This window comes from Coenobita brevimanus, chromosome 30, assembly GCF_032717465.1.
Source record: "Coenobita brevimanus isolate Jiangsu-jjx chromosome 30, ASM3271746v2, whole genome shotgun sequence".
In the NCBI taxonomy this organism is placed as follows: domain Eukaryota; kingdom Metazoa; phylum Arthropoda; class Malacostraca; order Decapoda; family Coenobitidae; genus Coenobita; species Coenobita brevimanus.
In genome coordinates, this window is record NC_136983.1 from 565,920 (window position 1) to 638,008 (window position 72,089).

Sequence of the window (72,089 nt, forward strand, 5' to 3'; positions counted from 1 at the left end):
CTACAGTAAAACCTCACTATAAAGGACTAATTGGGGCCCAAGCCATTCCGAAAAATGCCCAATTCCGATAAAAGCGACATCCTGACTTCCCCCTGCTACCCCGGACCTTTTCCGATATATCAGACATTAGTCCGGATCGCAGGAGTGGTTTTTAAACTGTTTGGACTACCACTGTGGTACTGTACTGTGTTATACCTTCACTACCTTTATCCAATGGTATAATATATATAATAATACTGTACTGTACACTGATAAACATGTCTCATATTTACCTCATTGTGGTGAACATAGCTGAAGTGGTCAGGCAGTCCGCACTGCTTCTGGCTTTATTGGACTTTTTCCGATGTATAGGAATTTAGTCCGATAGCTCCTCGAGTCCGATAAAAGTGAATTCCAGTCTATTGAAGTCCAATATATCAAGGTTTTACTGCATTACTGTACAAGGCGTCTCACACTGATGAGGTTACATGTAATACTGTACTATCAAATCCATCACAGAATACTAACTGGAATATTCACTTCATTCATGACCTGCCATAAGAGTACATGTGCACACAGAGTACATGTAACACTAGATAAATTACATGTACTCACATTACATAAATTCCTATACACTATGCATGGGAGATCCACATATCAAATTAGCCATCACAGCACTGAGAGAATCCATCAGTAATTCTTTCTATATGTAAATACCAAGAACATCCCAAGAGTTATATATATACAGAATAGACACCAGATAAATAATTGAGAGAGAGAGAGAGAGAGAGAGAGAGAGAGAGAGAGAGAGGGAGAGAGAGAGAGAGAGAGAGAGAGAGAGAGAGAGAGGTTGGAGCTTAATTCATTTCTCTAATATTTTTGGTACACAGGAACCATATTCAGAGAGTTTAATTCAGTAATGATACTTAAAAGAAATTTATCTATCTATCTGTCTATTTATCTACTGCCAGATGCCTTAATCCCGTAAGGGGTGGCCACAAACAAATTGCCTCCACGTCGCCCTGTTCCTCGCCACTTCCCTTCCCAAACAAATTGCCTCCATGTCCCCCTGTCCCCTGCCATTTCACTGCCCTCCCTCCAGCTCATACCCCCCTCTCTCATATACCTCTCCACTCCATCCCTCCATCTCATCCTCGGCCTCCACCTCATTCTCATACACCCCTGGAAATTCACTCCCTCTACTCAATCAATGTCCAAACTCTCTTTAAGATGGGTTCTGTACAGCCCAAAAAGTGAGAGAATATAAAGAAAGCTCTAATCTCTCTCTCTCTCCCATCCAGCATTTCCACATGTAATCAGTAATCTATATATGAATGAGTCAAAGAGAAATCATCCATCAAAAAAATTCGAAACACTCTCCTAACGGTACCTATATGTAAATATTCAAAAAATCAAAAAGAATACACAGGAATTATACACTATACACTATACAACGGCCAAGTACACGGTAGACACGGTACCAGCCGACCCCACAGTACCCCCACCGAGGAGTAGGGCACCGAGGCTAGGCAAAAGTGCGATGTTCTTCACAGTTTTTTGCAATTCTGACGGTTGTGCACGAAAGACAGTCTGTGAAAGTTGGGTGAGGTGCAATCATCATCTGTTTTACCACCCTAGAGAGGTGCCTTCATGCGGTGGCACTGATATAGCGAGGTGGTGGGGCTGCCTGGCTATACATATGTCCCTCGGCCCCCTCCCTACCCCCTTACAGGAGGATGGCAGGCTGAGGAGGGACAATTTTGGTCTGTAGTTCACTGGGTTTACATTCAGATGAGCCTGGGGTTCTACTACTACTATCACTACTACTACAACTAATAATAATAATAATAATAATGGTAACAGTAACATTAGTAGTAATATGTAGTAATAATAATGATGATAATAACAGTAACAGTAGTTGTAGTAGTAGTGGTAGTAATGGTGTAATAATAATAATAATAATAATAATAATAATAATAATAATAATAATAATAATAATAACTATAATAATAATAATAATAATACAGCATCTTTCAATCATCTTTCAATCTTACCGCCACCAGGCAATTTCATTCAGTCTTGATGTCACTGTTGTTGTTGTTGTTGTGGGCCGTGCTTATGCAAAACCTGAACCCAGTGGACCGCAGGCTTATGTTCCCCTCGTCCAATCAGCCACCTTGCTTTTGGGGGATAGGGAGGTAGGTGAGGGATGTTCGTATAACCAGGCAGTGGAGCCGCCTGGATATATCAGTGCCACCACCTGAAGGCATCAAGGTGTAAAGGGGTATATGTTACAACAGACACACACACACACACACACACACACACACACACACATCAATGAGAACAATCAGCTACAATATTACTAAAAACTACCACACACACACACACACACACACACACACACACACACACCAAAACCAACAATCGATAATACTCTTAAAACATCAACTTGGCAATACTGTTTTCAAAATACATCACAACCTTGTCATAAGCCACTGAGGAGTCAAGATATGAATTCAAACACTTTTTAAAATCGAACACACTGGCTGCATATGGGTGTAATTCTCCATACACCTTCCACTCTTTATAATACACTATACAGCCTATACTACACAGAGACAGGACATCTGTGGCCACTTCTGCATATGCCTGTTCTTCACCAGGGATGCTGTAAAATTCTGCACTATTTAAAGAAGCGATTCATTTAAAAAACACATACACTATTCAACATTACTACAAATATGAAGGGAAAAAAATGCATGATAATTATAAATCTGTTTTTCACCGGGCATGCTGTAAAATTCTGCACTACTGAAAGAAGTTATTCATTTTAAAAACACACATACATCACTTAATATTACCAGAAATATGAAGGAAAAAACAGTGATAGTTATACATCTGTTCTTCACCGGGCATGCTGTAAAATTCTGCACTGTACTATTTAAAGAAGTAATTCATTTTAAAAACGCATACACCATTCAACATTACTACAAATATGAAGGAAAAAAACAGTTAAAACTAGAATGGCACTCAGTAGAGCACATACCTCAGCCAACGCCCTATCTCGCATTGTTAAGGAAAGTGATAAGAAAATTCCTGGATCTGCACCTTTATCCGGATCCACACCAGAATTTAATGGAGTGTATTCTGGGCCAAGGCTCATTCTTCTACCAAGTTTCGTGGAAATCCATCCAGTAGTTTTTACGTAATCTTGCTCACAAACCAACAAACAAACAAACGGACAGGGGTGAAAACATAACCTCCTTGGCAGAGGTAATTATATGTTAAATTGAGTAGCGTAGCGAGCCACCATTACATGACTATAGGGCCGACGTATGCAAGGATGTTGGAGCTTTTATAAACGATACGAAACAATATGACACACGCATGCACAGTCGTGACCTTCAAATATGTAAACACAAACATTTAAAATCTGAGGGTAAGAGGGGCACAAAATGGCATCCGTTGTCCAGGGTCTACGGGTGAGAGGGACACAAAATGGCGTCCGTTGTCCAGGGTCTATGGGTGAGAGAGAGACAAAATGGCGGCTGTTGTCCAGGGTCTAGGGGTAAGGACACAAAATGGCATCCGTTGTCCCATCTCCGTGAGTGACAGTGCCTCAAGTTGACGGGGAAATCCTTACAAAACATCGCATTACAAAACAGTCACCGTTATTATGATTATCAGTTCGCTTGCACTGTGTATGTCTGTTTGCTTGTTCTGGGACACGTTTGTATAGACGGACATTCCTTAGACCCTTGGAGTAATTTTTGTAGGGGTCTATCTCCAGCTGGGGCGTTCTAACCACTACACCATTAATTCCTTTCATATTACAAGGTCCTCTCATGGTAAGGGTTGTCAGATTAGAGGGTTGATTTGACTAGTAACCAAGGAGACTCATCCCCTCCTCAACCTGACAATAATCTGTAACACCTTTCAGATCAGTTGATGGCCAAGTGTAGTCAGATTGAGTTGATTTGACTAGTAACCAGGGAGACTCATCCCCTTTTTACCTTGACAATAATCTGCAATACATTTCAGTTCAGTTGATGGCCAAGTGTAATCAGACTGGAGGGTTGATTTGACTAGTAACCAAGGAGACTCATCGCTACTTTATAACCAAGGCTCATTGATTTTCCTGGCATCACCCTCAGTATTCGGGTTACAGGAGTGGCCCAGTTCCATCATGTGAAAAATTAATTGGCAACAGACACAGCCTTCCCTCCTGTAGCATCTAACTGACTTAATTCTGGTCACTGTCATATCCTGAGCAGCTTTGAATATTTTTAGTGGATGTAACCTTTGATGATGCTGAAGAAATTAGGCCACACAGAGTCAAGGTATCGGTGGATCCTGTTGATGTGGAGGATGTGGAGGAATTTGATGTGGATGTGGAAATTACCAGCCGCAAATGTAGAAAAATCAACTTGTTTTAGTAGAGGTAACCTTTGATGATGCTGAAGAAATTAGGCCACATAGAGTCAAGGTATCAGTGGATCCAGTTGATGTGGAAAATGTGGAGAATGTGGATGTGAATGTGGAGATTACCAGCCACGAATGTACGAATGTCACCCTTGTTTTACCAGACATAACGAAGATGAATACACTACGCCACATGAATCAAACACCGGTGTAGCTAATTCTGATGACACAAACACATCAAAATGACCCTCAGATCAGATAAACACTGCGTTTTTTTGGTAGGTGACAAACATGATCGAGTTTGAGAGACAATATCACATTTCGGGTTAAGTTCTAGACGCATGGACCTTCATAGCACCTTTTTCTATGCAATTTATCATGCATATTACACACATATTCCCTTCTATTTTCCTTACTGAATAAAAGATGGAGAGACTGACGAGGAGAGTGTATGTGAGTGAGGTGGAGGGGAGGGCCAAGGATGAGATGGAGGGATGGAGTGGAGAGGTATATGAGAGAGGGGGTGTGTGTGTGAACTGGGGGCAGGGCAGTGAAATGGCAGGGGACAGGGTGACGTGGAGGCGACTTGTCTGTGGCCACCCCCGTATAAAGGGATTAAGGCGTCTGGCAATAGATAGATGGATAGACAGAGAAAAGATGGATCATGTTCCCATTTCTCTCACACTGCCAAATTATTTCTTGCGTTTTGTGGGGCTGGCTTAGTTGCAAATGGCTACCCTGCCTTTATTTAGTTTATTTCCTACTCCCACACCCACACCCGCACCAGCAGACTGAGCCATCCCCACAATACATAAGATAATGCTAGGTGGGTATCTAGTGGAGAGTTAGCTAGGGGGTCAGCAAGTATTTCTAGCATCAATATAACTTAAGTGCACAGAAGAGGATAAGAATGTGTAATATGCAGATCAAATCACTTAGGAAAAGGTGTTAAGATGCCTCCTATGTCACCTAGAGGAGGAGTAATAGTAGTAGTAGTAGTAGAAGTAGTAGTAGTAGTAGTAGTAGTAGTAATAGGAGGAGGAGGAGGAGGAGGAGGAGTTGCAGCCCCAGAATTAACTGTGAACCCACTGGACTGCAGGCTAGAGTTGCCCTTCCCTTGCAGTCCACTATCCACTTTTGGGGGGGATGGGGAGTGAGCTGAGGGACGTTTGTACAACCAGGCAGTGGAGCCGCCCGGTTATATCAGTGCCACCACATGAAGGCACCCTCACCAACACCACCCCAGAGAAGGGCCTAGGACATGTTAGGCTTGGGGACATCCACTTTCGACGCGGATGAGACAGAGACCGACGACGAGGTGGTGGGCTGGACGTCCGGGTAGAGGACGTTGAGGATGAAGTGCGAGACGTCGTAGTTGGTCCAGTAGGACGTGTGGGAGGTGAGGGCGGAGATGTAGCTGCTCTCCATGCTGCCCTCACGTAGCACAAAGTCAGCCCTCTCAGCCAGACCTAAAGCGAGACAGATGGAGGTTGCTTGATCTGTCTGTCTATCTTTCTTTCTATCCGTCTGCCTGCCTGTCTGTCTCTCTTTCTATCTATCTGTCTGTCTGTCTGAGTGTGGAGATGTAGCTGCTCCCCATGCTGCCCTCACGGAGCACAAAGTCAGCCCTCTCAGCCAGACCTACAGCGAGACAGATGGAGGTTGCTTGATCTGTCTATCTTTCTATCTATCTGTCTGCCTGTCTGCCTATCTATCCATCTCTGTCTGTCTGTCTGTCTATCTATCTATCTATCTGTCTGTCTGTCTCACTTTCCATTCTACCCTCTGGCAGAACAAAGTACATCCTCTTTGCTAAGCTTTGAGGAAGAGAGAAAAATGTCACACAATCTACCTGTCTATCTATCTGTCTGTCTATCTACCTATCCATGTCTATCTATCTATCAATCTACCTGTCTATCTATCATTCTATATGTCTGTTTAATATCCCCCTTTTCAGAGCTGTCTAGTTTTGATGTCACCATGGAAGGCTGCCTCTCTCCAGCATCAAGTGATAAAAGTAAAGTCTATCTATCTATCTATCTATCTGTCTGTCTGTCTATCTATCTACAGCCAGACGCCATAATCTGGTGAGGGGTGGCCATTTGTCTTTGAGGTAGTTGTTTTACGGGGAGGGGCACTAACCCTCCGCCAACCCACTTGCTGACACGTAGGGAACACATATGGGTTGGTTATATGGTTACCACCCAGCGTTGTAACTGGTTCCCTGGCTTACAGGAAACCATTAGGCTTGTCACTCAATGTAAAGTCACCTGAAAAGGAAAGAAGGGTAATAAAAAGTGACAGGAAAGATGGGAGGAATAGGAAGAGAGGAGGACAGACACAGAAAAAGAATGATGAAGGTGAAGGAAGAAGTAGGCAGCACTACATCAAGTGAAAGGATGATGGTGAGAAATAGGAAGAGAGGTGGGCACACACAGAAAAAAGACTGATAAGGGTGAAGGCAGAAGCAGGTAGCACTACATCAAGTGAGTGGATGATGGTAAGAAATATGAAGAGAGGAGGGCAGACACAGAACAAGAATAATAATGGTGGAGGAAGAAATAGGCAGCACTACATCAAGTGAGTGGATGGTGGCCTTACCTCGTCCCTCCTGCAGAAGGGTATTGAGATCCTGTGTGGCGGCCTCGGAACTCTTCTTACTGCCCTTCATTAAGCCCCACAGACTCCATGCACTGCTGCCTCCTGTGAGAAAATGAGAGAGAGAGAGAGAGAGAGAGAGAGAGGGAGAGAGAGAGAGAGAGAGAGAAAGAGACATGGATTTATTTTCATTAGTAGTAGTAGTAGTAGCTGTTGTTGTAGTAGTTGTAGTAGTAATAGTAGCTGTTATTGTTGTATTTCTATATAGGTTGATATACAAAGAGATCTATGAAGACTACAGCAAATGATGATGACGATGATGATGATGATGATGATGATGATGATGATGATGATGATGTTGATAAAACTCAAAACAATGAAAGATGAAAAAGAGGACACTTGCCAATAATAATAATAATAATATCAATAATAATAATAATAATAATAATAATAATAACAATAATCATAATAATAATAATAATAATAATAATAATAATAATATAGTAGTAACAAAAATAATCACAGTAACAACAACAATAATAACAATAATAATAACAGCATAATAACAGTACTAACACTAATAATAATAACAGTAATAATAATAATAATAATAATAATAATAATACTGCTCTCACCTTTCACTGGGGTGCTGGGTACGGATGACACAGGGGTGCTAGTCTCGGACCCCTCTCCCCCCTGCCCCGCCCCCGCCCCACCCATGCCCCTGCCCCGCACCCCCTCCATAGCCCCGCCTGCCCCGCTGGACCCCGCCTCTCGCTCTCGGACTATGGGCTCGGGGGGAATCTCGGAGTATGGGGGTTTCTCGGCGCCGTTGTGCGAGTGGATTAACACCGGTGCGACGTTTGCATACTCAGGGCATAGAAGGGGCTCGATCCTGGGGAGAAAATAAATCTATCTGTCTATCTATTGCCAGACGCCTTAATCCCATAAGGGGTGGCCACAAACAAATCCCCTCTATGTCACCCTGTCCCCCACCATTTCACTGCCCTGCGCCCAGCTCACACCCCCCTCTCTCATATACCTCTCCACTCCATCCCTCCACCTCATCCTTGGCCTCCACCTCCCTAAATGATAAAATAGGAGCTGGGGCGATGGCAGATTGATTGCATAGGACAGGGTGACGCAGGGGTAACTACAGCCTATGATTAATTTGCATAATATACAGTGAAGGGATGGTATGATAAAATGTGATATATTGAGGGCGTTCACTGCTCTCTCTCTCTCTCTTTCTCCCTCTCTCTCTCTCTTACAATTACACAATACTAAAAAAAATACTATCTCTCTCTCTCTCTCTTTCACAATTACACAATAATACTAAGAAAATACCATCTCTCTCTCTCTCTCTCTCTCACACACACACTCAACCTCCCTCTCGCTCTTTTTACCAATCAACTTATTTGTCTATTAATCAATCTATCAATCCATCTCAATCCATCTATCTGTCTCTAACAATCAATCTATCTATCTATTTACATCTATCAATCAAGGTATCTATTTACATCTATCAATCAAGCTATGTCTATCAATCAATCTATTTAAATCTCAATCAATCTATCTGTTTCTATGTCTACCAATTAATCAATCTGTCTCTATCTATCAATCAATCAATCATTCTATTTATCTATCTATCCATCTATCTACCAATCCTTGCACTCACCGGTAGGCCACAGGGTCGGATGGATGGAAAATATCTATCCAAGTCTCTATCAATGAACCTATCTATCTATTTATCAATCAATCTACCACTCAGTCTATCTCTTTATCTATCTATCTATCAATCAATCTACCACTCAGTCTAAATCTCTATCTATCTATCCATCTATCTATCAATCCTTCCACTCACCGGTACGCCACAGGGTCAGATGGATGGAAGATATTCAACAGTCTCTTGCACAGCTTCTGCGGGATGAGGTCACTGGCGTCCGCAGACCTTGTCCCTGATCCTGACCCCTGCGACTGCTGTTTGGACCGAAGAGCGAGAAAGACCGCCAGGGGGGAGCCCAGGCAGAAGAAGTTTTCGATCTGGGGGGAGTACGGCGTGATGCTGGGTCCTTTCACTTTGACTTGGCACATGATCACCACACAAACATTATCACACCCATAGAAAGGTTGTATCTATCTATCTATCTATTTATCCATCTATCTATCTATCTATTTGTCTATCTATCTATTGCCAGATGCCTTAATCCCATAAGGGGTGGCCACAAACAAACTGCCTCCATGTCGTCCTGTCCCCCTGCCATTTCGCTGCCCTCCCCCCAGCTCTGTGTAACTTATTAATTTATATATAGATGATCCATTAGGACAGGTGGAAATGTTGGGTGAGAGAGAGAGAGAGAGAGAGAGAGAGAGAGAGAGATTGGCACATTAATCACCACACAAACATTATCAAATCCACAGAAAGGCTGTTGATGCTACATGCCATCCACTCACGTAATTCCACCCAAACATTATCAAACTCATGAAAGGCTGTATCTATCTACATGTATACCCCGGTTTAACGATGCAATTGGTTAGGTAAAAACCCCCTCGTTAGGCTGGGTATTGTATACTGGGGTAGTTTTAACACGTATAGTAACGGGATGCGTTTTATCAGCCTTGAGTTTCCCCCCAACCAAGTCTAAAAACAAGTGTAATGCCAATCATATGTCCTAACAGCTGTACAAGAAGCTAAACTAAGCCTAACACCTGTAAATAACTCACTAAAACCAACAAATACAATCTGAAAATCGTCCAATATAAGTCTGGAAAAAATCAAGCTTAGTAAACTGTACCCCAAAATGACAATGTTCACCCCACCTATGGCTAAAACACATTAATCTAAGTCTAAAAACTGTTTATCAATCAATCTAAACACAATTTTAGTGTAAAATATCTATCTATCTATCTATCTATTGCCAGACGCCTCAATCCCGTTTGGGGTGGCCACGAACAAATCGCCTCCAAGTCGCCCTGTCCCCCGCCATTTCACTGCCCTGCTCCCAACTCACACCCCCCTCTCTCATATACTTCTCCACCCCATCCCTCCATCTCATCCTCGGCCTCCCCCTCCCTCTTCCCCCCTCCACCTCACTCACATACACTCTCCTCGTCAGTCTTTAACCCTCCATCCTCTCCACATGGCCAAACCACCTCAGTGTGTTCCCCATAACGCTTCCTATCACAAAATTGGTAAACAAATCAAAACCCATCGTTAAACTGGCGTCTGGCCATCGTTAGGCGGGGTATGGTGGTATTTCTACCCGCATCGTTGAGCCGGGGTAGTGCATCTACGAGTACTGCTACCATTGCTATACTACTACTACTCTACTATTGCTATCACTGCTAACCTTAAAACTGAGTGTAGGTTGAGCATTTGAGTGACTATGTTCGCAGGGTAATTCTTTCAGTCCCTTCCTCAGTTATTGCTACTACTACTACTAATACTGCTACTACTACTACTACTACTGCTACTACTACTACTACTACTACTAACCTTAAAATTGAGTGTAGGTTGGGCCTTGGAGTGGCTGTTTTGGCGAAGTAATTCCTTCAGCCCCTTCCTCAGTTCCTCTCGACCCCTCACGCCAACGGAATCACAGCCATCAATGTAGCTTGTCTGTGGGGAGAAAGAGAGGGTGGAGGAGAGACTGACTAAGAGAGTGTATGTGTGTGTGAGGGGGAGGGGGAGACCAAGGATGAAGTGGAGGGAGAGAGAAGAGAAACTGGAGAATGAGAGACTGACTGGGAGAGTGTATCTGAGTGAGGTGGAGGGGGTGACCTAGGCTGAGATGGAGAGAATGGAAAATGAGAGACTGACCAGGAGAGAGAATGTGAGTGAGGTGGAGGGGGAGGGGGAGAGGGGAGACTAAGGATGAGATGGAGAGAACAGAGTATGAGAGACTGACTGGGAGAGTGTATGTAAGTGAGCTGGAAGGGGAGAGCAAAGATGAGATGATGTGGTGGAGAATGAAAGACTTACTAGGGGAGTCTACAGTATGTATGAGGAGAAAGGGGAGCAGGAGGAGAAGACCAAGGATGAAGTGAAGGGTATGAGATAGACAGATAGATAGATACAGGATAGACAGATAGACACATACCAATAGACTGACAGAATTTGGGCTTAATATCTTCCACTAACAGAAGCACAGTCAATCTACCAGGGCGTCAACCAGCTGCGTGTCGGAGTGCCGCGCCGGGTGCCAGCCGGTGACGATGTCGTAGGTTATGACGCAGCCCAGGGAGTGCGCCACCATCGACACCTTCCCCCCATTGGCCTCGAAGTACGGGTTGCGATGGGTGAACATGGTGTACAGGCGGTTCATCTCTTGTGTCAGTCCTGAGATGATCTGGGAGAGAGAGAGAGATATGTAAGATTATATGAACTATTACTACTACTACTACTACTACTACTGCTGCTACTACAACTACTACAGGGTTACGACACATTTAAGATGAGAGTAGAATACAATAATCTTTTGCTGTGTCTCACCTCCTCCCTGTACAGTGGACTGTTGTAGTACATGATGTCCATAAAGGAGGCGTTGAGCATCTGTCGCAGCTGTAGTATCTTGTGTGGTGTGATGTTGTCAATTACACCAGCGTCCAACACCAGCGCCGACCGCCACTCCACGGGGAAGAACTCCACCGTCTGACCTGTCTGACACAGCGACGGGAAGTACTTGTGCTTCAGGTGACTCACTGCCTCTCGCAACCTGGGCACAAGCAAAATGACATTGACAAAACTACATTACAAATACAGGCATCTGTGAAAAGCACCTTCATCATCATCATCATCTTTGTCAATCACCATCACATTTATTATCCTTATCAGCCATAATCATTATTATCTCTGTACACCAGGAAACCATATACTACGCTGGGTGGTAACCATATAATCAAATTATTGTGCCTGGTGGTTTAGTGGGTAATTAAGGCGCTCCAATCAGACTGAGCCGGTGAAAGTTTATATCCAAGGGGTGGTTGGGGTTTATTGCTCATGTAACGCCACTCAGGGAGGCTGGTCATTCTCATCTTAAATGTCAGGACCAACTTGCCTAGCCCCAGGCTCCTACACTTCTCATGGAGTGACACAGGATTGGATGATGGATGGATGGATGGATCACCACTACCATCACCATCATCATATCCTCATCACTGTTATTATCACCACTACCACCACCATCATCATCATATCCTCATCACCACCATCACCACCAAACAACCCTGCCCGTCATCTCACCCGGTGCAGTTTTTGATGATGCGTCCTCGTTCCATCTTCTGTCCGATGCCGTGGATGACGAAAACGATGTGATTGATGTCCGGGGGTTTGTCACTGGCCGCTGCACCAACGCTGTACCCTCGGTGAAGCTTACATCCAGCTGGTGGTGTTGGGGACGGAGAACAGCAATGGGGTTACTCCATCATTATCATCATCATCATTATCATCATCATCATCATCAATGTCATTATTATTATCATTATTATTATCAACACTGCCATCTGTTAATAATATCTACCAACCATAATCATTACCATCTCTTGTCGCCATCATCATCATCATCATCATCATCCCACACTCTCCTCTCGTCAAAAACATAAAAATAAAAAGTAAAACCCAACAGTGGACCATCTTACTCTTCTGGAAGCCGAGCCTCTTGCCAACGGAGCGCATGAGTCTGGAAGGCGTGGCATCCGAGGTGAGGTAAACTTCACTAGCACTGAACCAGTCCACCTCACCCTCCGGCAGTGACAGGCTGTGTACCACTGCAACAAGACACATTACAATTCTATCTATCTATCTATGTCTGCCTCTCCACATACCTCTATCTATCCACTGCGATAATAAAACACACATTACAGTTCCATCTATCTGTTTATGCATCTATCTGCCTCCCTATCTGTCTATCTATCTCTCTCTGTCTATCTCACTGGCACTGAACCAATTCACTTCACCCTCCAGCTGTGACAGGCTGTGTACCACTGCAACAAGACACAGTATAATATTTTATCTATTTATCTATCTGTCTCTCAATCTCTATCTATCCATCTATCAACCTATCTTCTATCTGTCTATCCATCTACCTATCTATCTATATATCTATCCAGCTTAGTAATTTGACTCATTTTATTCTAACTTGACCTAAAATTGCCATCTCTCCATCTTGAATACAAAAGCGTTAAACTAGAGTAAAACTAGAATATGCTAGTCACGAAGAAGTGCTATGGGCAGTGTTGAGCTACGAGAGGACAAAAATCTGGGCCAAGTTAAGGTGAAGGGATAGTTGTGTGGATGTGGATGTGATAGGAAGCGTTGGGAGAAACACACTGAGGTGGTTTGGCCATATAGAGAGGATAGAGAGTGAGAGACTGATGAGGAGAGTGTATGTGACTGAGGTGGAGGGGGGGAGAGGGAGGGGGAGGCCAAGGATGAGGTGGAGGGATGGAGTGGAGAGGTATATAAGAGAGGGGGTGGTGTGAGCTGGGAGCAGGGCAGTGAAATGGCAGGGGACAGGGGGACATGGAGGTGATTTGTTTGTAGGCATCTGGCAATAGATAGACAGATAGACCACACCAACCTTCCTTCGCCGCATCGTCAACCCTCTGCATCCCCGTCGAGGATAGGGGATGGCCGCGGAACCTCGCCAGATGCTCCTGTTCGATTCTATCCGCCAAGTTCTCCTCCAGCGGTGCCCACGTTCCCTCCGCAAACCATATTCCTCGGCAGATCACAAACTCCTCCCCTGGGGGAAAGGGGGGGGGAGTGGGATTAAATATAGATGTAGGTAGACAGATAAATAGATAGGTAGATGGATAGACAGAGATAGATAAGAGACAGATAGAGAAATGGATAGTTAGACTGATAGAAGACAGATAGGTTGGTGGATGGATACAGTCAGGTAGAAGATGGATAGATAGATAGATAGATAGAGAAAGAGTGAGAGAAAGAGAGAGAGTACACCACCCACCTTCCCAATAAATACTCTGGCATCGGCGGTGTTGTACGTGCACCTCGTACAGTCCGCCGCGCACCACAATGCCCGCCACCGCCTCCCTGCCCTCACCGCCATCCTGCTGCTTCTCGCGGGACGGGGATGGGGTTGTGGCCGAGCCCACAAACACTTGTTTATTACCAGGTGAGCTCTGTGGTGGGGGGGGATGTCCTTATTAGATGTTGGATTGTGTTGATCTACTACTATTACTACTACTACTACAACACTACTAGGTACTACTACTACTATTACAGTACTGTGCTAGCTACTACTACTACAGCAGGAACTACTACTACTGTACTACTTCTACTACTAGCTACTATTATTACTAATGCTACAATTAATAATAATAATAATAATAACAATAATACCATAATAATAATAATAATAATCATAATATTAATAATATTAATAATAATAATGATAATAATAATAAACACACTAATAATATCTCTAACCAGACTTACTGTATCCTGGAGCAGGTCCCGATACTTCCACTCGATGCGGAGGGAGTCGTAGCCGATGAAGGGCGTCCATTTCTTGTCTGCCTCCACCTTATAGAACCACCGCACCTCCTCCGGACCCAGTTCCTCCACGGTTTTGTCTCCATAGGGGGTGGTGGAGCGCGAGGCATAGGTCCCGGGGAAGTTCGGGTCCAGCAGGTTCTCCGCGTAACCGTCGGCGTACTGATAGTCGCCGTAATAGTAACCGCTGTTGTACGAGGCAGGGTTTGAACCGTCCAAGTACTCAACATTGAACTGGAAGCTGTTTAACTGCTGTACATGGTTATAGCTGTTGTTATACTGCTGTTGCTGTTGGTAGTTACACATATACTGCCCCATACCACCCCCATACGGCTGGTACTGAAGGTTCTGCTGGAGCTGGAAGTCCAGGAACGTCGGCTGTCCGTTGACAAGTGCGGACGGATGGTTTATTTGGTTAACGTCTTGCATGGGGATGGTTTGCTGTATGCTGATGCTGTTCTGACCCTGCAGCTGCTGTGCGTACCCAGCTGTGGCACTTGGAGGGTTCCAGCTTAGCCCCAGCTGCATATTCGTCACCTGCTCCTGTGCTGGATGTGATGCATAGGTCAGAGAAGATAAAGGCATGCTCGATGTTTGGTCCTGTGATCGTAGTGCTGATATACCCGATGTCTGGTCTAGCGATCGTAAATTTGATGACAGATTGGGTATACTCGAGGTTTGGTCTTGAGATCGTAAACTCGAGGTTTGGTCTTGAGATCGTAAAGTCGATGACAGAGTTGATAAACCCGATGTCTGGTTTTGTGATCGTAAAGTTGATATACCGGATGTTTGGTTTGATATACCGGATGTTTGGTTCTGTGCCCGTAAAGATGATAAATTTGATAACCCTGGTGTCTGGCCTTGTGATCGTACGGCCGATATACCCGATGTCTTGTCCTGAGATCGCAGAGATGATGACAGACTTGATATATCTGATCCTTGGCCTTGCGATCGTAAAGACGGCACACTCGATGTCTGTTCTTGTGATCGTAAAGTTGACAGCTTTGGTATACCCGACGTCTGGTCTTGCGTCTGTAGGGATGTTGCCGGCAGACTTGGGGTTCCTGATGCTCGTTCTTGTTGCCGTAAAGACGAAGGCAGAGGAGGTTTACTTGATGTCTGGTCCTGTGTTCGTAAAGCTGTTGAAAGATTTGATATACTCGACATCTGGTCATGCGCTCGTAGGGACGACGAAAGTGTGGACACACTCGATGGATGATCTTGCAGTCGTAGAGATGAAGACAAACTCGGCATAACGGAGCCTGACTCATGTGATCGTAAAGACGACTGGCTTGATATGCTCGATGTCTGGTCTTGTGAACGTAGAGATGATGACAGGCTGGAGGCTAAGTGCACCTCTCCCAGCCTGGACTGTGTGTGCGACTGTGCGTTTAGACTAGAATCAGAATCACGGAGGGACCTTGAAGAGAGCGAAGAGGACCCTATGTGGGACTCCCCAAGCACTGAACGAAGGGGAGACGAACTCTGGGACTGAGATGGGGTGTTGTGGGAACTCGACAGTCCTCCCAGTGACTTGGGGGAGAATCGATGCTGTGATGGCAGGGACGACGAGAGATTTGAAGACACATACGACGAGGACGATGCTGTGGACCCAATTTGCGATGACCCCAGGTAACTTTGATCCCTGTACCCCAACCTGTGTGAACTGTAGTTGTGCATATCTTGATTTGGCTGTTGAAAGACTTGGTGTGGCTGTTGCTGTTGTTGCATAAGTGACACGGGGACATCTTGCACTTGCTTTGGTATGTACCCAGTGTATGGCGTGTGCTGCCTGCTTGTTGTACTCCTCCCTGCATAGCTACTGCTTAAATGTCCAAGATCCTGTCGTGCGGAGCTAATGTTGAGCTGACTGAGTTGGCCTGAGAGTGTATGGGCGTAGTTAAGGTGCTGGCCGCCCCTATTACTATAATCCATGACGCACGGTACATCACAGTCACGACTTTACTAATACACCACACATGGTAACACTACGAATCTCAAACACTCACGGTTTTGTTTTCCACCTTAAATAATCAAATACCAATACTAAAAGTAACTTGTAATAAGCATATATAGTTATTTACTACGCTACGCAATGCTTCTCCTTACTTATCTAAATATCGTTGCATATGATAAGGCTAAAAAAATATCCCCAGTCCTGGATAAGCCATCGGTGTCCACACATTGATTAGTCCACGGGGTATAGTTTGCATGATTTTTCATGTGCGATCTTTCGCATAAAACAGATTATTAAGACATATGTAAAATAAAATAAACAAACAAATGATGATTTGAAGATAACTTGACTTCTCTGTGGAGTGCGTCATAATGGGTATTTGGATAATTATTCATTTAACCGGATTCTGCTTCTCTAATGTGCTCAATAAGTTCCTTGTTTCATGCAACAATGCTAGTTTAAAATGTTATATTTATTTTGAAATACATTCCTAATATAATATTACATCTCTTTGAAAATGTTTCACTCAGGGTAAATAATTATATACCCAATCCTTGGAGGTTAACTCGGATCCTTGTGTTACGAAGGCGAACGATAACTAAAGAAATAATAAGAAGAAGATCTGCCGGAGTGGCTTCATCTATTCTAGGGTAAATCTAGTCTAAGATATAAAGAACTGATAAAGAATAGGGAGTAATACATTTCCATGAATCAGCTCTACCAAATAAACCCATTGATAGCTGTGGGTAAGCCGCCTGGGGTCAGTTTAGTGGCTACATTATACTGCGACTCAGGATGATGTCACATCATCATTACATTCGACGCTGGCTTGTCTCTTCAGCAGCAACAGGGAATACTGTAATAGCCGGTGAACTTAGTATGAGATCACCCCCCACCCCTGATTGAAAGGGTTGACCTCTCTTACCATACCCGTCAATAGTGTCCCTTCCCAGAGGTCACACTATAATCTTTTCCTAGGTCTTTATTGGTTGGGCTCTTACAACTTTTACCTTCAGTGTTCACAACATTCCTCTTTTATCACTTCCCTGCTGCCTATCCACCATGACTGCCTTAATCCCCGTTTGGTACCTACCGTTGAGCTTTCGGACAACACTGCCACTTTCTTTATTATGCAGGAGCTACTACTTACCCCGGCTCAGATTAGGGTAAGAGTCATAGATTAGGTTAGGTTAGGGTAGTTAATATATGGTTTGGTTAAGTTATGATTTCTTCTTCCAAAGAGGTGTTGTCCAAAACGGCAAATTTACCCCCCCCCATTTTTCCTTTTCCATTCTTTTCACCTCCCTGCCACCTACCATGACCACCACCATCCACACAGATGCTGGAACGTGCATTGGAGGTGCTGAGGGAGGTGGCGGGCGTGGGTGAGGTGAAGGATGCCAGGATAGTGAGCACTGCGGAGGCGGACAGGGAGGTTTTGGTAGAGGTAAGAGACCGACAGATAAATGGGGAAATAAAGGAGCATTGTGGTGTGGATGTGGAGTTGAATGGAGAGACAGGCACATAAATGAGGAAGTAAAGGAGCATAATGATGTTGATGTGGATGTGGAGCTATGTGGAGAGACAGACACATAAGTCTGGAAATAAAGGAGCATTGTAGTATTGATGTGGATGTGGAGTTACATGGAGTGACAGACAAATGAGGAAGTAGGATATTGTGGTGTTGATGGGGATGTAACTGAAAGTGTTAGGAGAAATACTTTGAGATGGTTTGGCCATGTGGAGAGAACAGAGAGTGAGAGACTGTCTGGAAGATTGTACAGTATGTGTGTGAGGTGGAGGGGGAGACCAAGGATGAGATGTAGGGATGGAGTGGAGAAATGTATGAGGAAGGGGTGCGTGAGGTGGAGAGAGGACGGTGTGATGAAATACCGAATTGGCAGTCATTTGTTGAATCAGTACTTTAAATTGGAAAATATTGTAAATTTTATCACTATATAGGTTCATACACGCCTAATTATCTGAAATACAGTTGAAAATCCTGGCTTAATATAACTGCTAATAAAAAATCAGCTAAAATGTTCAAAGTTAGCAGTTATTTCCTCTTCAGATTGTCAACACACCTTGACAGACGTCTGTTTTACATAAATATTGATTTAAAGTCCAAATAATTGTATTTGCATAGTAAATCAATATTTATACAAAACAAGTCTGTCAGGGCAAGTTGTTGAGCTAGAGACGAAATACCTCTGCTACCTTTAGCAAATTTTTGCTCTGAATTGATTGTTATAATACCACCTTAGTCCAATTACACACAAAGTTTTACCCTGATGTCATATAGTTGGGTACGGTATGTATGAACCCATATGGTGATTAAAATTATAATATTTTCCAATTTAAAGTGCCAGTTCGGTGCCAATTTGGTAAATGATCGGCAGTTTGGTATTTTGTCACGCCCGGGGGAGGATGATGACGATGGCCATTTCATTTTCCAGGTGACTTGGAGTACACGCAACCTGTCCACCAAGGAGCGTACCTTTACGACCCACAACTACCTCGTTCGTGACGGTGTGTCTGATGTCGTCTCCTTCCCTCCCATCACCCTCGACAAAAACGTGTAGGTGACTTGAATTTGGCTCTGTTATCTTGTTTTTGTTTATTCTTGGAGGGAACAGTCTTATGGGCTTGTGGCCTTTGGTTCCTTCTTCTTCGCATTTAAAAAAAGGTGGGCATTTGTTCATCCATTACATTGGGGTTGGTATTCTCATTGGGTAAGGAGGCTCCCGAACACCTCTTCTTTAGTGATTTATTCCCCAATCAAAATTTATGGTGATGGAGCAGAATCAGAAATAAATCAATGAGGAAGAGGTGTTAAGTAACTTTCCTGACCATATTAGAAGACAGCCCTTGGAGTTGGATAGGTGTGTATGTGGCTGCATGTGTAGATTTGTGTGTATGTGTGTGTGTGTGTGTGTGTGTGTGTGTTTTACCTATGTGTAAGGGAGTGTGGTTCATCCATTTGATTGATAATGATGATGTTGAAAATGATGGTGATGATGATGATGATTGATAATGATGGTGATGATGATTGATAATGAAAGTGATGATGATGATGGTGTTGAAAATAGTGATGTTAATGATGACAATGGTGATGTAGATGGCAGTGGTGGTGGTGATGATGATGATGATGATGATGATGATGATGACGACGACGACAACAATCATTACCATCATCATCCACAGACTCCTTCGCCGCACAAGCCCCTCTGGTCAGCTAACGGCATGTGTGGTGGGTGGAGGGGGAGGTGGAGGGGGTAAGGTGGAGGGGAAGGCATCGAATGAGGGGGAACACATCACACTGGCCTCACAAGATGGGCTTTTACGGACATACGATCTGGCTGCCACGGAGAAACACGGAAAGGTTGGGAGTAATGTTCTGTTTATCTATTGCATCTATCGGCTGTTTATCTATCTATCTATCATATCTATCTCCTGTTTATCTGTCTGTTGCATCTGTCTCCTGTTCATGCACCTCCTCTCACAACATTCATCCAGCCAGCTCGATCTCCTGTCAGTCCCCCAGCCTCACTGACTTCCAAACCTCTCTTCCTCACACACTCATCCACAGAATTGAAAGTGAGATATTGCAGCACTATGAAGATCCCTGTGCAACTCTGAACAAAGGCCGTACTGACTCTTATTTCTGGTTTAACAGGTGTATGCAGATGTAGAATTCTCGTGTCTAGAGTTTTCCCCCAACGAGACCAAGCTTGTTTACGTCGCTGAGAAGAAACGCAGCAAGGGTAAAAGCTTCCTGGCCCCGCCCCCTAAGAAGTAAGTTGGGATGGTGCAAAGATTTAATAGGAAGGTGGTGTAGGGATTATTGTATTGCTGATGAATATGGGAGGTGTAAATGATGGTGGTGGTGGTGGTGGTGATGCTGGTGGTGGTGGTGGTGATGATGATGATGATTGCAGAAATAATGATAATAATAATACCAACACAATAAGGATACAGTAATAACACAGGATTAGATGGTGTATGTATGAGTAATCCATCCATCCATCCATTATCCAGTCTTACATTGCCCCATGAGGAAATAATAATAATAATAATAATAACTAATAATAATAGTAATAATAATAATTTTTTCATTCATTCATTCATTGCCAGACGCCATGTATCCCAGACGGGGTGGCCAAGGGCTTAGAGTTAATTGTTTTACAGGGAGGGGCACTAATCCTCCACCAACCCCACTTGACACGTAGGGAATAATAATAATAATAATAATAATAACAACACATTATTATTACAGCGGTGAGGATGACACACGAGGGCAGGAGTACGACCACTACGGCACGTGGGGGGAACAGCTAGAAGAGAAGAGTGAGGTAGGCACTGCTTATAACCACTTCCCTCCCTTCATCTATACTTCCCTCACCTTAACCTGGCCCAGCTTTCCGTCCTTCAGTACCACATTGCCAGAGAGAGACAGTACTATGGCTCTACCTCCCCTCCATAGCACTTCTTCGTGACTAGTCCTTTCGCCTTGGCACAGATTTGCGTCCTCTTGCAGTCAATTTCTTGTTCCTTCTTCCTTGCATTAAAAAAAAAAAATATTGACAGAGTAATATTATGGCTTTACAATAAAAAATAGCACTTCTTCATGACTAGCATATTATTAGTAGTAGTAGTAGTATTAGTATTGTTTTATTATTATTATTATTATTATTATTATTCGTACAGAGTGTGGTTTGTATCCTGGACCTTACCAGTGGGGCAGTCTTGGCCCACCCACTCCCCGATGGCCTGTGCGCTGGCCAGTTGAGCTTTGTGCCGGGCCGGGAGGGTGGTGGGGTGGGTGGGGGGGAGTGGGCGGTGGTGGGGGTGGGGTTTGTGTCCCGACCATACCGGCTGGGACTCATCTACTGCCACAACAGGGAGTCACACCTGTTCCAACTGGACTCAGATGGCAATTTTGGTGCGTGTGTGTTTGACTGCGTTTTGTAATGATTTCTCCCTTCCTCCTCCTTTCCTCAACCATCTCTCCCTTCCTCCTCCTTTCCTCAACCATCTCTCCCTTCCTCCTTCCTTCCCTCCACCATCTCTCCCTTCCTCCATTCTGTCTCTCCCTTCCTTTCTCCTCATCCCTCCTTTATCAGTGTCTTTAATGAATGGTGAGAGTGTATTAGTGAAGAAAAAACAGTGTATTATTGGTGAAGTCTTATCCAGCGACCTACTTACCTACCTACCTACCAACCAATATATCTACCTACCACCCTACCTACTTACACTCCCTTCATCACCTAACAAAACCCAACTTAATGTACCTACCTACTTACCTTCCCATCAACCTACCTTCCCACTTACCTACTTACCTACCTACCTCCCTGCCTACTTACACTGCCGTCGTCTCCGCCCCCAGAGGTGTTGGGCAGTGTGGGGTACAACATCCGAAGTCCGCGCTGGAGCCCCGACGGGACGCTTCTGGCCTACCTTCGCTCGGGGGTTGGCGGCCCCCATGCCAAGGTGGCGCAGCTGTGTGTCATGCAGTGGCCCTCCAGGCAGGTACGCAGAACCCAGGGGGGGGAGGGGGGCTAGCATCATCATCATCATCATCGTTCATCATCATCATTATCATTGTTATTGTCATCAACATTATCATCATGTATCCAACAGGTCAACTCTGGAACTGTCTACTTCTGTATTTCCTACTGCCTATGACCTCCACTCCTTTAAATGCATCATGTCCAGGCATCGCAAAATGAACGGATCTTGGAGTTGGCTCTCTCTTATCTTGATTTTATTTTTTTATTGGAGAGAAGAATCTTGTGGGCTTCAGGCCTTGGGTTCCTTCTTCCTTGCATTAAGAAAAAAAAAATACTCATCCTGCAGTCCAGCAAGTTCACATTCCAGTCTTGGGGCCGCAACAGCAACAAACATCGTGGCCATTCTCGTACAGGAGCGGGTGCTGATTGACATGGTGGGGCGGGAGAGAGAGTGTCGAGGCGGGCCGGTGTTCCGAGGCGTCAACGGCGAGGCAGGACTACCCCGGAGGTGCTGGGCCCCTGACTCCGCCTCCCTCGTGTTCTCCTCCATCGCCCTGGATTGCATCGCTACCTTCTGCGTTGATGTCCGTGAGTCAGCGATGCTTGTGTTGCCGATGATGTGTGTGTGTTGGTATATGCCATGCCATTGTTTACTGGGATGTGGGTTTAGGATGTGATGATGATGATGTGGTGATGATGATGATGACAGTGGTGATGATGATGATGGCAACAGCAATGATGATGACAGTAATGACAGTGATGACGATGGTGATGAGGTGAATGATGATGATGATGGTGAAGATGATGATGTGTTGATGATGGCAATAATGATGACCACGACGATGATGATGATAACAGAGACGATGATGACAGCAATTGTGATGATGATGGTGATGATAACGGGTGATGATGATGATGATGACGATATTCACCCCATCGCACAGAATCGGGTGAAATCTCAGGCCTGGGGGAGAGCAGTGTGAGTCAGCGTGTTTGGGACGCTTGTGGGGGCGTCATGCTGCTGGAGGTGACGTCCCTATGGCAACCCCCCCAGCTCATCGTCGTCCCCAGACTCACTCCTTCCCCACCACCATATAGGAAAGTTCAGCAGGTGAGTGGATGGTACACCTTTATCACTTGAGGGGAGTAGGAATCCATGGCCAGGTTATATGGTGTTATGATGGTGGTGACTTGATGGTGGTGGTGGTGATGATAGTGATGATAATTATAATACAGATGGTGGTGATGATGTTGATGATGATGATTATAATAGCTATGATGATGATGATGATAATAATAATAATAATAATGATGATGATAATGATGTATTTCCTCCCCCACAGGTAACCCGAGTAAGTGCAGCGAGTTCCCTGCCTGAGAGTTATTGTACGCGCTGGACCCTGACCAACCCAGACCCACACCCGAACCCAAAATATTCAGACATACCCATCCCCGTGCTCTATCTCGGGCCACCATCACTGCCCCAAGGTGCGTGGAATGTCTGTCTATCTGTCTATCTATCTGTCTGTGTCTGTCTATCTATCTAGCTGTCTGTCTGTCTGTGTGAGTGACATGTGTAAGCAGTGAACACCAGCCATCCCTTATTCCTAAACTTTTCGCTTCTTTCCCAATTGATGATGATGATGATGATGATGATGAGGAGGAGGAGGAAGAACAGGAGGAGGAGGAGGAGGAGGAGGAGGCAGAGGTTGAGGAGGACATTGATGATAACCACAGCAATAACAGCGATGATAATGATGACAGTATAACTCATTGCTCTTCTCACAGGCTCCCCCAAACGTCCACTGATTGTCATTCCACACGGGGGTCCGCACTCGGCCTTCACGAACTCATTCTCGGCCCAGCTGGCCTTCTTCGCGCGCCTGGGGTTCTGTGTGCTGCTGCCGAACTACCGGGGGTCCCTTGGGGTCGGCCAGGATGGGGTGATGTCGCTGCCAGGGCACTGTGGCGATGTTGATGTCGCGGATGTTCACCTCGCCACACGCAGCTGTCTGGAAAGGTGGGTGTGTGTGGGGGGGAGTTGAAAGTGTCTGTCTGTCTGTCTATCTGTCTGTCTGTCTGTCTATCCATCCTTCAGTTACAGTCCTATCCCTACACCCAGCTCCACTCGTCCTACCTCGTCCTAGTTCACGTGTAGGAGCTGGTGTTTGGATGATGATAATGATAGTGATGAAGATGATGACCAAAAATAACAACAGCAGCAGCGATGGTGATGATAATGATGATGAAAGTGATGACGGCAACAGTGATGGTGATGATAGTGATGGTATCCTTCCTGTAGATGCCTTTTATTTGATTTATTTTATTTATTTATTTATTTATTTATTTATTTTATTGATTTTTCTTCTTTTTCTCGCCAGGTTCCAAGATGTGGTTGATGAGAAGCAGGTGTTTCTGGTTGGCGGGTCACATGGGGGGTTCCTGGTGACCCATCTGGCAGCGCGGCACCCGGTGAGGCTCAGACTATCCCTTGCTGTCCATCTGTCTGTCCGTCTATCCATCCGTTCATCTGTTTCTTCATCCATCCATCCATTCATTCATTCATTCATCCACCTATCTATCCATCCACCTAACTATCCATCTGTTCATGTGTTTCTTCATCCATCCATCCACCTATCCATCCATCCATCTGTCTGTCCGTCTGTCCATCCGTTCATCTGTTTCTTCATCCATCCATCCATCCATTCATTCATTCATTCATCCATCCATCCATCACCCATTCATCCATCCATCCATTCATTCATTCATTCATCCATCCATCTGTTCATCTGTTTCTTCATCCATCCATCCACCCCATCCAATCACAAACCCACTACCATCCACTCATCCATCCATCCACTCATCCATCTATCCATCCATCCACTCATCCATCCACCCATCCATCCACTCATCCATCCACCCATCCATCCACTCATCCATCCACTCATCCATCCACCCATCCATCCATCCATCCACTCATCCATCTATCCATCCATCCACTCATCCATCCACTCATCCATCCACCCATCCATCCACCCATCCATCCACTCATCCATCCACCCATCCATCCACTCATCCATCCATCCATCCATCCACTCATCCATCTATCCATCCATCCATCCACCTTTCAGCATTTCTCGTACAGTTATCATATACTCCTTTCACCTTAACTTGGCCCAGATTTTCACCCTTTTGCGGTGTATTGCATGAAGATCAGTGGCAGAAAAAGACAGTACTATGGCTGTACATCCTTCCCATAGCACTTCATAGCACATTCCATAGCACTTCTTCATAGCACACTTTCCATAGCACTTCTTCATAGCACTTTCCATAGCACTTCTTCATAGCACACTTTCCATAGCACTTCTTCATGACTAGCACCATATTCAAGTGTAACTCTACTGCCGCAACTCAGCATTCAAGATGGAGGGATGAATTTTGGGTCAAGTTACAGTGAAAGGAGTAAAAAAAAATTCAATTTCTTATTTGCCCAGTGTAATATTGAGACAGATTTTAATATATATGTGGCAATAATCAATTTTGGAGAATGAGAGACTAACTAGGAGTGTGTTTGTGAGTGAGGTGGTTGGGGCAGGGGAAGGGGGAGACCGAGGATGAGGCAGAGGGATGGGGTGGAGAGGTATAGAGGGAAGGGAGTGTTAGTTGGAGAGAGGGTAGGCTATTAACAGGGGACAGTGTGATGTGGAGGTGATTTATTTGTGGCCACCCATTCCAGGATTAAGGTGTCTGGCTGTAGATAGATAGATAGGATAGATATAGATAGATAGGTAGGTAGAGGTAGGATAGATATAGAGATAATAGATAGATAGAATATATAGATAGGATACATATAGATAGATAGGTAGGATAGATAGATAGGTAGGATAGATATAGATAGATAAGATGGATAGATATAGGATAGATATAAAGATAGGATAGATAGATAGATAGATAGGATAAAAAGGTCTGTTTTGCCAGCATCACGTACATTATATACGGTATTGTCATCTTTCTTCCTCGTCTCTGCTTTCCGTTCTTCCTGGTGCTGGGGGGGTGCCTTCCCATGGTGGCACTGATATAACCAGGCGGCTCCACTGCCTGGCTATACAAACGTCCCTCAGCTCCCTCCCTATCCCCAGAAAGGAGGATGGTGCATTGCAGAAGACCACTGTCACCCGCAGTCCATTGGGTTCACAGGCAGATGAGCTACTACTACTAATGCTAGTACTACTACTACTGTATCCTCCCCCCTGCCAGCCTGCCTACTAACCCCTGCCTCCCCCCAGGACACGTACAAGGCTGTGGTGTCCCGCAACCCGGTCACGAACATTGCTGTTATGGTGGGAACTACAGACATAAGGGATTGGTGAGTCCATCCTTCCTTTTTCCACCTTATTACTGACTCCGTTCCTTCCATTTTTATTACTGTCTTTAATTCCTCCTCCCTTTTTATTATTCTATATTTCCCCTTGCATTATTATCGCCCTTCCTTCCTTATACTTCATCACCGCCTCTTCACAACCAAGCACTTTTAATCTGAGAGGGGTTAGCCTTGAACAGATCGCCTCCATGTCACCCTGTCCCTCCACCTCATCCTCTCTCTCTCCCTCTCCCCATCCACCTCACTCACAGACGCACTCCTAGTTAGTCTCATACTCTCCACTTCCTCCATGTTATTTTTCCTCCCAGGCCCTGTACAAAGCCGGAGTGGAGAGAAACCCGTCGATTGATTTTGTAACGTCGTGGGGAGTGAAGGACAACCCGGAGCTGTGAGTAGGCTGGCTGTACTCCTGTCACTTTAACTTGGCCCAAAATTGCCACCCCTCCCTCTTGAATGCCCAGTTGTAAAGGCAGATGAGAGCTAAATTATGATGCTAGTCACGAAGAAGTGCTGTGGATAGGATGTAGAGTTGTAGCTGTCATTTCTGTTGAGTTATACAAGCAGATTAACATTGAATTATGATGCTAGTCACGAAGAAGTGCTGTGGGGAGGATGTAGAGCCATAGTACAGTCGTTTCTGTTGAGTTGGAAAAGTAGATTAATGCTGAATAATTATGCAAGTCACGAAGAAGTGCTGTGGGGAGGATGTAGAGCAATAGTACAGTACTGTTGTTTGTGCAAAGTTGTAAAAGCAGGTTAACACTAAATTATAATGCTAGTCACAAAGAAGTGCTGAAGGAAGGATGTAGAGTAGTAGTAGTCATTTCTGCCGAGTTGTAGAAATAGATTAACACTAAATTATGATGCTAGTCACGAAGAAGTGCTGTGGATAGGATGTAGAGCCATAGTACAGTACTGTCATTTTCTTCCACGGACTGGTGTGAAATACGCTGCAAGAAGTTAGAAATCTGGGCCAAGTTAAGGTGAAGAGGCTGTGGCATCATATTCTGTTCCCTCCAAGTTGAGAGGGAGAGAGAGAGAGAGAGAGGGAGAGGCAGAGAGAGAGAGAGAGAAATTCAAGATCCATTCATTTTGAGATATCTTGCCCCATTGCATTTTAAACTCTGGAGGTCATAGGCAGGAGGAAATACTTAAACCACTACATCTCCCTTATATGTATGGGAGGTTTGTGGAGGTATGTACTCTCTTTGGTTAAGGAAAATCCCTAGCACCTTCTCCTCAGTTATTTATTTTTTCTGTCTGGTTAATATCCTTTTGTACATCATTTATGCAGATTATGGCAATATTGGAATTATTTATATAATATCAGGGACAGAAAGGTGGAATAAGCAGAGTAAGTCACTTGGGAAATGGTGTTAGGGAGCTTCCTTAACTGACAAGAATACAGGTCAGGGAAGTTAAGGAAGCTCCCTAACCCCATTTCCTAAGCAGTTTATTTTGTTTATTACACCTTACTCACCTGTTCTGTTAAACACGTCAAACATCGTCATACTCTGCATAAATATCCTACAAAGGGATATTTACCAGCCATTTCCAAACATAAATCACTAAGGAAGAGGTGTTAGGGAGCTTCCTTACTTGACAAGAATGCAAGCAAATGAATGTACTATATATGTAACAGTTAAGGGAGAGAGACTGAGGATGAGAATGGAGTGGAGAGGTATCTGAGAGAGAGGTGTGCGAGTTGGGGGGAGGGCAGCAAAATGACAGGGGACAGGGTGACATGGAGGCAATTTGTTAGTGGCCACCCCTTACAGCATTAAGGCATCTGGCTATAGATAGATAGATAGTACAAGTATGGAGGTTCAGTAGAAGTAATATTAAGCAGCCATATCAAAGAATAAATAGCTAAGGAAGAGGTGTTTGGGAGCCTCCATACAAGAGTACCAGCCATTGAATGTATTTGTAAATTTCCTTCCCACATCCCTCTCACACAGGTGTTTTGTGGAGACCGGTCATGACTACCACTACGGGCTGGTTCCCGACGCAGCCACGTTGAGTCAGATGGCGTCAGTGTCACCCATGTGCCACCTGGACACCCTGACGGCGCCACTGCTGCTGCTGGTGGGCAGTGAAGACCGTCGTGTGCCGCCGTCACAGGCCGTGATGCTGCACAAGATGCTGCTGGCACGCGGGGTGACAACACGGTCAGTTGCATCTGTCTCTGTCTCTGTCTTTCTCCCCACTTCTAACTTGAACCATAATAAGGCCATTTTGCATTTTATTTCACTTCCTTGTTGGAGCAGGAAGGGTAGGAGTCACATATATTGCCACCCCCATTTAATAGACATTGTTTGTTATACCCAACAGAAAACCAGTGGCTGTTAAATCCAATATCTAGTCTGTTGACTTATGTTAAGTCAAGGGTCTGCTGTATTCTGTCAGTTATACCCTCAGATAAAACAGCCTGAAGCTCTAATTCTTGCTACAACTTGCTGCTTCTCTGTACCTTTGTGTTTGTGTCAGGAAATATATCGCATTGCAGAAGTGTAGTTTTAAATATATACGCAGATTATTCTCTCCCTCAACAGGCTTCAGCTCTACCCCGACAACCACGCACTGAGGAAGGTTGGCGTTGAGGCAGACACCCTCATCCACTCCGCCCTCTGGTTCTTCTCACACGGAGCATCAGTGCCGCCCACACCCATACCAGCATCAGCGCCTGTGTCTTAGCCGGCACTCATATACCCTCATCAGGACATCAGATCCATTTTATCATTGTTATCTCTACATTATTTTATTCAGCTTTGGAGATAAGGGACTGAATAAGGTGGCTGCCAGACTGAGCAGCACGGAGGGCCGCCATTAGGTGACCAAGGGTGACATATGCAAGTACGTTGATAGATAGATACATATGAGGTCCAGATGATGATGATTGATGGTGATGATGATAATATATGATATGATAAATAACTCTAAGTGTATGAGGTATTTTTATGGAGTGTTATACGTGTTATTGTGTCAAATTTATCATGTAAGCCATTAATACCCTACTGATTTTTAGTCTTATTTTAATGATGGATTGTTTTATGCGGTATGGTAGTGGTAATGGGATAATATGTATACTTGTGAATATAGGGTGTGAGCTGGGGGGAGGGCAGCAAAATGGCAGGGGACAGGGTGACATGGAGGTGATTTGCATGTGGCCACCCCTTTCAGGATTAAGGCGTCTGGCTATACAGTAGATAGCTAGATGAATACACTAAGAAAAGCTAGCGTATACTCCTTTTACTTTAACTTGGCCTCAAATTGCCATCCCTCCACCCTGACTGCTGAGTTGTACCAGTGGCCTAACAGTACATTATGGTGCTTGTCACAAAGAAGTGGTAATGTCAGGATTTAGAGCCACAGCAATATCTCATCCTGCCACCAAGCTATGTAAAGTAAGCCACTGGATAAATATTTGGGCCAGGTTAAGGTGGAAGGAGTAAACATCTGGGGATCATCACTCGACACCGATTACATTTTAACCCGATTACTGTGAACCACGATCCATGCACTTTTCTTCGTCTGTGCCTCGGGTCCTGATGTCATGTTGCCGGCAGCTTAGTTTTTTTTGTGACACAGTTCAAATGTGACAAAGTACAACATCTGCAACGTTAAAAATATCGCATGTAATAAACACATACAGGAAAATGGTACTGGATAATACTTGGATAATTTTCCTCACGTACTCGTAATGTTATCGTCTCACACACACAGGTATTTTAATGAATGAAGCCAAATTGACGGCTTTGATGCGTATGTTTATGGCCAGGTGATGAAATGACCCGCTGTGTTCATTAATATCTGCAGGGAATATCAACGTGTGCTGCCGGGACACTGAAGTAACTTGCATACAAAATGTTACTTTATAAAGCAATAAAAATATTTTGCTATCTGTCTATCTATCATTCAGTCCTCTCTTGTCTCATCAGGAGTGTAGGGCCGGGACTGTGCTACTCAGTCCTAATATATGAGGCAACAGTGGCCAGCCTCACTTGCCCCTGAGTGGCATAACATCCACTAAATCCCAACCATACCTCAGTGTCAAGCCTAATAAGCACCGGCTAGTGTCTTAACCCACTAGGCTTATATGGCTATCACAATATCACTTATATGGCTATCACAAAGTTGTATAATATCTGCCTTCCTTGGTTATAACCCCATTTGGCTTGACATTCAGTGTAGAAGCATCTTAAAGTAGCAATACAATGAGTGAGTGGATGGTGAGTGCCTCCACCTACCTACAGTGACTAATTATAAGCCATTACACCCAATTACCAATCAGTCTGACCCTTTGCTGCCCAGGGAGAAGCAAAGGAACCCAAGGCCAGCTTTCTCCCACCATAGTAGGCCCTGCATTACCCCATCAGCTGGGTATATGGTTACCACCCAGCACCGTAAGTGGTTTCCCGGGTTACAGGAAACCATTAGGCTTGTCACTCAGTGTAGAGTCACCTAAGGAAAAATGAAGGAGGCATTACATCAAGCGTGTGGATGATGGTCACCACCACCAAACACTAAGAAATATTGCGATCATCATCATCATCACCACCACCACCACCATCATCATCATCACCACCACCACCACCACCACCACCACCATCATCACCACCACCACCACCACCATCATCACCACCACCACCACCACCACCACCATCATAAGCTACTGTCAACTTCGGAAATAGGTAAGTTGGGATCTATAAATAGGAATAACAGATTTTTAAAAATTATAATGTGGCAGAATTGTGGCATATAAATCAAAAAATTATTTCTGGTCCAGTTCCCACAAAAAACGAAAAAAAATATAAATAATAATAATAGTAAATACAAATACTTCTACAGTTTGAGTAAAGACCCATTGAACACCAAAAATTTTAAATACAGTAACTTGTAATTCAAAAAACATACATTAATTTCTGCTGTAGGTTATTAAGGTAAAAGGAAGCAAACATGAACTTGAAATCATCATCATCATCATTTTCCAGACCCATTTTTTTCAAATCATGACAGAGAAACATGGAATAGAAAAAGAGAGAGAGAGAGAGAGGGAGAGGAGAAATTGCTTACATTATCCAAAATTCAAGAGTTACCTGTATTAATTCTACGGGAAAACCTCGTTCAGGTACAAAAAATCCATCTTGTAATACCTATACTTGTTACGGATTGTACACAACTACGCTTAATTACTATCCACCTGGCTGTGACACCACCTGCAGATGGCATTTAGGGTAAAGTGTGGGGTCCTGAAGCTTACCTAATTTGTAACTCATTCCACCTGAGGATGTTGGCTTAGTTTTAGGCATGACATTCCCTGATTACTTTACTCTGCCTGGGACACACTTTTTGAGTAGTAGTAGTAGTAGTTAGTAGTAGTAGTAGTAGTTGCAGCCACTATAGTTCTTTCACATTAACTTGGCCCAGATTTTTGTCCTTTTGCAGCTAATTCCACGCAGCTCAGTACAAGAATAAGATTATACAATGGCTCTACATCCCTTCCATTGTGCTTCTTTATGCCTACCACAGCTCTCTACTGCTCACCTAGTGTCACAATCCACCACTGAAAGATGGAGATGATAATTTTAGGCCAAGTTAGAGTAAAAAAACAGTGTAGTCAGCCAAGAGAAGCTCCGACAGACAACAAAAATAAAAGGTGTGGTCAGTTCAGTTCAGTTCATGTCTCCCACTCTGTTCCATTTGCAGGTGGAAAGACTGATTCATTTGTGCGCTAATTTTTAGTAATATAAGGTGACTAATTCTATGAAAATTCCTGAACTGAAGGGAGATTAGTTTTTCCCACACTAAACCACAAAAGTACCATCTGTCAGGCACGCCACAGCCCGGGGTTCACCTCTTCTCCCAAACAACAGCTCCTAAAATTTACCCTTCCTACTGCACGAAACCTTAGGCAGTTAACAAAATGACATTGGCTTTGTTTTACCGTTACAAACACACAAAAATTTACACCAGATGAGTGAAGAGGTGGGCCAGTGAATGTGCTACAGTTCTTTCACATCAACTTGGTCCATGGTTTCATATAAGGGTGGATGCCGTTATACCAGCAGCCGCTATACGAGAAACTGACGATACAAGACTGAGTAACTTGGATCCAAATTTGGTGATGCCAGTTAGGTCAGACAAACAAACCCTATTTTCCCCATAAGGTACGTACTCTGTTATACCAGATTTTGTGACCCTCGCTTTCACTGTTATACGAGGTTCAACTATCTAGGCCGTCCTCCATTAACATATCCCACTTGTTTAACGGGACCCGCTTGTCTCTCCAATTTATTTCAAAAAGCTCAGTGACAGTGCTGTGTGGTTGTACAATCTTTCCACAGCATTTCTTGTGTCTGGCATCAGGTTTTAATGTTACCTTGCTGTTAAGCTGAGCATTCAAGATGGAAAGATGGCAATTGTAAGCCAAGTTAAAGTGAAATGAGCATAGCTTCCTCACTGGTGCTTCATATCCCAGCTAAACAGACTGGGCAGCTCACATTTCATGCCCTATACTTTTAGGCTGAAGTGAAACACGTAGAGCATTAATATCGCTGGCGTTTCATATCCCAGCTCCCGATGCCGGGCCCCTCACGTTTCATGCCCTGGGAGTACTGGCCTTGTGAGTACTGTCCCTGCATGTTGCCGTTGTTGCTGCTGAAGGTGGACTGGGAGTTGAGGGTGAGGGGCGGGAGTGGGTCGATGCGGTAGCGGTTGGACTGCAGGCGGGATATGTCATCGTCCAGACTCATCAGGATCTTGCTGGTCCTCAGGGCACTGCCACCCACCAAACTCTGAGGAGTTACACACACAGTGCTAATACAGACTACATCTACGGAATATGCTTACCTGATTATATACACAATGCACTGGCAGGTAACAACATTCCAACTCCAAGTCACTTGAAATAAAATACCAATGCTGTTCACCTTAGGCCAGTTTTGCTTCTATATTTATACCAAAGACATTTTTGTTTCTAATCTACTATTATTCATAACTTTCATATATACATTGTGCCATTTTTGGGTCCATAAAGAAAAACTAAATAATGACTCAGTTAAAAACCAAATAAAATGAGAGTCACATCATTTGTTCACAAACCGAACCAACACAATATTCACCATCGCATCACTAAAGTTGTTTCCCTGAGCACCAGACATCTGCAGGCCTCTCTCCAGCATCTCTGAAAGACAGTGTGCTGGGTGAGTATCCACTCACTCGACGTAGTGCTGCTCTCGGGTGTCTGCCCTTTCCTCTCCTCCTTATTTCTTTCCTCTTCCTTCTGTCCGTGGGTGACATTACACTCCTTCTATCTTTCTTTCCTCTTCCTTCTGCCTGTAGGTGACTCTACATTGAGTGACAAACCAAATGGTTTCCTGTACACCAGCAAACCATTTACTATGCTGGGTGGTAACCATATAACCAAATTATGGCGCCTGATGGTTTAGTGGGTAATTGAGGTGCTCCAATCGGACTGAGCTGGTGCAGGTTTACATCCAAGGGATGGTTGGGGTTTATAGCTCACGTAATGCCACTCAGGGATGAGTGAGGCCGGTCACTCTCATCTCAAATGTCCGGACCAATTGCCTAGCCCTGGGCTCCTACGCTTCTCATGGGGCAACACTTGATTAGATGAAAAAATGGGAGAAATGGAGTTCCCCCGAGCTAAGCCCTGTATTGGACTACATAGCCCCGCTAGGGTTACAGGAGGAAGCTACCCCTCCCGGCACAGCAGCCCGGGCGAGGCTCAAACTTGCAATCCCCCCGATTACAAGTCCAGCGCGCTACCACTGTGCTACCGCGCCCCCCCTTGATTAGATGAGATGATGATAATTATTACTACAACTGGCACTGTACACAAACCCATCTACCCTGACCTACACTCACCTCTCTGCTGTTTTTCATTCTCGTACTTCTGATGCACAAAATTCAGTTGCCGCTTCAGCTCCTCCATTTCGGCCTGCATACTGCTCAGCTGACTCATGCCCATGTTGTTCCCCATCGCCATGTTGCCTCCCATGTTGCCGCCCATGTTGCCACCCATGTTGCCGCCCATGTTGCCACCCATGCCCATGCCTCCCATAGCCATGTTGTTACCTAACGGCATCCCATTGCCTGCACCCCTGAAATGGCGCCGTGACAAACACAATTACCATCATCATCATCATGGCTATTTTTTTTTTTTCCCACCCACCTAACAGTGAGATAAGACCTGAAAGAGTGAGTGAGAGAGAGCACATCAGAGAAGTACCAACAGCATGGCCTGTGAAACGGGCCACACACTCATTCGCACACCACTCGAGACCTTGGAATCCTCACTCTACCTCTCAGACGGGAAAACTATCATGTCCATCCAGCTACATGGGCCACACACTCACCCCTCAAGCCCATGGAATCCGAACTCAATATAAATTAAATCACATGTGTACCGATTTACTGGGAACAAGAACCAAGCACACACACACACGAGACTTGGTTTTTGGGCTGCACACTCACTCACACACCAATCCAGCCCAGGGAACCCTGAATGAGGGACAATAAAACCAGTAAGTGGCATGTGCACCTATTTATTGACATCAAGAACCATGCACACACACACACACACACACACACACACACACAAACTTTTGGACCACACACTCACACACCAATCCAGTCCAAGGAATCCTGTATTAAGGCCAATAAAACCATATCAAATTATATTTACACCCATTTGTAAAAAAAAAAAAAAAAAAAAAAAAAAATGCACACAACGTTTGGGCCACACACTCACTCACACACCCATTCAGCCCAAGGAATCCCGCCTTAGGGACAAATAAAACGTCTGTGTCGCATGTGCACCCGTTTATTGAGGCTACAAAACCCGGCACACACACGAGGGGCGTAAGTCTCACCAATGCACACGTAAATCCAGAGTAAAAAATGTGAACAACAATAACTTTAAGTGGGAATTATGTAAGGACTAGAAGACTCTGTATAATAATCGTCTGCTGCGTCTGCTTCCAACCTTTTTAACGCTAATATTCTCAAGTAACAAAATAGGCTTTATTTTTTATTTTTTTTTATATATAGGCGTGCGCTGGTCGGCTTGGGTCCTGCCGGGGGCGACGGAGGCGAAGGCTTGTTTGTCGGTGAAAAAAATAGGTGAAAGGGAGATTTAAAATGTATCTGGCTAAGCATGGAAGAGTGACCATGCTAAGTGACCCGATATTCCAATAAAGTGACCTGATATTCCAATGAGTTAGTAGAACAAGTCCTTGATAAGGTGAGGTTAACAGAAGGAAAGGTAGGGATATATAGAGAGAGAAGAAAGAGACAAGAGAAAGAGTGAGTGAGTGAGTGAAGAGAGAGAGAGAGAGCGAGAGAAGTGAGCGAGTCAAGAGAGAGACAAGGAAGAGATAAACAAAGCCCAAAACAACGGTAGACACAGCAAGGACTCAGTTATGCAATTTCCCATCTAAATGAATACAATCATGAGCCTAGTCTCTCACCCCCCCGGAGATCAGGGCAGCCAGTCAGAGCACGGATCTCGTCATCATCATCATCATCACAACAACACAAAGGGTGACTGTGCAGGTACTGGTTGAAAAAGGTCATTGAGCTGACCTTTGTATAGCCCCTTAAACCCCAGTCATGGCACCTTGGGGATATTCCGGACAACTCCCAGCGGCTTTATTCAACTTGGCAAGATCCCTCGTGTCAGGGATGTTTATTAACCCACAGACAATGCTGCCTGCCCTGAAAGGCCTTTATCACTGCAGGTGGATATACGTAAGACATAAATCAGAAAAATTAACATTATCTTGAGTTTATCAGCATGAGTACAGCTGTGAAAGTGAGTAGGTGTGATGTCCTCGGATGTTTTCGTACAATGGTGACGTGTTATTGGTGTCTGTGGTGTCAAGTGCAAATTAGACACATCTGCTACAACACATTACATCAAGTTCTTCTTTGCTGTGCCAGGGGAAAGGTGATATGCACTTGTCAATAACACACACAGCTGTTACACTCCATGGGTCAGTGTCGTACCACACTCGTCCTACCATTTCATTTACAGAGGCTCTAACTTGCATGCGTCAGCCTTGGTCACCTAATGGCAGTTCTCCACGCTGCTTGATCTCTGGCAGCCTCATGTATGAAAACTTATAAGTTGAATAAAACCCCAGGGTGATGGTAAGAATAAGGCCAAAGCCACATGACAGGGTTCAAGGTGATGAGGGGCCCATGAGGTGATGAGGCCCCCCTGACACAGGAGGAAGGGTACACTGGCTTCACGGCAGGGACGGCACAAACTCTGCTAAGACCTACTACCTCTTGATGCCATTACTGTGTAGCTACGAACCTCTGCAATACCCCTTCTTTACCCGATACACCTCTTCCTTACCCGATAAACCTGTCTGCCTCACTAATCTTCAAGTACACGTGTTGTTTAAGCAAGATTATACGTTAAGAAAGATATAACCACCACCATCTCAGCCTTAAGTCACACCCACAGCCAAGGATTTACACTCATAACAACACATAAGACAACTGCAGATGATGCATTGTGACAGGTAGAATGGCTGCCCAGGAGAGAGACAGATCAGAGTTTGAATCCCTTATTTTCTCTACCATTTTGCACTACACAGAACCCACCTTCAGAGGGTTTGGAAAAGGAAGTGACATGGAGAGATTTCTATACCCCTGGAAATTCCCTCGCTCCTCTCTATCACTTCTTGCCCAAACTCTCTGAAAATTGGCTGTGTGAGGCCTGAAATGTTATAGAGAAAATACAGCCTTCAACCTCTTGACCGCCTCTCTCTCTCCCACTCATCATTTCCACATACAGTACATTATCCCTTAGCCAATGATGCATAGCCTTCTTCCTTGTATTTTCAGTTCCAGAATATTTTGTTCAGACTGGATGAAGTTTCTGATTTTAAAGGGTTATATAAAATCATTAACTGCTGCAATTCTAATCTTCCATTACCCCATTAACTGCTTCACTTATAGACTTCCCATTATCCCATTAACTGCTTCACTTATAGACTCCCATTACCCCATTAACTGCTTCACTTATAGACTTCCCATTACCCCATTAACTGCTTCACTTATAGACTCCCATTACCCCATTAACTGCTTCACTTATAGACTCCCAGCATCAATTAAATCAACTGTTGACATCAATCATTAAGTACATCCTTGACTGCAGACATCAAGGTGAAAATTAGAGAGTAAAGGCAGAGGCGTTGAAGAGGCTCGTATCCTTACAAGTCCCTGGCGCTAAAATCCCTACTTCCTACTGATCACACAAGACATGGAAACTCAACGGCAAAAACAGAAAAAAACACCAAACATTTGAAGCGCGGAAAAACATAAACAACGCCTAAAGACCCCACCACAGCCAGTCCTCGTTGCAAGTCAGGGATGGGTTGCAAAATACCACATTAAGTTTTACCACATTGCAAATTACCACAGTGATTTTTACTATACTGCATGCTTTGCTACACTGCAAATTACTGCATTGTATGTCTTATTGCATCACATTACCTGTGTGACTCTTAACCATACTGCAGTTACCACATTGTAAATTTACCACATGGCAAGTTACTGCACTGTTTTACCACACCGTACTGTAAATAAAAATATAGTAATAATAATAATAATAATGATACTAATGACCCCAGAACACTGGCTTTCAACAAGGACCATTGTAGGTTTGTGCCAGCGTACCCTTCCACCATGCAAAATACTGAACATCTCCGTCTGCCTCTCCTCCTGTTATATCAAAATGTCTTAACTAAGGGGATGAGCAAGTTGGCCAGGATTCACACCTTCTAATTCACCCTCCATGTATAAGACTCGTCTGGGCTCCTCACTGCCGAAGGGACGCACTGCCACCCCACTCCCACTAACCCACACTGCCACCCCACTCCCACTAACCCACACCTGATTATCGGGGGAACAGTGGCAGGGGAACTTGATGTCAGATTTCCTTCAAACTTGGATTTTCTTCCCTCTTTCTGGCTTGTCATTCACCTGCACTTTCACCATCATCATTCATTCATCCTGCCTCTTGTTCCCATCTACTAGCAGGAAGAGGCAGGGTCCAGGAAAGGAATTAATCAACAGGTAACCCACACAAGCTCACTGTCCATCATCATCATCATCATTCATAATCCCACCTATTTTTCCCAACTGCAGGTGTGGATAGGCATGGTTAAAAAAATAAAAATAAATAATGGGAGAAATAATCAGCTGACATCACACAGGGTTTTCATTCACTCATTCATCATCATCATCCTCCTACCTTCCCCACACCAGCAGGTTGGGGAGAGGTGTGGTCCAGGAAGCAAGGGAAGAGAGGAAAACGGTTAAAAGACATTACTGGGAGCACTAATCAATATCCAATGAACCACACACACACACACACACCATTCAAGCCCCTGGAATCAAGTGTGGGAGGTCCTCGTGTCCTTTCACCTTAACTTGGCCCAGGTATATGTCCTTTTGCAGCTTATCAAACGTAGCCCAGTGGCAGAGGACAATGCTACGGCTCTACATCCTTTCCATAGCACTTCTTCATGACTGGCATACTGCACTTAAAGAGATGATAATTTTGGGCCAAGGTAAGGTGAAAGGAGCATAGCAGTGAAAGGCTTATGAACTAGCTATAGGTGGGCCTTCACCTGACTGCCGCTGTGCATCTCAGAATTTCACTTTGGCTCACAACGTATGATTTTGTCGGTTCAAGTGAAAACCGCGCAGTGAGGAGCCCAAACCTCCACCTCCAGTTATACATCACTCCTTCAAAACTCCACCTTCCCGTGCTTACAACCTAAGCACTTAAGTTTGAAGAGTTTACCCCTGCAATCCAACGACGTCTGATTCAGGCCCAGCCTTGATTTGTGATGATACTATGTGGCTTAGGAGGGAGTACAGTTACTTCAGGTGTCAATAGAGGCTATACCTAACCCTTCAGCTTAAACAGTCCCTCTAAGCTTAATAAAATCATGAATAATTACACAGATGTCACAATTATTCAGCTTCTGAGACACCACAGCATGAAGGGGTTAATGAAGGCTCCATGTAAGCCTGAATAATCCCTCTTAAAGCGTAATAAATTCATCCGAGGGTCAGCAAGACTGCCATCAGGCCGTCCCCAGGTTGCAGGGTTAAGCACATGCATTACCTCCAACTTCTAACTCAGGGACACGCTCGGGGGTCTGGCCTTGGAGCAGCACCACCCTCGTCACTCGTACGTTTGTGTCCTCCTTCCCTCGGCCAACATGTGCCTTTTGGAATCTCATATGATTTGAATTTTGCAGGTCTAATGGATTCTTGATGCCCTTGTGGTGGATTTGGCTTGACAGGGTGGGTGTGAAGAGGATGTGATGTGATGTGTGTGATGACAGTGGGTGTATGGTTATGACTGTCTGCTGTGTGGTGGTTGGTGTGGTGTGGTGTGGTGGTGTGGTGTGTGTGTGTGTGTGTGTGTGTGTGTGTGTGTGTGTGTGTGTGTGTGTGTGTGTGTGTGTGTGTGTGCATTTTTTCTCACCTGTCTGGGCACAAGTCAACCAAAACATGACCCGAAAACTTTAAACAAGGTATCATTAACTCTCTTCAAGGCCGTCACTCTGTGTATTGATCTGCAACTGTTCCCTGAAAAATTTTGAAGTGGATAAAAGCCTCCATTAAGCTGTAAAAAACCACCTGGAGGTACAAGGGCAAAATTATAGTGGTAAAACGTGTCACTGGATTGGGTAAATTCTTGGTATATCTTCCTAACGAGTGGCCAAGGTCGTTACGAGTGACACAAAGGTAACGAGGATGAGGGAGGGCCAACTGGAGAGCCTGGGATAGGACAGACTAATGGACAGACAACTGGTTCCCTCACGTAGCACAGACACGGTAGAAAAAGACGAGAAAGATGCATGGAGAATTCTCGCACCCACATCGATCCTTCAAAACTTTTAAACACAACACCTCTTTTCCTCTCGTAACCAAGATTATTTTTTTAATAAGACCGAAGGAAAAATAGCAAAATAAAGCAACCCGACTGTGACAACTCAGAGAAGTCAACCCAGACTGTGGATAGACCTGGGAATCTTTGAATATTCTGATGTTTTATGCTTCCTGCTGCCAATAGATACAACTAGCAACCAACCACCAGCAGATGCAACAGAGTGAATCACCAACAGATGCATGAAGGAACACAACAGGCAACCAATCACCAACAGATACATACATACATACATACAAACACACAGGAACCTGTTGCCACAACTTTTGAAACCAAGATAGACATAAGTAGGAACCGGTCACCCAAACAGATAAGACGAGGAACCAGTCAGTCACCCAAACAGATAAGACGAGGAACCAGTCACCCAAACAGGCACACGAAGGAACCAGTCACCAAGATGAGGAACCAGTCACCCAAACAGACACACGAAGGAACCAATGGCCAGTCTGTCAGCGTCTGCCATCCCCGTCAACGCCCGCCGCCGCGTGTCCCTCTACCTGCCACTCTCGCCTGCGTCTCAGACTGTGCCAACCAATACCGGAACAGTCTGTCTGTCATCGCCAAGGTATCCACAGCAATTATTTTTTTTTGTATTTTTTAACTTTGTTCTCCTGAATTTTTTTTGAAACTCCCACGACAATTTCATGATGTGTTCACAAATCTCCTCTTTGTTGCAACACCGTTTGTGCTGATGACCAAAAATGGATTGGCGGAACTCAAAAATCATGGCCTGATTCATCTGTAATAATAATAATAACAATAATAATAATAATAATAATAAAAATGATAATACTAATACTAATAATAATAGTAATAATAAAAATAATGATAATAATAAAACTGCCATTGATCCAATTTTATATTAGTTATTCCAATCAGAAAAAATAATCATGAACACACCCAATCGTCAATTTATCAAGTAACTGAATCGTCAATTTACACTGACCTAACTGTAAATCTCTCTCTCAACTGAACTGTATCAGCTGAATCACAAATCTCATATGTAACCCGACCTATCTTGTACCTGAACTGGAAATTTCTCATAACTGTAAATACACCACAACCGAATCATAAATCATCTCATAACAGAAGAATACATCTATCTTTCAATTGAACCGTAAACAAGTCTTGTCAATGAACCCCAAACCTATATAAACTGAACGGTGAATCAAGTGAACTGAACCCCCCAAACCATGAAGTATGTAAACCCACCTCAAATTAAGAAACTAAACCCAGCTCAAAATTAAACCCTGAATCCCTAATAATTAAATCTCTCAAAACTGAACTTATGTCCCTGAAAATTAAACCACCAATCCATCTAAAAAAAATAAAAAAAACTGGAAATAGACCTGACAAGCATAAATCTTTTTGGTTTTTTTTTTTTGGTTTTTCTCGGGTCATCAGCACAAAGAGAAAATTATTTATCCATATACAGCAAAACGTATACACCTAGGACCCCTAACAGGAAAGTCTGCCACATCAACTAAGAAAGTGGCCGCCGATTCACCCGCTCCAGTACCATCGCGCTGGCATCTTTATGTCGATTTATTATTCATTATTATTCATTCTTGTCTAATACCGTCGCCTGTTTCTGTTATTACGGTATTTGTTATTCACTCGTGTCTTATTACCATCATCTGTTATCATCTTCATCTGTCATCATCATCATTATTCAGACCTCCTTTCCCACCCTACAGAAAGGCAGATTCACCATCATTTATAATTTACTGTTACTTATCTTGTCTCTGCTCACCATCATTCATTTTCATTATTATTCGCTTGTCATCTAGTACCATCATTTATTTTTATTATCTATTATTACTGTATTACTCTCTGTCTAATACCATCACCTGTTATTATGATTATTTATTCTTGTCTAATACCATCACCTGTTATGATGATGATTTATTCTTGTCTAATACCATCATTTATTTTCATCATCTTATACTTATTACTGTTGTCTGGTACCATCACTTACTTTTATTAAGATTTATTCATTATTGTTATTATTTACCTCTGTCTAATACCATCATACGTTCTTTAATACCAAAAAATCATCATCATCTCATCTCATAATAATAACACCAGTAGTAGTAGTAGTAAAATGACACTACTACTACTACTACTAGTCCAAGCCCTGGTGGGTGTGGAGGGGGTGTCTCAGCGGCGCATCATTAACATAACTTTTAAAACACCAGCAAATCACCTCAAAGACAACACTGCCGGCCACGTGAGCGAGACCAACAGCGATCAGAAAAAGTCCTCCGCTTGTTTTTCCGGTTCTTTTTTTTTTGCGTACGCTACTTCTGCGACAAACGGCATGAAAATCTGAAGTCTGTTTGTAAATTTGACGCTTGTAAATAGCCGTGTAAATAACCTGATTGTCTGTAAACACTACCAGGACGCTGTAACACCCTTCAATTCGGTGACTCGTCTTCTCCTATAGTCCGTCTGTTTTAACTTGACAAATATCCCTGACCCCCCCCCTCCCGTAAGCTCCCCTGATGGCCAAGTGTAGTCAGACTTATGGCTAAATCTGACTAGTAACCAAGGAGACTCACCATTCCTCAAAACTGAGACTACAGAATTCCACACATCCATAATGCTGACTCCTTCCTTTCACCTCTGCTGATGGTCAGTGGCAGTCAGATTAATGGTAAAATCTGACTAGTAACCAAGGAGAATAAAAAAATAAGTCACCAAATTGAGGGGGTTAAGAACAACTAGAAAACTGTAAGTGGACAGGACTACACAGATTAAAAGAAAAAATAATTGAAAACCCCTTTGGAACAGCGATAGCAATTTTATTTTGGTTGTGCAGGCGGCCACATGATTTTATACCACTACGCGAGACACCTTAGGCTGGAGAAACTTGTATAGGCTAGATCTAAGCCTGTACCCAACCTCTCCAATTTGATAAGGCCTCCCACCGCTGCATAACATCAATAAACGTGCACTCGAGGACACTTCCACCTTATACACCTCGACATCCTCTTCCCGACCTTCATCTGTTTATGATTTCACTACTGGAAAGGATCCTTAATTTGTAGATATTTGATCATAGATGAAAAAAGGAGAAATAAACAGCAAACACTGTGACAATTTGGGGGAAAATATTAGAACACACAAGAACCCATCACCATTACAATCATCATCATCAACTGTATAATGCAGAACTTTCCTCGAGTGAACTGCAACCAAAATAAAGGATAAACCACCATCCGGCAGGGGTTACACGTTCAAATTTTCAATGCTCTACCCGGCTATGTATGTTTGGTTGCTGGCGTGGAGGACCCATTGACTCTTATGCTCCTGCCTCCCTTCATCAGCCTCTCCTCCCTTTTGCTTGTTCCAAATTTCAGAAATGTAATGTAAACAGATCCAAAACAAATACATAGCCTCTTTACTTTGTTTGCTCCCGTTTATTATAAAAAATAAAAAAAATCCATATACTGCTTCTAATTCAAAAATGTAATTTGAATTGACCCATAAGATAAACAACTTCTTTCAGCACTTCCTTTGCTTTTAATTTCAAAAACTCAATTTGAATGGATCCCTTGAACATATATATAAACAGCCTCTTTCAGCCTTTCATTTTGATCTAATTTCAAAAACACAATTTGAAACACTCCATAATGTACACATAAAGTCTCTTTCCAACTGTTCATTTGCTTTTAAAAACTTCAATTTGAATAGATCCATAACATACACATAAACAGCCTCTTTTTCACAAACTAGGAAATATATTACACATTCCTATTAACCCCCAATACATCCTCAAAAACACAAGGAATTCATAAAAAATAACAAATTTCACTACGCTAATTTGCAGCATAAAAATTTTCCAGCCAATGCTCATCAAATTATAAAACACTTCAAACTGGTTTCCATAAAATACAAACTCCACTTGTCTGTCCTTCAGCATCCCTCACAGACCTTCAACAATTTTGTATCAGGATATAAAATAAATCACACAACTTGGGATCGTTTTCCACCATGACGGGTAGCGCGGTGGCCGAGCGGCGCGATGCGACACTCCAACGTTGTTACGATGAGGCCGAACCGCGCGACCCCAGTCCAACGGGTCGCGTGGAGCGGCGCAGGGCAGTGTCGGTGGCGGAGGGAGAGACCAGGAGTGGGAGGGAGCCAGTCTTAAGCGACCATCTCACACTGGCGTGATATATGGCCAAACCCACCGCACATGTAACACTTGGGGCAGTTGCGAGCCATGTGCCCCTTCAAGTTGCATCTGAAAAGCCAGACAAACCACTGTCAACACAACACCACTGGCTTTTCAACACCACATCAACTGCACAATGCCAATGATAACTGGCAACTTTGTTTATAACCTATATCAAAGAAGCAGATGACATAACATCTTGCACATGCTGCAGCATCTACAAGTGGAAGAACTCAGCATCTAATAATTATATTTACTCTAATATTCCATTAATGTCCACTTCAACTTGTACTGTTCTCAAAGACTCTGATCAGTTATCTTTACATAAAATCTAAAGGAGGACACAGAAGAGTAAATGATGATAGGCCTGAGCAAAAGCACTTCACACTTCAGGAACTTTTGACCAACCTTTAGTGGTGTGTGGTGGATGGTTGCTGTTCTGCCATGCAGGTACTGAGTCCTGTACTGTCTGTATTACACCTCACTCTGACTATTACAAGCATGTTTACACTACCAACTGTCTTCAAGTCTGACACTTGTGTTTTTCCAGTTCTCACAAGTTTCATTTCTTCCCGCTTCTCCTCTTGCTCTATAGTGTCTCTCTCCACCTTCTACTGTCCTGTGGCTCCTTGTTCGTAAGTTTATCTTCTTTCCATCTTCTACAACCTCTCCACTCCTCACCCTCCACATCATCATCCCTCCCAACCATTTCTCCATCTTCTGCTGCCTCTTCTCTCCCCTCCTTACCGCAACTCCCATCTTCGGACGCCTCTTCTCTTGCCTCCTCTCCTCTCCTCTCCTTACCGCAACTCCCATCTTCAGTTGCCTCTTCTCTTGCCTCCTCTCCTCTCCTCACCGCAACTCCCATCTTCAGTTGCCTCTTCTCCTCTCACTTCCAGCACTGGCCACCTCTCCACCTCCTGATCACTTCCATAACTTCTCTCTTCTTGTCTCCTAACTCCCTCTTTATCTCCTGATCACATCGCCATCTTCTGCAGTCTCCTCTCCTCCTCCAATCCCTTTCTCTCCTCTCCCAATCTCCAGCCTTCTCTCTCTTTTCCTCTCCCATTCTACAACCTCCTCCTCTCCAGCGATCATCTCCATTACTGACCACCTCTCCATCTTCTCTCCCTCCAAAACCATCCCTCCACCTTTTTCCAAGCTCTCCTCTCCATCTACTTCCACACTCTTCTCTTACAATGTCTTCACCTCCCACTTCCTCTCTCCTTCCATGACCATCCCTCCAACTCCTCTTCTCTCCCATAACTTCTCCACCCTCTATTCCACATTCTCTCTCCTCCATTCCTTACCACATCCTCACATTGTACCAGGTCTAAACAATTTGCCAGTATCATGTATATCTGATAATCCACATAATACAACTACATTTATTTAGTCACACTGCCTGCCTATTAAACACCGTACAACTACAAATCCACACAAGACCTGTAGCTCATATTTAACATACGAATTTTACATAATACGTGCCTCATATGAAAGACCTGCCAGCATTCATTTTATACAACAATTCCTCACCTTATACCACTCACATAGGCTTCAAGATTGTCCTTTTGCAAAAACTGTTGGATCTGGTCACATTCCAGCATGAGACTCTTCAATCTTCAGAAACAAAACGTTCTGTACTTAGATGATCCATTACGAGAAGTGGAAATGCTGGCTGGGGGAGAGAGACAGGCCAAAGCTTGAAGTCGTTCCCTTTTCTAATGTCTCAGGCTACAGAGAACCCATTTTGAGGGGGTTTAAACAAGAAGTGATAGAGCAGAAGTGGCAGGGAATTTCCAGGGGTATAAATATCTCTGTTCTTATTCATTCCTGTTTCAAACTCACTGGAAACTGGTTCTGTGCAGCTCAAAAACACAAGACACACTACAGAATTCAAACTCTCACCTGTGCCTTTCTCCCACCCAAAATTTCATACTGTAATTACTCTGGCAGAGATGGATGCTACTACTTGTATGCATTTAACAGATCTACATATACAGTACCACAGAAGCAGTTACGAACCAAGCTAACAGAGAACTGCAATAAAACTGCTTCAGCCATGACACTTTCCTAAGAAGCACATCGCTCGGGAAAGAACTAATGGTAGACGTGTGAGGAATTACTGCATTTACACCTTACTCCAAAAACATCACTGGGTGTACAGTTTCAAAAGGAAAAAACTGGGGTCACCTGTATATGACACTCCACTGGAAAAACTGAAAAAATGCATTACACTGACTTCTTCAAAAAATAATGCTTTTACAATGGCAATACTGGATCTTCTCCATCACATCCCAAAATTACTCAGCTGTTTTTTTTTTCTTTAAATAATCAACACTCCAAAAATGGAAAATTCCAGTTGTCTACCACTACTCAGGTTCGTACGCACAACGCACCCTCGTTGCCTCATTGTTATATGCAGGACATAGGACTCAATTGACCTATAAGAATTTCATAAACTTTTTCATTTTACAACCAGTTTTGAGTTACATTAATGGTGTGATGCCTGATTTCTTGTTATATGGTCGTTTTTCTCACTTATGCAATTGCCATGCCTAATTCTTGAGTCGATTCACTGTTACGTGACTGATTTTCAAAAATGCATCTGCTGTAAAACACGAGTCATATACACTTATGGAGTTCTTATTTATTTTATATCAAACTGTAAAATAATTTTTAAAAAATTGTATTAATGGACATACAGTAATTTTGCGTACCCTGAAACACTTTAGCACCCCATCAACACCAAACAGGCACAGCAGTCAACTCCAACCCTCTCACTTAAACCGTTCCAAGCCACATCTAACTACTAGATATTGGCCAAGGCCTAATAATTTTACTCGCTGCTGAGGGCTCTCTCCCTGCTGATGGGTTAAGTCTCCCTACAGCTGGCAGTCGACTATTACTTTAGTGTTCTAACATGTAATCACAAAATCACACTATTATCCTGATACCACATCCTTTCTGCTTCAGACTACATATTCTTTACAACAACCTCAACTTTCTTCCAGTATTCCTTCTCTGCTGTGCTTGGCTGATCTCAAAGGTGACACAAATTCCACACCAACTGTTATCTATTATGGGTAATATTCACCAGCCTCTGTTCTTGCACAGTACAGTGACTGCCACTTCTAACCAGGTTTCTTGGGGGTGCGAGGCTCTTCAGTTTTGCACCACAACACCACCACCAAACACAGCATCATGTATTTCACACACTTGCAGTGAAGATCCAAACTTCTTATAGAAGGAAGTTTCTATCATTATAAAATCTTTGTTTTTCAGTAATCTTCCACGAAACTACACTAGGCGGGTTTTCACACAATGGCTCACGCGATTCACTAGACTACACATGGTCTGCACTCACTCACGGTGTGGGCTTCGGCACGAGGTCTTCTCCCACGTCACAAACAGTAGCAGCGAAGCCAGAGAGAAAAAGTTTGAAAGCCAGTAGTTGTGTAGATCGTGAAGAAAATATCGCAACAGTTGAAGACAACGGTGTCAAAGTTTAAGTTTGTGCACCGAGAGGTAGATATAAGCGGAATTGGTACGAGGTGCCACAAAACAAACTCATGAGGCAAGTGAATGGAAACACTGCCAGAGCGTTTGTAGCAGGGACAGACACAGGGCCGATTCCACAGTTGCTTGTAGTGGTTTGCAAGCACCCAAACGAAAGAAACTGAACTGCGTAAATGACTTATGACTGAATTATATGATGATTTTGGTGACTAAACTATGTGGCAATCTTAATTAACTAACCATATGACAGGGGTAGTGAAAGTGGATACTGAACTTTTTGGAAATAAATGTAGTTATAAGTGTGGTTGGGGAGGAAGCAAACACACGAAAACTACTGTGGAATTGCCCCACAGACAGGCAAGCTTGTACAGCCAAATACTTAAGAATGTTCACCTCTCCTGTCTCTCTTCGGACTGTGGACTGAAAGGTATACTGTCATTCACCTTTGTAGGATACTATGCACCAAACTCCACTGCATCACATTCAACCAGCTACTGACCCAGCAGTGACACAGAGGCAGGACAGGCAAAGGAACTGTAATATTTGACTGAACAAAGCACTTCCTCAACAGGTTCGCTGCCACATCAATTCTCACACTACATGATTTACGACACAATTTTCCTTTTTTCATTCATTGCCAGACGCCATGTATCCCAGACGGGGTGGCCAAGGGCTTAGAGTTAATTGTTTTACAGGGAGGGGCACCAATCCTCCACCAACCCCACGTACTGGCCTTTTATACACCAATGAACATGTCTAACAACCAGTGCCTTTGCTCTCTCTCTCTCTCTCTCTCTCTCTCTCTCCAATGCAAGGAAGAAGGAACCAAAGGCCAGAAGCCAGGAAGATGGTTCCCTCCAAGAAAAAGTAAAAACAATATAAGCGAGTCAAATTCAGGATCCATTCATTTCAAAACGCCTGGACACACAGCATTTAAAAGACTGGAGGTCATAGGAAGCAGGAAATACGTATCATGGGGGATTTTTCATCCAACTGACGGACACAAGAAAATTAATATATCACGCACATTCTCACTCACAGGAGACAACAGAGAAACTATCACTCTTGCCAAATACTGAATGGTGCATACGTATAATGGCTGACGTCCCAGCATCCTGTTCTCCATAAGTCCCTGCTGAGTAACAGGACGAGACAGGAAATGTTATAGAGGAGTGCTATGCTACCAAAACATCTAGAGGGGGATGCCGTCACACGAACATCTGCTATACGAGAACAGGCAACATAGATCCAAGTTCAGTGATGCCAGCACGACAAGTTAACCTAACCCTATTTCCCCCACAAGTTATGTACACCATTATACCAGTATTTGCTACCCTATTTTCAAGCATGGTACAGGCAGGTGTGAGAGAGAGAGAGAGAGAGAGAGAGAGAGAGAGAGATACATAAAGGTCAGGTTAACTGATCCTGCTGGCAACACCAAGGTCAGGTCTAAATTGCCCATTCTCAAGTCCTGATTTCCCTGTATAGTGGACGTTCCTGTAACAGCACCCACCTGTACTACACGACTACAGAAAGGTGTTGAGTCAGTTGCAAAAAATGATAAACCCGCAACACATATTCTCGCTTAAAATTACTGTTAGCACTACCATCTACAATGGGAAGTTAATCAGCATCACTTGGCAGAGGAAATGGTACTTAAATCTACAACACCACTACAATACAAAAATGACCATCATCATCATCATCATCCAGACCAACTTTCCCACCCAAAGGCAGGGTGAGGAGTACCAATGTCCACACATAATACACACTAATCCACTTTTCAATGTACACAACCTCTTCACTGAACTAACTCAAGAAAAACTGTCAACCTTGGCCAGCAATGCTCTCTCTTGAACAGAAACTAAATTGTACCAACATTATGACAGGGAAATGCTGTCTAATTTCACCATTTTCAATGTAAATTTCCTAAGACATTTATCGCCAACCACAAGGCATTCATTCATCACCATCATCCAGACCTCCTAGCCCATCCTGGGGTGTGGTGAGCAGCAGAAGCAGCGTCCAGATTTATAAACAATACATATTTCTAAAACATAATTTGCTAAGTCAGATCGGACATAGCTCTCTCAGGACTCATAATTAGTAGTATGATAATAAGGAACATCCAGCAGGAGTCTGTTTGTACAACTTGGGTAACCCTAATCAAATGCCATATAACTAGAGACAGTTCTTGTAATACTGCATTAATGTGTTAGATTATTTTTTCCCGTGAATCTGGTTAGCTAAAAGTGGTAGTTGCAACCTCAGCCTCATTTAAACGTGACCCACTGGGCTGCAGGATTAAGACGCCCCCACTCCTGCAGTTCACAACCCTTCCTTGGGGGGACATGGAAGACATTTAGGGACAATATGACCAGGCAGTGAAGCCACCTGGTTATAAGTGCCATCACGTGAAGGCACCCCTCTCCTCACCTGGGGATGCTGGCAAATGAGGTTCAGAGATAATGTAATTTTAACAGGTAATTTCTCAGTCTTTAATTGTGTACTTTGTGATGAAACACATACAAACAGGGTCGGGTTTGTTTACTTCCCACACTATCATCATTTACCATCTCTCTCTCTCTCTTCTTTCCTCCATTATCTTCATTTTCAGCCAACGCCTTTCTTCCCTCTCTTCTCCTTTTCCCCCTCACTCCTCTCTTTTCTCCCTCTCTCCTCTCCTTTCCTCCCTGTCTTCTCTTATCTTTCTCCATATTCTTTGTCTTTCTCCTCCACTTTCTCTAAACTGCTCCTCATTCTCCCTCCACCTCTCTCCTCCAATCTCCTTTTCCCAAGTACCACCTCCTCCTCTCTCTTCTACTCCTCCTTTTTCTCTCCTCCAATCTTCCTCCACTTTCTTCACTTGGTATCTCCCTCCTCCAATCTTCCACGTCCACCTCTCCTCTCCTCTTTCCAACAGCCCTCCTCTCTCCTTTCTCCACTTTTCAGTTTTCTCTCCTCTCCAATCTTCTTTCTCCTGTCTCTTCCTCACCTTCTCTTTCTCTCCATCCTCCCATCTTCCTTCCCTCCTCTCTCCACTTCTACAATTTCTCATCTTTCAACTTCTCCACCAACTTTCCATCCTCTTTAGCTTCCCTCCTCCTCCTCCTCTGCATCTACCCTCCTTCCTCTTTAATTCCCTCTCCTCCTCCTCTCTCTCCCTTCTCTTCTCTAGCCCTCTGCTCTCCAACTTTCCTTCCCTTCACTCCACCTTTTTTTCATCTTCCTTCTCCAGTTCTCTTTTCTTTCCTTCTCAATTTCTCTCCATATATTTTCTTTTTCCTCCTTTCTGTATTTTTTTTCTCTCTCTCTTTCCCTCTCCATCTTTATTCTCTTCACTTCCTTCCTCTCTATCTTTTCTCCTCCTTTTCTCCACTTTCCTTCCTTCCTTACCTCACTCTCATGTCATCCTCCACTCTGCTAACACTTACCTTTACCAAGATGACGTGAGGAACAGATTACACACTGATGACACACTAGGCCTTAAATCAACCAACAGCTGTTCATTTTAGGTCTATACAGTACAGGAAAAGGAAATAATTCACCTCTTATCAAGCAGCACCAATGTCCTTTCAAAGATACAATTAAGTGTGGATATTATAAATGACCCGAAGCAAGTAACATCAGAGTCTGGGTGGACATAAGAGGAGCAATATATGGACTCTCCTGGACATGCATTATTACATTGTCTAGGTTAATGAGATATGAAAACAAGGCAATTAACTGACAGGTAGTAGGCATACCAAAATTACCCTGGACATATAAGGTACTACGGGTCACAGAAGGATCAGTGTACAGTACGCGTGAAATATTTGGGACGGCACATTGAAGGTCACTGAAATATTAGTGTCCGACCTACCATACGTTGTTAGCCACGATGTCAGGTGGGGTCACGTACCACCGACTCCCAATATCCTCTTGTAAACATACAGCAAATGTTATGTTTATATAGACACAATGTTTATACACAATGAGACGTTGGTAAACATCAGCAGGTATTAGAATGTTTTTGGTAGGCACCAGAACCCCGTGCACCGATACTTCTGCGAACCATAGTACAATAAATGAACTATCTATAATCATATGCTTCAATAATTAACTCCCTATTGAAGACAGGCTACGGACTAACCTGTAGCAAGTAGTGTCGGACTCTCCCTGTGGACAGTCGCGTGAGATGTGACCGCCAGCGCCACACACATAGCAGCGCTTCTCGTTCTCCTGCTCGCCACCCATGGGACACTCACGCGAGATGTGGCCGATCTTGCCGCACACGTAACACTGCCGGGGAAACACCCATCAACCTTCCTTCTTTACAACAGGGCTTTCATAATAGCTTGGCCCTAACACCAACTTCCCATACTGCTTGATCTCTAGCAACATTAGCCTTCCTTCTCTACTACAGTGCTTTCACCTTAACTTGGCCCTAATACTGTAGCAGTTTTCCATGCTGCTAGATCTCTAGCAGCATCTCTATTCAGTCCCTTAACCCTGAGGTGACACTGTCTGCCCTCATTCCAAGTCTTCTTCAGTCTGCCTCTTGTAACTCCACGGTCAACATTCACACCTCTCACCCCGTGCACCCAACGGCTGTCCTCCCTACATGCACTGTGGACAAGATTATTAACCAAAAGACCAAAATGTACTGTGTATGTTACTGTACCGCTGACCGACCATAACGAGACAGCATCTAACCTAACCCCAACTGCCTTACCTTAATTTGACCCTATTGTCGAATAAAAATGTGTGGTACTTTCTGGTCACTGATCCCTACAGACAAATAAGATGACTAAGAAACCAAATCTTGCGCTACTCATTATAAATCCCATACCACAATGCTTTCAAAAACAGAGAGGTGCCCTGTCAACACGCACGCACGCACACACACAAGGAGATATAAGCTACTATATGGCTGGCTTTACTATATTACGGGTTACGGCTAAAAAAGGGTCACATGGTAAAATAGTATGGCTGATATCAATGGCACAACTACCTTGGCATTCCTGTTCTCGCTTTTATTTTCCGTGCACTGGCGTGATATGTGGCCGCTTTTGTTGCACACGTAGCAGGTGCGCTCCGGCTCAGGACAGTCACGCGCTATGTGGCCCATCTTGGAGCAGTTGTAGCACGACGCTGAGGGGGAAGACGGAAGCTACGTTTATTTACTATCACCACCACCACCACCACCAATACCACATCACCATCATCATCACCACAGCTGTCATTATCACCACTGCCACCATCACCACCAGCACTGTCAACACCACTACCATCACCAACACCAACCACCACCACCACCATCATCAACCACACCTCTTTTCCCACCTAAGGACAGAGTAAGGCACGGTCTGGATAGAAAGCAAACATCTGAATGTAGAAACTTTATGCGAGTACACTAAGCAATCCACTGAGTAACTACCTGGCAGGTGTGTACAAAGCAAAATCTATCTATCTATCTACTTATTGCCAGATGCCTTAATCCCATAGGGGGTGGCCACACACAAATCACCCCCACGTTGCCCTGTTCCCCGCCATTTCACTGCCCTTCCCCCAGCCCCATCCCCTTTCTCATATACCTCTCCACTCCATCTCAAGCAAATCTACCTGTATATAATTATAGTTCAGGCTTCTTACTAAGCACAAATATACTGATAAGAGAAATATAGACGAAAGGATAGATATAATGTACTTAACACTCAAGGACAAAGGTAATTACATGTCATCTCTGTAGCAACCACATATGCTTAACAACCCAATGTTCCAAATTCTTCCCCTCCCTATTAACTCATACTGACCTCGTTACATATAAATAGAAATGGGTGAAGAGGTAACTCAAAAATGGGGAAGTTTACTGCAGAGAGAGAGAGAGAGAGAGAGAGACAGAGAGACAGAGAGAGATACGTACGTTCATCAGAGGAGTGTTCACAGTCCTTTGCGATGTGCCCGACGCCATCACATCGGTAGCAGTGATCCTCCTCCTCTTTGCAATCGCGTGCAAAGTGGCCCGGACGGTTGCACTTGTAGCATTTCTCTGCAAAGCCAACACCCCCAATACCAACATGAATATCGGGTTATTACACAGGAAATCGGCTGCTGTTATAGCCACATCCCCAATACCAACATTTTTTCTTTCACCCAATACCAACATATCATTATTACATGCACACACACACACACACACACACACACACACACAAAATACTGCCCCACATTTCTGGGCACACTCCTGACACACTGCTCTCCTGGCTGCAACACACCTGACTGCCAGTTAATGACACCTTTCATTCAAAATTCATATTCCCAAGTTCTGTGATGCAATGTGCCAAAATGCAACTTCAGGAGGCATGGTGTGTGCATGTTGGTGTGGTGTGGTGTGCGGTACTCCAGGGTGTGTGGTGTGTTGTGTGTGCATGTTAGTGTGATGCGCTGCATTCCACTATGTGTGTTATGTTGTGTGGGTATAATTTACAAGCTGGACACACATCATCTGTAAATCCACCAACCCAAATCTCTGCTTGTAGCTGAGGTGGGTGGGTGACGTACAGACCTAAGCCTCACGTGATCCATCTAATCTAGTGGTTGATCGGTACATGTAATAAATCAACAGCAGGTAACGTGTACAGCACCTGTGATGCTGATCCATTACTGGGGATTAAATGGTTCAGCGGTGGGACACTACTAAAAGACTTACCTCTTGGGCCGCCGCGTCCCCTTGGTCCGGGTCCGCTGCCCATGGGACACTCCCGCGCAAAATGTCCCATGCGGTTGCATTTGTAGCACTTTGAACCTGACATGACACCCCAACGCTACGGAGAACTCCTCACAACTCTCCGCCTCACTCTCCTCCTCCCCCCTCACACCCAGCCAACACCTGCAACACAAACATATACCATCATCAGTTTTAGTAACACACACAACACTACAGTATCAAGAATAAGGGACTACTGTAAATAGGAAGGCTGCCAGAGATCAAGCAGCATGGTAAGCCGCCATTAGGTGACCGGCATGCACACTGGAGCCTTTATAAATAAAACAAAAGCATCTATCTGTCTAGAACTATTACAATATCATTCTAAAATCTCTCTACCTATCTATGATCTGCTTTCCCTCCCAGACCACATCCTCCTCCCTCATATCTCCCCACTCCATCCCTCCATCTCATCTTTGGTCTCCCCCTCCCCTTCCCCCCACCTCAATAACACACACGTCGACAGTTTCTCATTCTCAAGTCTCTCCACATGGGTAAACAATCTCAAAAATATTTCTCTTAAGGTTAGGTTGGGTTAGGTGAAAGGAAAAACTCTGAAATCGTCAAATATTCTGCGAAAACTCCAGGAAGTTCCGGCATCCTTCCTCTGTCTCTGTGCGAAGTATTATAAGATTCAGAAGGGTATAAGCGTTTTAAAATTGCGTTTTTGTGCATCCATATCGAATCCTCAAGTGCAAACCTTTATATGTCCCCCCCCCCATGCTGCTCCTAAGCTATCAGGGCTGGGAGGCTGCAATGTACATCAGTTACTGGCCTACATGAGGGACTGCCTGTGTTTTAAGTTTCATCATTCTGTTCATTTGAGTTTTATTTATAGATTTTTTTTGTCAAAATCTCTAACTTACCTACAAACTCTGGCTTGCTATATGAAGGTACCAATGAGGGTCCATAAAATTTACCATATATTGTCACTGGATGGTTTGTACATTGATATGTTTGGCGTACAGAGCTCGCCAATCATCCACGACATTAGGAAAACACAGAACTTATATTTTCTCATAAAATATATAAATAAATAAAATTAAATCACTAATATTCTAATGCAAATATCATAAGACATTTTAGAGAATCTGTAATGCAACTCTTTGTGATTAGTCTGCCACACAGCAAGCCAAACTATGCATTACTTTAGGCCCCTATTAATTTCTTACAGCTAATTTAGAAATATTTGAAAAACAAATCTCTAAAGAAAAACTTGAAGAACTAAATTTAATGAAACATACACAAATAGTCTCTCACATAGGGCAATAGCTGGTGTAAATTGCAGCCTCCCACCCTTAACAGTTTAGGAGCAACAAGTCGAAAAAGACGATGCCCTTAGCATTCTTAATTACATCCACATCAACACACTCCTTTACTTCCTCATTGTCTCTTCTTGTAACTATACACACTCCTTTCAATAACTCACCATCCACACACACACACACACAAAAAGTCGAGGATGAGATGGAGGGATGGAGTGGAGAGGTGTATGAGGGAGGGGGGGGGGGATGTGCTAGTTTCACTTGCTACTGTCATGGAGGATGATAACACAATCTCACCCGATGACATCACACCCACTCTCTCGTGCAACCTTACTCACACCGCTGTCCAGAAAGAATATATCTATCTATCTATCTATTGCCAGTCGCCATAATCCCGTAAGGGGTAGCCATTTGACTTTGAGTTATTTGTTTTATGGGGAGGGGCACTAACCCTCAACCAACCCACTTGTTGACACGTAGGGAGCACGTATGGTTTGGTTATATGGTTACCACCCAGCGCTGTAAATGGTTTCTTGGCTGTCCAGACAAAAACTGATATATATTTTGAAATTCTTCACACACACACACACACACACATATCCTTCAATGCAAAGACGATTACAGTACAAATTCACAAATACTGTACTAAAAAATCTGCCAGTACAAAGATTAAAAAAAAAGAAGCCAAAGGATGATGATCTGCGCCAAGTTAGAGTGAAAGAACTATAAACTGCGGTGCCGAGGGGAAAACGAGGCAGGTAGAGAGATTGGAAACTAGATGATTTCGCAAAACCGGGAGAAATCGTGAACATGAAAGTGGCTGCCATACACCACCCTGTTGCATTGAACAAAATGGCTAATGATTACTCCAACCACCTTGATTTTATGATGCAAAAGGAAAGCATGTGTTTTTTTTTTTTGTTTTTTTTCAATGCAAGAAAGAAGGAACCAAAGGCCAGGAGCGCACAAATTGTTCCCACCATGAAAAAACAAAGGCTAGATAACAGCCAAATTCAAGATCTGTTCACTGATGAAGGATTATGGTGCTGAAAAAAATAAAAGCAATTACATGTTTATCCATAAGCCTTTTACAACTACTAACACCAGCTTTATGTTCATCCTACAAGCATATTTATTTTTAAGCTGAAAGAAAGCTTGCCACATGAGGATTGGATATCAGACGGTTTATTGTGCCGAGAGAAATCAAACGTGCTGCACTAGGCCACCATGATGCCTCCCACTACGGTACTATAAACACTTCATAATTTAGGCCTACGATTTTTACCGTGAGGGAAAGCTTTGCAGTCTGAGTATTGAATGTCAGGCGATTTATACAGGGCTCAGAGAAATCGTGGTTGTTAAAGCGTCGGCATTCCAATGACCCGCGGCACGTGAGGTTAGGCCATGTGGACCCCCCTCCTCCTCCACCACCATTACGGCATTTCGTCACTAGCATCTAATTCACCTTCCCCAGCACATCTATACCATTAAAATAATTTACCAGAATCCAGAGAGCTCCCCGGATGCGTTAAATGTGGCACTGCGGCGGAAACTAGTAAATATAAATGGGGTCTCCGTACATACGCCAGCCTCACCGCGCACACACACACCGCCCGCCAGCGCCTCACAAGCCCACCATTTCACATGCTTATTTCACCCCAACCACACAAATATTAACCATTTCCACATTCACACACCTCCACCACGGTCTCTAGTAGCCGGCACGTGCACTCTCACCTCCTACCTCGCTCATTTAATCAACAAATTAAGGTATAAATAAGGTACAAATGCTCACCTGTTATTGTGCGTCTGCTGGTGCACCCGGGCTGAGGTTTGCTGCCTGCTCATTGGTCCATCGTGCAGCCTGGTCCCTGATTGGCTACAGGATGCACACGGCACCACACTGGCTCCACCACCACCAATACCACAGCATCCAAACCGCTAAACTTGCTATAGGCCCATTATCTTATCATAAATGTAAAAAAAACATGATGAAACGAGGCTAAAATTTAATTTAAATGGATGTCACAGGCGACAGCACACTACTTCCACCATCGTCAATACGCCATTGTAAACAGCTAATCTTGTCATACAGGAGCTAAAGTTAAAAATGCACAAAATTATAAGAAAACTTAGTTAAAATGGACGATGCACACGGTATCACATCATTGCTAAGGTGCCACTGAGATTGCAAAACTTTCCCTCTAGAGATGCTAGAAGGTCGAAAACGATGAACAAAAATTATGGCACTAGAGTATTGCTAATCATGGTAAGATGGACGGCACAATGCTAGAGTTGTCATTCTAGTTGTCCAGGGACGGCTACAGTTCCCTTCTACACATCGACATTGAATTCGCTAACTCCAAAAACTTGCCTCCACGACCAATTGAATGTCGTTGCGTATAATTTCTAAAAAAAAAAAAATGTTTATTTAAATAAGCCGCTTCCATTGATGCTAAATTTGTGGTAACGCTCCCTCAAAAGCAGTTTAAAAAGTATACAGTACGCTGTAAACGCTAAATTGGCAGTCCTACAGGCCACTCTGCTGCGGCTGCACACGGCCTTTTCCCGCGCACGCAGTGATCCGTAGCATTTGTTTTTCACAAATGCGTATAAATGACGCCAAAAAACAATTCCTTTATCCCGCATACGTAAAACTATACTGTACTTACTACAAAAGCAGGTTAATCACATTCTTTTAAGTACTGCGATTTTTATACGAACTTAGAATATATATATATATATATATATATATATATATATATATATATATATATATATATATATATATATATATATATATATATAATCTCAACTCCACTAATTATTTTAAGAAACTGAAAACTGCTACATTTCTTTAAAGCAGGGCAAAATTTGGTTAGTATTTCATTCTGTTTATACCTTTTTTTCTCTTTGATGACTGGTTCATCTGAATGATTAATCATCATTCACGCAAACTATCTAGAAATATTTGTCGTAAAAGGTACAGAATGCTTAGTCAACAAAAGATGGTGGGTCTAATTTCTGGTTGGTTATATGGTTACCACGCAATGTAGTAAAGGATGCTCTACAACAGGAAGCCATTGGGCTTGTCCCTCAGTGTAGTCACCACAGATAAAGAGAGAGAGCGCGCACTACATTGAGTGAGTGGATGATAAACGCCTTCACGTACCACAGAGGGATAATGTTACATAGAGTGGAAAAGGAACCATAAATACTGACATAGTAAGGGATGGGATGGGGTGGAAAGAGATACATGTGAGGGGGTGCGACTTGGGGGAAAGGCAGCCTAATAGCAGAGGACAGGCTGACATGGCTAATGGTAGTCAATAATTAGGAAGTACTCAAACACACGTAGGCCAACAAAAAATACTGTATTTATGGAAAACAATGGCACACAGCTGCAAGTATCACAGGCACTGGGCAATGAAAAACACTTGGCAATGCAGTAATAAAATAAAAATACAAAAACGGAAAAAATCACCATTACCTCGCTGGTTTAAAAAAAAAAAAAAAAATTACCATCGTCTTCCTGGCTTTTGAAAATGAAAAAAAAAATCACCATCTCACTGGCTTTTAAAATATAACAAAAAAAATCGCCATCATCTCGCTGGCTTTTAAAAAATAACGAAAAAATCACCATCACCTCTGGCTTTCTCTCCTAATGCATACCATGGTTTCCGAATTGTCGCATCATACTTGTTATTCCCACACGTTTTCATTTATTGTATCATCTGGCACTGGAGAGGGATGCCTTCAGGTGGTAGCACTGACATAACTGGGATGTGACATGCCTGGTTATTCAAACATCCCTCCACACTCCCCCAAGGATGGTGGACTGCTGGAGAGGGACAACTTGAGCCTGCAGTCCAATGGGTTCGCATTTCAGATGAACCTGGGACTACTACAGAGCAATTCCCCAAACCCAAAATGACTGGGAATGAGAGCTTTCTGGAAAACTGAATTTTTTAAAAAATTGGAACTGTCTCTCATCTTAAATGTCAGGACCAACTGACTAGCCCCGGGCTCCTACGCTCCTCATGGGGCAATTTAGGAATGGATGATGGATGGATGGATGGATGGAACTGTCTACCATTACCCTCAGTTATATAAAAGGGATTGAGCAATGAGGCAGCAAAGGATCAAATAATGTGGGGAACCGACATTAGGTGACCAAGACCAACGCACGCAAGCATACTGGAGGCTTTTTGATCAATGAGATTATGAAATACAACGTGTGTAGAAACCCAGCTAATTGGAATACCTTTTGTCCTCATATTTATTGTCCCACAGTCATGGTTTTGGTGGTTTGGATGTGACGACTTAACAATAAACCACGATGACTTCAGTTCACAGGAACAGATGCAAATCATTTGCTTGAATCATTTCTAAAGGCTCCAACAAGCTTGCATGCATCAAGCTGGGTCACCTGATGGCAACTCTTTACACTCCTTGATCTCTTGCAGCCTCCCTATTAAGCCCCTTACCCCTCAGGTCACATTCTATGACCTTGCTGCTGGTCTTTTTGGGGTCTGCCTCCCACAACCCTACCCCTGATATTCACATTTCTCACCTTCTGCACCCAACTGTCAACCTCTGTCCTCTCCACATGCCCAAACCATCTCTGCTGCAGAACAAAAAATTAAAGTCAATATTGTGGTTCATGTGAGTCCAGTTTGAGACAGACTGGGCTACTGTAAGCTACTGTGGCACTTTTTCAATACAACCACAACCCTGAATGCTGAAGCAGGAGTTTCTTGGCTGTAAATATATCCTTTATTTTTACTTTTTTCCCCCCATAAACTGACTTTCATAATTCTTCTGAAAAACTGGGATTTGGGGGGGTATGTGGAATTCAAATTATGAGGACTGAACTGTACTACAACTACTACTACTACTACTTCCTGTACTACTACTACTACCACTCTGAATACTACTACTCCTACTACAACTACCTGGCCTAAAACTGCTATCCCTCTATCCTAAATTGCCGAGTTGTAACAAGTGATTGCCACAAAATATAATGCTGGCCATAAATAAGTGTTTTATAGAGGATGCAGACCTGTTACTTCTGGCCAGTTTAAATCTTCATACAAACTTAGAAATGACTGTTGCTTTGCTGGCTATATATATATTGAAAATTCATCCTGCATTAGTTTGATTATTTTTATGGCACTTATATTTACTGGAGGGATTTTGAAAGGCTAAACATATTGTAGCGCACTTACTGTACACCACACAGCTTCACTGAGCACCACATTTTTACCACACTCAGCACCCAGCACCTCGGCAATGAGACTACTTGACGTTTTCACCTGTAAAACTTCCACACCAGGCTTCAAAAGGGCCAAGACGCCTCGCCCAATAGGAAGACCTTATAGGGACGCTATGAGATTCGAGCTTCATCTGATTTTGACTCTCTCTCTCTCTAATGCTCAGGGTCCCACGATGACCATACACGCTCGATATCGCACTTATTTCTCAGGTCAATGTGGGTGTGTCGAAACAGCCGCAGGGTGGGAGCCAAGAGCACAGGGTCGAGAGGTGGCAGGGTGAGGCGCTGTAGGCTCGGCAGGATGCGCACTAGGGAGAGTAGTGACTGGCACGTTTCCTCCGGGTTCAAGTCCATGGATGGGAAGCAACACAGCTGGAAGGGTGGACAGCTGTGGTGGTGGTGGTGGTGGTGGTGGTGATTGTGGTGATGGACAAAATTCTGGGCCAAGTTACAGTGACAAAACTATGGAAAATCAGCTGCAAATGGACGAAATTCTAGGCCACGTTATAGTGACAAAACTATGGTAATAAGCTGCCAAAGGACAAAACTCTGGGCCAAGTTACAGTGACAAAACTATAGAAAATCATCTGCAAAAAGACAAAACTCTGGGCCAAGTTAAGGTGAAAGCACTACACTCCTCACCTGCTCTAGGTGTTCAAGTAACGGTACGCCGTCAACTGCTGCCTGAGTGACCACCGACACGAGCGCCGTAGCCGTACACATCAGCCCCTGCCGCATCAGGGACCCCATCCAAGGCCCCAGACACAGGCACCGCAGCCTAGGCACCCGCCGCAGCAACGTGTGCAGGAAGGTCTGGGGAGAGGACAATGGATTGGAGTTAGCTTCTCTCTCTCTCTCTCTCTCTCTCTCTCTCTCTCTCTCTCTCTCTCTGTTGTTCCCTTGGCTCAGTGGTCGTTATTGACACCCAGGCCATGTGGAACCCAAGAATGAGTCCCGGCTCAGTGATCAATTTGTCAAGATTCACATCAGTCGTTACATTACATGCACAGTAAATTATCGTACACAAAAATCACCTTGCAAACCTCCACTCCACTGCTATTTGCACAGATTTGTTTTGCCAGTTTCCTAAGCTATAGTACCAGACGTAGAGAAAAAGCTGAGGTCTATTGTAACCCATCCCTGAATTATGATACCAACTGCCTGTACTGTCAAAGAGGCTGAAATGTACTGTACTGAAACACATCCCTAAATAATTGTAACACCAGCTGCCAGTACTGTCAGAGGAGCCACTTGCCTCTGCACATTGTCGCTGTGCCTTGAAGAGTGAGGCGATGCGCAAGGAGGTGAGTTTGGTGTGTATGGGGTGGGCTTTTCTCCGTGATGGTGGGGGGCGTGGTGGGATGTGTGGTGGGGAAGGGGGGTCCTGTTCCAATGCAGCATGCTCATTCATCCATCCTTCAAAACCATCCTGCATCACCAGCATGGCTAGATCATCCAGAGCTGCCAGGGCCGGGATGTCGTCCAGTGCCTGCCTGTCCTCGTTGTTAATCAGACCCCCACGGTGTTCCCGCTGTGGGTGATTGTGGGGGTCAGACAGCAACGTGTGGATGCTTAAAGTCTGCAGCTCAGGGCAATTATCCAGGATGGTGTGGACGATATCAAATGGAAAGTGGTACTGGCTCTCACTGAGTCGCAGGTGATGAAGGTAGCTCAGGCAGGACAGGTCTCCCATGGGCAATCTACGCAAGCATGCCAGGGACAGGGCCGTAACGTTGCTGCCCCGGAACAAGTTGATAAAACCCTCCACTGCATCACTGTCGGTGATGGAGGGCAGGACCAGTTCCATACACGTCAGGTTGGCAAACAGACGCACTGTGTCGTGTGATGGTGACTTGCCAAGCACCAAACACACGTCCTCATTAAACCTGGCGTGTTTGAGGGTCAGAGAACCCTGTGGATCACAATTAATGGCGCGGCTCACACACCTGTACGTCATGATATCCGTCAGCACAATGGGTCTGATCCTTCCCAGAAACTCAAGTCTTGGCTGAAGCAGGAGAGCCAGGGTGTACACAACCTGGCAAAAATCCCCATCAATGTACAGCTCTCCTATATCCAACATCCTCAGGTTAGGAAACAGTGGCGCAAAGTTAGATATAAACTCCTTATCTTGGCACAATCCCTCGATTATTCTGGGGAAGGCTGTATGTGGTGGGGTCTTAAAGAGGAGAGGGACAATCTCATCACTCTGGATATCCGGCTGAAGACACTGCTCCAGGAAACACAAGGACTGCAGCTTAGGGCAGTGCTGGCTCAGGGCCCTCACGACACCTGCACTGACATTGAACTGAAAGGATAATTGACGCCATTAGTTGAACTGCATGTCAGTTTATAGAAGAAACAAAAAACTACAATACATGTACGTACCAGTGAAGAAGCGTCCAGCCTCCTCTCTTCCTATTTGTCGCATCCTTCCTGTCACTGTATACTGCTCCCCTTTCCAATTCAGGTGGGTCTGCACTGAGTGACAAGCCTCAGTATCTCGGCAAACCAGTGATAACAGTGGCAACCATACAGCCAAATACAATAACCAGGTGATGTGCAATAAAAATCAAACTGGGTGATGTGGAATAAAAATCAAACTGGGTGATGTGGAATAAAAATCAATTAATCAAGCTAGCACCTAAAAACCTAATCTAATCTAAAAATGATGCCATACAAAGAAATAGAAAGATTAAGTCAAACCAGCAACCAACCTGTAGGGCTACGTGGTGAAGGTCGGGCATTTTCCGCACCAGACGTATGAGGGAATCCGAGTCAAGGAAATACACAGCCTCCAGGACCAGCAGCTTTGTCTTGAGGGACGCCAGATGTTCGACTCCCGCTCCTTCTTTGTGTACGGCTCTCAGCTCATCTTCGGCTTCTGTCTCTCCAGGTTTTCTCTCTCCAGTCTCTTCTTGTCCAATTTCTTGCCCTCCCTCCATGTCTTTACCTCCTGCTGCTCTCTTTCCCTTCATTTCTTTATCTCCTGCTTCTCTCTTTCCTTCCATTTCTCCATGTTTTCTCTTTTCCTCCATTTCTTCATCTCTGGCATTTCCCTTTCCTTCTTGTTCTTCACCTCCACCTCCTCTCTTTCTCTTCATTATTATTTCTCTATTTCCCTTCATTTCTTCATCATTACCCTTTCCCTTAACTTCCCCATCTCCTACCGTTTTCCACTGGACATGCTCTCCTCTCCCGGCACCTCCATCTTCTCTCCCTCTCGATACCGGCACATAATCTCTTCCATACTCAATACCATTTTCTAAACAGCCTTCCAAGTGTCTTCCTTCACCACTTCTTCTCACTCCTTCTCTGCTCCTCTCTCTCACATCCTCCTCTCCTCTCCTCTCTTTCACATCCTCCTCTCCTCTCCTCTTTGCCACATCCTCCTCTCCTCTCCTCTTTGCCACATCCTCCTCTCCTCTCCTCTTTGCCACATCCTCCTCTCCTCTCCTCTCTCTCACATCCTCCTCTCCTCTCCTCTCTCTCACACCCTCCTCTCCTCTCCTCTCCAGTACATCTCTCTGTTTGAATACCGGTGCATATCTTGTTCCATAACATTTACTTATCTGTTCATTTCTCTCTTTCCTTACTGATCCGTTCTCATCTCCATGTTCTTCTCTTTCCTCCTGTCCACTCCCTCCACTTCCTCTCTTTTCCATCTCCCCTCTTACTTCTTCTCTACTTCCCTCTCCTCCTCCCTCCATACTTCCTCCCTCGTCCCTTCCTCTTCTCCCTCTTCCCCACACCATCGCCTCCTGCCTCTGGAAATCCTCAATAACGTCTAAAATACAGAGTGAATCCAGCTGACTGATCACCAATCCAGCATACTCAGGATTTGGATAACATCTGTCACTGAACTCGGTATCCATCTGAAAAAAAAAAGGGGAAAAAAGACATCAATGCTTGTGTTTCAAATGCTGGATTGATCTGGTATATGAATGTGTGAGATGGAGAGGTATGGAGGATGCTGTGATGAAGGAACGGACAAGAGACTGAGTTCGCTGGATGAATTTTTTGTGGAGGAGGAGTAGACTGAGATGGTTTGGGAGGACGGGTGGGACTGGAGTGTATTGGTGTTGTGATGAGGAGGGGTAGATTGAGATGGTTTGGGAGGAAGGATGGGACTGGAGTGTCTTAGTGTTGTGATGAGGAGGGGTAGATTGAGATGGTTTGGGAGGAAGGATGGGACTGGAGTGTCTTAGTGTTGTGATGAGGAGGGGTAGATTGAGATGGTTTGGGAGGAAGGATGGGACTGAAGTGTCTTAGTGTTGTGATGAGGAGGGGTAGATTGAGATGGTTTGGGAATGTGGAGATGATGGAGGAAGACAGCTGGGTGCAGAAGGTGGGAAGTGTGCACGTCAGGAGCAGGACTGCGTGTGGCAGACTGAAAAAGACCATGGACGAGGTCATAGAGTGTGACCTCAGGAATAAGGGACTGAACAGGGAGGCTGCCAGAAATCGGGCCGCACGGAGAGCTGCCATTATGTGACCAAGACAAATGCACACAAGCATGTTGGAGCCTTTATAAATGATACAATACAACATGAGGGCATGACCCGGGATTGGCACCCCTTTTCAATCTGAGAGATGTCTGACTGATTCTGTCGCAAAAGTAAGAGTGAAGCTAAGAGAGGATTTATTTTTATTATTATTATTATTATTAACACAATATAGGTGAGGAATCATTAAGCAGTAAGTTGTAAGATTCAGAGGAAGACTTATTTTGTACTCTCTCTCTCTCTCTCTCCCTTTTAGTATCATTATTGTTATTATTATCATTATTATTATTATTATTATTATTATACTTTTTTCTTCCACAGCTGGTTCAACATTTCCTCTGGCCTCTTAAATAGTCTCTCTCTCTCTCTCTCTCTCTCTCTCAGGTGTAAACAAACGCACTCCACCACACGACACGAACCTTGACTTGGTCCACGATGACATTCCGGCAAAGGGCCAGCATGCAGGAGAGGAAGACTGGTGTGTTGTGTTTGCACCTCAGCCGCTCCACCAGTACCCTATACACCTCCGCTTGTACCATGCTGTTTGCCAGGCAGTGGCTTTCATTCTGTGACAGCCACGACAGGATCTTCACCAAACGCTTCTAGAAATTACAAAAAAATGGTGAGCAAGATGGATTTCGTATGTCTCTTGCCTTCTATCTGTTTATCTATCTCTCTGCTTATGTCTATCTATCTGTCTATCAGTTTATCTATCTATCTACGTGCTTATCTGTCCATCTATCTATCTATTTTTTCCTATGCATTTCAATGGCCATGATAGTATCTTCACCAGCAGCTCCTGAGGATGACAAACAACATGCACGTCACTCTGTTTCAATTCATCTATCTATCACTCTATTTCTCTATCTATCTACCTTTCCAATGCTCCTGAAAATGAGAAGGAACATACATTTCACTCCCTTCTGTTCCTATCTACCTATCTATCTATCTATTTATCTATCTATTTATCTATTCCCATCAGCACCACAGTATTCAACAGACAGTGGCTTTCATCCTGAGTCAACCATGATAATATTTTCACAAGCTCTCTCTCTCTCTCTCTCTCTCTCTCTTAAAATGCTAACCTACCCTGTCACGGTCCTTGGTGATTCTCTCTCTCTCTCTCTCTCTCAAAATGCTGGCCTACCCTGTCACAATCCTTGGTAATGTCTTTCTCTCTCTCTCTCTCGCTCTTTCTCTCCCTACCCTGTCACGGTCCTTGGTACTGTCATTCTCTCTCTTTCTCTCCTTACCCTGTCACAATCCTTGGTAATGTCTTTCTCTCTCTCTCTCTCTCGCTCTTTCTCTCCCTACTCTGTCACGGTCCTTGGTAATGTCATTCTCTCTCTCTCTCTCTCTCTCCCTCTCTTTCTCTCCCTACTCTGTCACGATCCTTGGTAATGTCTTTCTCTCTCTCTCGCTCTTTCTCTCCCTACTCTGTCACGGTCCTTGGTAATGTCATTCTCTCTCTTTCTCTCCCTACCCTGTCACAGTCCTTGGTGATTCTCTCTCTCTCTCTCTCTCTCTCTCTCTTTTAAAATGCTGGCCTACCCTGCCACAATCCTTGGTAATGTCTTTCTCTCTCTCTCTCTCGCTCTTTCTCTCCCTACTCTGTCACGGTCCTTGGTAATGTCATTCTCTCTCTTTCTCTCTCTTTCTCTCCCTACCCTGTCACGGTCCATGGTAATGTCATTCTCTCTCTCTCTCACTCTTTCTCTCCTTCTCTCTCTACCCTGTCACAATCCTTGGTAATGTCTTTCTCTCTCTCTCTCTCGCTCTTTCTCTCCCTACCCTGTCACAATCCTTGGTAATGTCATTCTCTCTCTCTCTCTCTCTCTCTCACTCTTTCTCTCCCTACCCTATCACAGTCCTTGGTGATGTCATTCTCTCTCTCTCTTTCTCTCTCTCCCTACCCTGTCACAGTGCTTGGTGATGTCAAGTAATCGCACAACGCTCAGCAGCGCATGAGCAATACGACGGCTGGCTGCACGCTGTAAACTGCATGGCCTCATCACTGCACACTGCCGACCAAATATCATCATCATTATCATTATCATCATCATCATCACCATCATTATTACCATTAATATTATCATCACCATCACCATTATCATCATTAGTATCATCATTATCACCATCATCATCATCATTACCACCACCATCATCATCATCATTATCATCACTCTGGGAAGAATGGGTGGTTAATAATGAAAAAGTTGCACCAGGAGTATAGAGATATATGAGAGTGTGTTAATGATGCTCAATTGTGTGTAGAACCTTCGCATGCTTCCCCTTTGATATTGGTTTATTGGGTAAATTTACTGTTAGGTATAGTGACCTTTATTCTGATCTGTCCCTAACCTAATCCATCTAACCGAACTTGGTCTACGTAACCGCTAAAGGTCAGTCCCTGTTCTGGAACGCGTATCACAGGGATGTTGGTCCCTGTCCCAGAACGTTTAGACACTTGTGTTCTCAGGCGCTGCTCTACAAAAAATAATCAGAGGACACTGGAACGCCACTCATTTTAAAGCTAAAGAGTTGGGCTTTGCTGGGTATAGAGATTCTTATGATGGGTTTAATAGTTTTCATAGGAGTGATTTTTGAAAAATCACCTATTTTTTACAAAAAATGACTGCTCCTGACAGTCGGTTTTATAAGCAATGCCCAACCCCAAGGGGTTAAACAAACCTAACATCCTAAACTCACCAATATACACCAGCTAACCTAACTTAACCTATCTACCCTGACCTAACTGTCCAAAACCTGCAGTAAAACCAGTGGATTAATTGTTGGTATATTTGTTTGCGGGTTTAATTTTCCTCCATTGCACTCAGATCTGTCAGTTACTTCAGTATGCTCTATGACATTATACCCACGACAGGATTTTACTCCATATCTGACTTTGAGACATATACTGGTGTGTAGATCAGATATTTGTTCTAAGATGTTTAGTGGAGAAGTATCTAGAGAAGGGAAGGAAAGTGTACGCTGCCTTCATGGACTTGGAGAAAGCTTATGACAGAATAGATAGGAAAGGTATGTGGAAGGTATTAAGAATATATGGAGTGGAGGGGAAATTGTTGAGTGCTGTGAAGAGTATGTACGAGGGAGCTAGGGCTACGGTGCGAGTGGATGGTGAGCTGAGTGAGTTCTTTGATCTCAATGTGGGACTGAAACAGGGGTGTGTAATGTCTCCATGGCTGTTTAATATATATATGGATGGGGTCGTAAAGGAGGTACAAGGTAGGGCAGTGGATGTGGGGGTGGCCCTAACGAATGAGGGTGAGATTTGGAAGCTTCCGGTGTTGCTGTTTGCTGATGATACAGTATTGTTGAGTGAAGATGAATGGGAGTTGCAAGGTTTGGTGAATGAATTTGGGACAGTGTGTAGGAGGAGGAAGCTGAAAGTTAATGTAAACAAAAGTAAAGTTATGGTGTTTGAGAGGAATGAAGTCACAGAGTGTGCAGTGAGGTTGGATGGTGAAGATATGGAGAATGTGAGTGCATTCAAGTACTTGGGTAGTGTGATGAGTAAGGATGGAACTGTGGGGGATGAAGTGCGTGAAAGGGTCCAGCAGGGAAGGAAGGTTGTAGGCATGCTGAAAGCAGTGATGAGAAATAGGGAAGTGAGTATGGAAGTTAAGAAGTCTCTGCATGATGGTATTGTGATCCCTACCCTGACGTATGGAAGCGAGGCGTGGACCTTGCAAGAGGGGAACAAGTCAAGAGTGAGAGCAGTGGAAATGAGTTACTTGAGAGGAGCATGTGGAGTGACATGGAGGGACAGGTTGACGAATGAAGAAGTGAAGGAACGTTGTGGGGTAGATGTGGATGTGGTTGAAAAGATTAGGAGAAATACACTGAGGTGGTTTGGACATGTGGAGAGGATGGAGAGTGAAAGACTGACTAAGAGGGTGTATGGGGGTGAGGTGGAGGGAGGGAGAGGGAGGGGTAGACCGAGGATGAGGTGGAGGGATGGAGTTGAGAGGTATATGAGGGAGGGGGGGGTGAGTTGGGGGGAGGGGAGTCAAATGGTGGGTGACAGAGTGACTTGGAGGCGTTTTGTCTGCGGCCACCCTTTGCGGGATTAGGGCGTCGGGCTATAGATAGATAGATAGATAGACTTCACAGCCATGTAGGGGCAGCAGTAATTAAGCCAATATCAAGTTTCAAAATCCACTGAAATGTTAAAAATGTTAAATAAAAATAAAAAAAGTCAGAAACATACGTGCAGCAAAAGAAAAAATAAAACCCTTTGTATTTTAATCACCTTTCACCAGATATTTCCTTGTGTATTTCGATAGTGTTAGTGAACGACAGCTTATAAAGTAAAGCATGAGTAATACTATAAATGGCTATTGTATCGCTCTTACTTCCCTTCTTTCTTCAATATAGCCTGAATGGAGGGGAGAAAGTACTCAAAATTTACACCTAATTGAGGTTACAGCCACTCTTCTTCTTCTCCCTTGTATTGTTATTGTAGTTCAGTTGATAAGTGAGGAATATTGCCCTTTCATCAGCACTCCTCTTGTCAATTCATTTTTCTAGTTTATTATTTTTCTTGTATTTAGCTAGTGTGTTTTTCTTTCTTTTTTTCTTTTCTTATTCTTTGCTATTTGTTAACGTATTCCTCTTTCTTTCCCTCTTTTCCTCCATATATGATATAAATAGTCTTTTGTTCTTCCTATATTTTCTTCACTAAACAGTAATTGTCCTATTAAATTGTTTTCATTTTCTATATATGGATGCTGTAGGTATTCCTGTCTTCCTGATACAAGCGATCGTTAATTCACAGTCCACACAGCACCTTCGTTTTTATGGAGTTTGACCCGGGTTTGTTTGAGCACTTTATTATTCATTTATTTATTTGTTTTTATGTATATGCCCGTCTCCATCTTGCTAGCTAGGTCTGATCTATCATGCCATTATTTCTCCCACGGTGTCTCGATGGCCTTCCTGCGTTTTCATTATCGTACTAAATGAAGATCCAGTTTCAAAATGATTTATGAGATTGTCCTGCAGACCCCGTCACGCCCCTCCCCCTCCTGATTTGCAGTTTACTTGCCAGAATAAATCCAATAGATTCCTCTCTTGCACAGCACTCCTCCAGCCCATCCCTCCATTTCCTCATGTCTCCCCCCCACCACCTGGCACCTCATTCACATACTGTACACTCTCCCAGTCAGTCTCTCCCTTTTTCTCCTCATGGCCAGACCATCTCAGGGTACTTCTAACACTTTCTAGCACATCTGTAAATAAGAATCAGTCTATCACCAGACGCCTTAATCCCATATGGTGTGGCCACAAATGAATCGCCTCCATGCCACCCAGTCCTCTGCCATCTGGCTGCCCTCTTCCCAATTCACATCCCTCTTTTCATGTCATACCACCCCCTGCCCCTCCCCCATCCAACTCACTCATAAGCTCTCCCAGTCAGTCTCTCAATTCCCATCCTCTCCACATACAGTAGCCATACCACTAATATATTTCTCCATATCTTCAACACCACAACATTTCATTTCCACCATTTGCTTCTCTCTCCACAGAATGCCACATGATCCTCTCAGATAATCTGTCAGTATATAACTAGATGCCTTAATCCCATAAGGGGTGGTCACAAACAAATCGCCTCCATGTCGTCCCGACCCCTGCCATTTTCCTGGCCTCCCCCCAGCTTACACCCCCCTCTCTCATATACCTCTCTACTCCATCCCTCCATCTCATTTTCTCTCTCCTTCCCTCCATCTCATCATCTCTCACCTTCCATTTCCTCCCCTCTCCACCTCACTCACAATTCTCACTTTCTCTCCTCTCCACGTGGCGAAACCACCTCACTGTATTAATCTCCTAACGCTTTCTATCACATCCACAGCCACACCACAACGCTCCTTCACTTCCTGGGGGCGCGGTAGCATAGTGGTAGCGCGCTGGTCTCGTAATCGAGGGATTGCGAGTTCGAGCCTCGCCTGGGCTGCCGTGCCGGGAGTGGTAGCTCGCTCCTGTAACCCTAGCGCGGCTATATAGTCCAATACAGGGCTTAGCTCGGGGGAACTCCATTTCTCCCATTTTCTCCTTCACTTCCTCATTTGTCAATCCGTCTCTATCTCAGCTAATGTTTAGGAAAAATAAAACAATATATATTTTTTCAATACAAAAATTCTTCCTCCCTTACAGTTACATTATACACTGAAATGATAGACTGGCACTTCATACAACTTAAGGAATA

At 44.0% G+C, this 72,089-nt stretch overlaps 3 protein-coding genes and 1 long non-coding RNA gene across 5 annotated transcripts; 2 read left to right on the forward strand and 2 right to left on the reverse strand.

The window, feature by feature from the left end:
* Positions 1-5,658: 5,658 nt before the first annotated feature.
* LOC145395198 (uncharacterized) lies at positions 5,659-16,453 on the reverse strand. The gene is made up of 14 exons (XM_080268887.1): positions 16,106-16,453; positions 14,458-16,069; positions 13,971-14,123; positions 13,581-13,745; positions 12,640-12,768; positions 12,245-12,383; positions 11,495-11,717; positions 11,163-11,351; positions 10,499-10,621; positions 8,867-9,045; positions 7,738-7,897; positions 7,638-7,689; positions 7,006-7,107; positions 5,659-5,873 (listed from the first exon to the last, which is right to left on the reverse strand). The coding sequence occupies exons 1-14, from the start codon at positions 16,451-16,453 to the stop codon at positions 5,659-5,661; spliced, it is 3,789 nt and encodes a 1,262-aa protein (XP_080125013.1).
* A 1,361-nt stretch (positions 16,454-17,814) lies between these two features.
* On the forward strand, positions 17,815-30,198 carry LOC145395158 (acylamino-acid-releasing enzyme-like). Its single transcript, XM_080268853.1, has 16 exons — positions 17,815-17,922; positions 18,932-19,053; positions 19,680-19,725; positions 19,756-19,857; positions 20,152-20,270; positions 20,752-20,827; positions 21,183-21,417; positions 21,862-22,004; positions 22,399-22,573; positions 22,930-23,096; positions 23,329-23,473; positions 23,774-24,005; positions 24,367-24,457; positions 26,272-26,351; positions 28,325-28,534; positions 28,919-30,198. Exons 1-16 carry the CDS (start codon positions 17,815-17,817, stop codon positions 29,058-29,060), a joined length of 2,193 nt encoding a protein of 730 aa, XP_080124979.1. The 3' UTR covers positions 29,061-30,198.
* Positions 30,199-31,111: 913 nt separating this feature from the next.
* Positions 31,112-57,953, reverse strand: LOC145395218 (uncharacterized). Of its 2 annotated transcripts, none has more exons than XM_080268906.1 (8): positions 57,876-57,953; positions 54,759-54,938; positions 53,973-54,098; positions 53,061-53,200; positions 52,200-52,348; positions 34,254-34,489; positions 33,488-33,549; positions 31,112-33,160 (listed from the first exon to the last, which is right to left on the reverse strand). In XM_080268906.1, the coding sequence occupies exons 2-8, from the start codon at positions 54,859-54,861 to the stop codon at positions 32,912-32,914; spliced, it is 1,065 nt and encodes a 354-aa protein (XP_080125032.1). In that variant the 5' UTR covers positions 54,862-54,938; positions 57,876-57,953; the 3' UTR covers positions 31,112-32,911. The 2 variants fall into 2 exon arrangements, with proteins under 2 accessions (XP_080125032.1, XP_080125031.1); XM_080268905.1 differs by having other exon boundaries at positions 53,058-53,200.
* LOC145395219 (uncharacterized) lies at positions 35,096-42,467 on the forward strand. Its single transcript, XR_013896568.1, has 2 exons — positions 35,096-40,655; positions 40,689-42,467. It is a non-coding gene; the product is annotated as an uncharacterized LOC145395219 (long non-coding RNA).
* Positions 57,954-72,089: the final 14,136 nt, after the last annotated feature.

Excerpts from the sequence above, each read along its gene's own strand:
- LOC145395198 (XM_080268887.1), bottom strand. The coding sequence starts at position 16,453 with ATGGATTATAGTAATAGGGGCGGCCAGCACCTTAACTACGCCCATACA. Across the intron at positions 11,352-11,494 it reads GTCCACTGTACAGGGAGGAG|ATCATCTCAGGACTGACACA; the intron begins GTGAGACACAGC and ends TCTCTCTCCCAG. Across the intron at positions 10,622-11,162 it reads CGCAGCTGGTTGACGCCCTG|ACAAGCTACATTGATGGCTG; the intron begins GTAGATTGACTG and ends TTCTCCCCACAG.
- LOC145395158 (XM_080268853.1), top strand. The coding sequence starts at position 17,815 with ATGCTGGAACGTGCATTGGAGGTGCTGAGGGAGGTGGCGGGCGTGGGT. Across the intron at positions 23,474-23,773 it reads GCCACCATCACTGCCCCAAG|GCTCCCCCAAACGTCCACTG; the intron begins GTGCGTGGAATG and ends CTCTTCTCACAG. Across the intron at positions 24,458-26,271 it reads ATCTGGCAGCGCGGCACCCG|GACACGTACAAGGCTGTGGT; the intron begins GTGAGGCTCAGA and ends GCCTCCCCCCAG.
- LOC145395218 (XM_080268905.1), bottom strand. The coding sequence starts at position 54,861 with ATGTCAGGTTCAAAGTGCTACAAATGCAACCGCATGGGACATTTTGCG. Across the intron at positions 53,201-53,972 it reads TGAACACTCCTCTGATGAAC|CGTCGTGCTACAACTGCTCC; the intron begins GTACGTATCTCT and ends CTTCCCCCTCAG. Across the intron at positions 33,550-34,253 it reads GAATGAAAAACAGCAGAGAG|AGATGCTGGAGAGAGGCCTG; the intron begins GTGAGTGTAGGT and ends ACTGTCTTTCAG.